The sequence below is a fragment of the Gavia stellata genome, unplaced genomic scaffold (genome assembly GCF_030936135.1).
Source record: "Gavia stellata isolate bGavSte3 unplaced genomic scaffold, bGavSte3.hap2 HAP2_SCAFFOLD_100, whole genome shotgun sequence".
NCBI classification, from domain to species: domain Eukaryota; kingdom Metazoa; phylum Chordata; class Aves; order Gaviiformes; family Gaviidae; genus Gavia; species Gavia stellata.
This window is the reverse complement of record NW_026776604.1, coordinates 164126-236214: the sequence shown is the minus strand read 5'-3', so window position 1 is coordinate 236214 and position 72089 is coordinate 164126. Positions and strand designations below refer to the sequence as shown.

The 72089-nt window shown below is 43.1% G+C and overlaps 1 protein-coding gene across 1 annotated transcript; it reads right to left on the bottom strand.

Moving 5' to 3' along the window:
• Positions 1 to 20709: 20709 nt before the first annotated feature.
• LOC132321156 (transcription factor E2F3-like) lies at positions 20710 to 47703 on the bottom strand. The gene is made up of 5 exons (XM_059834735.1): positions 47605 to 47703; positions 46696 to 46854; positions 23990 to 24101; positions 21497 to 21716; positions 20710 to 20920 (listed from the first exon to the last, which is right to left on the bottom strand). The coding sequence occupies exons 1-5, from the start codon at positions 47701 to 47703 to the stop codon at positions 20710 to 20712; spliced, it is 801 nt and encodes a 266-aa protein (XP_059690718.1).
• Positions 47704 to 72089: the final 24386 nt, after the last annotated feature.

The following is a 72089-nucleotide window of genomic DNA, read 5'->3' as shown; positions in this document are numbered from 1 at the left end:
AGGAGTCAAATGATTGAATATTGTAATCACTGGTGGCCTTTATATGTTTTAGAAGACCAGGAAAAGTGGCCAAAGAATGGAACTTTGAATTATAGTACTATCTTGCAGTTAATGTTGTTTTGTAGAAGGGAGGGAAAATGAAAAGAAGTACCTTATGTAGATTTGTTCTTTTATTTAAGGCAGTGAACTGATTGGCAGAAGGAGTGTAAGTTAATAAGTCGATATAATTTAGTGATGGCTTTAGCTGCTGAAAAGATATGTGAAAGTTCCGTTTTCTGTTGTTGATTTAATGGCATGAAAACAGGCAGCAGGAGTGTACAGAGAGGATCTGGAAAGAGTAGCTAGAGTTGTGGAAATGATTATTAGGACTCAGGATCCCGACTGGAATGATTTGCAAGAGGTATTGGATAACTTCTTAGGTAGCACTGAGAAACAGGTGGTGTTAAAGACGGCAAAGACACAGGCAGAGGCAGCAAGTGCAAGTGGTGTACTTACTGGAACCATAGAACAGAATTTCCCTTTGGGGAATCCCCAATGGGACCTGAATGTTGTGGATCACAGACAGAAATTGACTCATTACCAAGGATGGGTACTGTATGGAGTTAAGCATGCACTGCCAAAAGCTATGAATTGGTCAAAATTATATGAAGTAAAACAAGACAAAAACAAATCCCCCTCATTATTGCTGGAAAGATTAAAAACTGCTGCCAGGAAATACACTAATCTGAACCCTGAAAAACCAGAAGAGGCTGTTCAACTGGCTTCTACCTTTAGGGGGCAATCAGCCCTGGATATAAGAAAGAAACTCTAGAAATTGGAGGGGGAAGATTCAAGGGATCTGAATAAACTGCTCGAAGTGGCATGGAGAGTCTATAATAATCGGGTGAAAGAAGAAGAAGAGAAAAAGGACAAAGAAAGAAAAGTTAGGGAAAATAGGCTGCTGGCTGTTTTAACAGGAAGTTTGATAAGAGGCAGAGGAAAAGGACAAGCCAAGGGAAGAGGAGGTTTTATGAATTTTGGGGAAAAAGGATTTAATAAGTCATTGGGGATAAATCAGCATGCATACTGTTGGGAAAAGGGACATTGGAAAAAGGTTGCCCCAGATCAAAAGCAAATCAGCAGGAGGCTGCCAGAATGATGACTTTGGATGAATGAAGGGGACCGGAGGGGAACCCAGCTGAGCCTCTGGTTACAATTAAGCTGAGAGACTCTGCAGTTGAATTTTTAGTAGATACTGGGGCAACGTATTCTGTTTTGAACACCTATTAAGGGAAATTGGGAACTAAAACTGCAAATGTAATTGGAGCGACTGGGAAACAAGAAGCAAGGCCATTCCTAAAATCCCTTAATCTGAAATTTGGAAATAAGGTAATGACACATGAATTTCTCTATATGCCAGAATGTCCGATGCCCTTGTTGGGACGAGATTTACTTTCCAAATTAAACACACAAATAACTTTTGAAAAAGAGGACATTTATTTAAAAATACCTGAATTAAAGACAGGGGATATATTAATGACACAGGAAAAAGCAAAAATGCAAGAAATACCACAAGAAGTAGATGAGGCTGTGATACCTACAGTCTGGAACACTGAAATACCTGGAAGATTGAAGGTAGCCCAGCCTGTAAAGGTTGAATTAAAGGGACACGCGAAACCAATAAGAATAAAACAATACCCAATAAAATCAGAAGCTAGACAAGGAATTAAGAAATTAATTGATAAATTTTTGGAATGTGGAATTTTGGAAGAATGTGAATATGAACATAATACTCCAATCTTACTGGTTAGGAAGCCTTCAGGTGTATACAGATTAGTTCAGGATTTAAGGGCAACAAATCAGATAGGAAAAGACATTCAACCTGTAGTTGCGAATCCATATACCCTTTTGACAACTTTAAGGGAAAGTCATCAGTGGTTTACAGTGCTTGATTTAAAAGATGCTTTCTTTTGCATACCTTGGAAAAGGAAAGTAGAAAATTGTTTGCCTTTGAGTGGGAGAATCCACAAACAGGATGAAGAACACAACTGACATGGACAAGACTACCACAAGGATTTAAGAATAGCCCAACCATCTTCGGCAATCAACTGGCAAAGGAGCTCGAGATGTGGAAACAAAGTAATCCAGATCTACCTGGTCATCTACTTTTGCAATACCTGGATGATATATTGAACGCCACCAAGGAAAGAGCAACCTGCATAAAGGCAACGATAGACCTTTTAAACTTTCTGGGACTTAATGGGTACAAAGTATCCAGAAACAAGGCACAAGTAGCAAGTCAAGTCGTAAGGTATCTGGGCTTTGAAATGTCGAAAGAACGACGACAGTTGGGAACAAACAGAAAAGAAGCCATTTGCAGTATACCAGAACCGAAAAATGTTCATGAACTGAGGACCTTTTTGGGAATGACTGGATGGTGCAGGCTATGGATCATGAACTATGGTCCAACAGCTAAGCCACTGTATGAGGCCCAGAAAGGGACACCTCCCTTTGAATGGGGCCCAGAACAACAAAGGGCCTTTAAAGATCTGAAACAGGCCCTGATGACTGCTCCTGTTTTGGGACTTCCGGATTTAACTAAAGATTTCCAGTTGTTTGTTCATGAAAGGCAGCATCTGGCCCTGGGAGTACTGACCCAACAGATGGGAAGCTGGAAGAGACCAGTGGGGTACTTTTCCAGGCAACTGGACACAGTAAGTAAAGGATGGCCTACCTGTCTTCAGGCAGTCGCTGCTACAGTAATGCTCATACAAGAAGCCCGAAAGTTAACTCCTGGATGGACAGTAGTGGTATATGTACCACACATGGTGGTGACTGTTTTGGAACAAAAGGGGGGTCACTGGCTTTCTCCCAGCAGGATGATGAAGTATCAAGTAATATTGACGGAGTAAGATGATGTGGTACTAAAAACAACTAACCTAGTTAACCCTGCAGTTTTCCTGATCTCTGAACAGGAAGAAGGACAACTGGAACATGACTGTTTAGCTACTGTCAATCAGGTATATATTCCAGCCGACAAGACCTGAAAGACACACCATTGGAGGATCCTGACTGGGAACTCTACACAGATGGTAGCAGCTTTGTGGAAAATGGAGTCTGCTACGCTGGGTATGCGGTAACAACGGAGAGATCGGTCATAGAGGCTAATGCTTTGCCCAGCAATACCTCAGCGCAAAAGGCAGAGCTGATAGCCTTCACAAAGGCGTTAGAACTGAGTGAAGTGAAGAGAGTAAATATTTGGACTGACTCAAAGGATGCTTTTGGTGTAGTACATGTCTGTGGGGTATTATGGAAAGAAAGAGGACTATTATCCTCTCAAAGGGGCAAACATCAAATACAAAGAGGAAATACTGAAATTGTATAAGCAGTCCAGAGACCGGTCAAAGTGGCAAACATGCACTGTAAAGCACATCAATCAGGAAATATGAAAGAAGCTATAGGGAACAGATTAGCTGATAGAACAGCTAAAGGAATAGCAAAAAGGAATGCCTTACAAATGGCATTAATTCCTACAAAGAACATTACATTACCAAAAGAGAAACCTCAATATTTGGAGGAAGATGAGAAACTAGGGAAGTTATTAGATGCAAAAAGGAATTTAGCAGAATGATGGGTCACAGTTCAGGGACAGGTAGTAATTCTCCCACTTCTGATGACAGAAATATTACAAACAAAACATAAAGAGTGCCATTGGGGTCCAGAACATTAGTCACCTTTTTAAAGAGATATGTGGTGTCTATAAGAATGTTAGAGAGAGCTAAAATGATTTCTACTAAGTGTGAGATTTGTTTGTGAAAGAATCCAGTGACAAAGAGAAAAGTTCCAATGGGAACCTTAAAATCGGAAGTACAACCTGGAGATTATTGCTAAATTGATTTTTCAGAATTACCCAGACAAAAAGGGTATCGATACATTCTGGTGGGGATTGACACTTTTACAGGATGGCCTAAAACTTTTCCTTGTTGGACTAATCAAGCAAAGAAAATCATTAAATGGTTGTTACAAAAAATAATTCCAAGATTTGGAGTACCTATTAGGATATCTTCTGATAAAGGCCCACATTTTATTACAGAAGTAGTACAAAATATTAGTAAAATTCTGGGAATTACCTGAAATTTACATACCCCTTGGAGGCCTCAATCGAGTGGAAAAATAAAAAGAATGAATCAGATATTAAAAAGGCAAATTAGCAAAATATGTCAGGAGACAAATCGGCTACTACAACTAGTGAACTGGCTAAATTGCAACAGCCTTTGCAATGTTCCCTCTTGACTTTAGAAACTAATCAGTGGCTTTTGTCAAACATATTACCAAAATGGGAAAAGGTGAATGTAGACGACCATGAAATGATTGTAGATGGACTCGGTGTGGTCCAAGTTAACCTATCTTTGGCTCCCAGTTCTATCTAGGCTCAACTGTGGGCGCAATCAGTGACCGCTTCAATCATAAGAAAGGGTAAAAAAGACACTCTTCCCACCAAGATTCGAAAAATAATTTGTGATAGTGCCACTAATTTAGAGAAAAAACTCCAGTCCTGGTGGAATTTGGTAAACTTTACCTACGATCCCGTCACAAGTACAGCCACAATTTTTGTATTAACTATGCATAATGCTTCAATATATTCGATTTACCCTGTTATTGCATTAGGATTGAATCACAATGGAACCATACTCTATCCATTTGAGCACAGACTATGAGCCCAAAAAGTGGGACAGAAATGGTGAACTATGGATTTGGAATCTTGTATTGTACGAGAACAACAAGGCTTCATCTGTAAAGGTAATGCAATCAGAGGTCAGGATATCTGTTTAGATACTGAACAAAATGTTTGTCATTTTGAGACATGCCCTGACGAAAACCCTGAAACAGTGCTTATATATATTGGTAAGGGCTGTGTATGTTTGAGAACTGCTTGTGATTTTATATCCATAGACGATGTAGTTATAGATACTAGGAATCACTCAGATTTTTGTGTTTGTAATTTCACTGAAATCACAAGATGTGATTTTTCTTATTTGGCTCCAGTCACATCTCACCAGCTCTGTTGGAGTGGGAGAACCACCCGGAGTAATGATGAAATCTCAATATGAGTATAGTCGTTCTCCCCTTTATTCAAGCTTACAGAGTATATATAGACAGATGCCAAGTACACGCGTCCGCAACAGTTGTATAATTGGCTTACAGCCTCTGTTCATGCGCCAAGGCGGCGAGTGAGATTGGTACAGTGCTCTTGTGCACGCACAGGAGCACTTCTCCTCTTCATGGATGTAGCTCCTTCTTCTTGTTTACCATTCCACTGTCTCTTATCACAACAGGCTTTCAAGGACAGTTAACGGTTTCCTCCGAGCCTTCCCTCTCATCAGAGACTGGGTTGCTCATGGGAATCAGATCGTGTCCCTTGTTACTAAGCCATTCCTCCACACAGCTCCTGCAATCTAATTATACATTAATTCAGGAACTGTTGCCTGCACCCATTGGAATGAATCTCACTTTAGTGAAACAATTGCTACAACACCAGGATTTAATCAAAATTTTGAAAAAGGTCAAGGAAAATGGACAAAGAACTTTAATAACTGTTCATCACAATGTAGAAGAAATACACCGTGTTTTAGGGAGGGTGGAAAAGGATGCGGAATATAAATGGTGGGACACTCTTTTCAGGTGGTCACCTACTGCTACAGGCATCCTAAATAAGTTATGCCACCCTATCATTGTTCTCCTGATATTGATTCTGATCAGTCTTGTTTTATCAATAATATTATATATTATAAATTGGAGGATGATGACTCGATTAACTCGTTTGACATCTATACTTGATGCACATAATCTGCTTAACTGATTAAAACAAAACAATTTTCAAAACTTTCAAAGGGGGGAATTCTTGTAAATACTCTGATTTTCTAAAATAATCAAAATATGATCATATAGAAAGGTTAAATCTGATTAATAAATAAAATAATAAAATACAAATGCATAAGTTGTTAGAATTGTTATGTTAGAAAAAATAACCATAGGAACCTCACCAGGGAGTCACTGTTCCATATTGAGGAACTAATCGTAACGAGATGGAACGACGAGGAATCAAATAGAGAAGTTTTGTTTGAGTCCCATAACAATGTGACCTGATATGCACCAGTGATGCTGCTTGAAAAATCCCTTACCTTTCCCATCTCGATTAGAATATCAAGAATGCCAATCAATAGATATTAATAGAAATAACCATTGATTAATTTAAGTATGGATATTGATAGAATAGTATAATCCAGAGAGCGATTAGTTAAAATTAAATTATATGTATTCTGTTTGAAGGTAACCAGGTATGATTTATCTGTGATTTAATCATAAACTAACTGTTGAACAATGTAGCATTGTGAATAGGTAGAATTTGCATGTCAAGAGAATGATAAGTTACAGGCCTGGTCCCTAAACCGAGGAAAACTTAAGAAGATTCCAAGAATGGAATTTTGCAACCAACCTGAGCATGCGCAAAGATGGGGTTCAACTAGGGGACACCATGAGGAAGACTATGGACGACCACCAGAGGACCTTAGACGACCACCTGTGTACCTGAAGGCGCATGCGTCACGAGCATTTACATATATTAATGAGTTCTTGGAAATTGTATGAGTATGTTAATTGTTTCTTGGAAATATGATGAATATGTATACTTTGATTGTATATAACTTTGGTAGCGGAGAAGCTAAGCACGCACACAAGGTGGAGTGATCCCCTGTGCATCCAGTGCTGCAATAAAGAAGTGCTTGCTCACCTACATACATTGTGTAGATGAGTTTTTATATTACAGATTTGTAACAATACCCCAACAGTATGTACAAATAGGTAAAGTTGTCTACTCAATACAAGGAAGGAAAAAAAGGCTTTGATTTGTTGTTTTTTCTCTCTTCCAGAAAAATACCTGATATAATGGAGCAGCTGGCAAAACAAATAAGCTTAGTTTATTTCAGTGGCCCACAAAAGAAGGAATACAGCCAAAATAAAAGTCATACCTTTTTAAGCAAGGTCTAAATCCTCTTAGATAATAATCCTGGGGAAAAAAAAGAAAAAAAAGACATGGCAGGAACAAGCAGAACTAGTGGACAGAGAACCACGAGTTTATGTTATTGTCCAACAACCATTCATGCCCCCTTTGCAGAAATGCATTTCTTGCTCACTTTGACCTCGTTAAGACTGGGTACACATGCTGACTAGCTGACAGCACCCGACCCCCGGGCAGCAACCTGGCTGCCAGAACCTGTGGAGGCTCCCGCCAAAGGGGCCACACACCACCACCACCACCCACCCCCCCCCCCCCCCCCCCCCCCCCCCCGGCTTTAACGCGCAGTCCAGAGGAGGCCCTGCAGAGGACGGGAGCATCTCGCAGGCAGGAGGAGGGAGAGGCGGGAGGGAGAGGAGGGAGAGGAGGGGAAGGAGGGGGGGGTAGGGAGAAGGGGGAAGGAGGGGGAGGGAGAGGGGGGGAGGGGGGAGGGAGGGAGGGAGAAGGGGGGGAGGGGGGAGGGGGGAGGGGGGAGGGAGGGAGAAGGCGAGCCCCGGCTCTCACCTCCGCCAAGCCCCGCACGGCCTCAGCAGGGCTCCGCCATCGCGGCCGCTGCGCCCCCGCCTCAAGCCCCCGTGCGCGTGCAGCAGCGCCGCGACGGCGTTCGGCAGTGGCCAAAACGGTCCACCACTCTCTGCGGCACAGCCTCGCGAGAGAGAGCGTGGCTGCGCTGCCCGGCAGGGTGGGCAGCGGCAGCGGCGCAGCAGCGTGGGCCTGCCCGTCCTGCTGCGCGAACGCCGAGGGGTTTGTCAGCCGGGCCAGCGCTCCCGCTCCTTTCGCTGGTGGAGTGCCATACGTGGGGGAAGAGCAGAGCTGAGGCCTGGCCGGAGCTGGGGGGGGCGCGGCGGGCACTAGGGCCATAGGAGCCCTAACGGCTGCTCCCGTGGCCGTGGCGCCAGGCTGCCGTGCTGGGAACGTCAGATACGGCGAGGCTGAAGGTGAAGTTATGGAGTTGGAAATGGGATTTCCTCCAGAGCTGGAAATGGGATTTCCTCCAGCGCTGCGCGGTGGTTGGGTTTGCAGCGCAAATAACCAGTGCCAGGGCATCTGCCAAGTGCCAAGGCCACGCGTCCTCCGCTCTTCGTTTCTCCGAATCCTTGGAGACTCACCTTCGTTTTGATTGAAAACTAGGTCCAGCAGTAAGTATCCAGTTAAAACACTTGGATTCTGAATTTTCTGGTCCACGTAATGATGAGCTATTTATGCCTGCCATGCCCACAGCCCTTTTATTTCTAATCGTTCATTTCCTCAAAATACAATGCTAGTAGCAGCTTTTCTATTCAGTCAGTTTGGAAGATGTTGGTCCAAATATTTAATATTAGATGGCTAAAGTTTCTGGCATTGTTTCCTGCCAATATAGGGCTAGTAGCAACTTTTCTGATTAATATTTTGGAAGACATTAGTCTGGGTGTGGATGGTTAAACCTAGGGCTCTGAGCAGACAGATTGTTAAATGTACTGCTTCCTTCTTGATCAGCGTGTTCTAGAGGGCAAGCATAATACTATTGCTTTTTTTTTTAATATACACAGTTAACCTAAAAAGATTATCGATCCTGCATCTTTAACTTATTTATTTTATTTTGGGGTAGCCTGCTTTGGGGTGTAAAAATCACCATTTCTTGTAATTGTGTTTCAAACATGAAGTTTCTCTCTTTAGAAGGAGCCTTTGGAATCATTATTTTATTCTCCAGATAGCAGATTATAGTCTCCCTCGAACTGGAGGAAAAGTGAATGAACGCCCTGAGCGTATTCCATACTAGGCTATTGGTGTGCCAGCAGATAAAACTTGGCAACTTCTACCTGTGATATCACTTCCCCTCCCTCTCCTTTTTCTTAAAAACTGGGTCTTACTTTATGTCACACTTACCTGACAATGTTCACAGGCAAAAAGGGACAACAATGAGAACAAAGTAACAGAGATTTGAAGAGGAAAAACTGGGACAGAAAGTAACAAGCACTTAATTTAAATCAATCTTTAAGAACAAATCATTCTAGGCAGGACTGAGCACTATTAATATCACCCTGGCCTCATGATAGAGTCGTCGTTACAGCTTAAGATACATTTGCCTTTGTGATTGGTCTTTGTTTAAGCACACAAGTACTTTCCAGAGGTACTCTCAGTGAGACTGAGTGATGTGTAATTCATTATTTTTGCAGCATTTTTAGCCCAGAAGAAAATGGAGGAAAACATCTTAAAATCAGTAGTCACACTGATCTACTCTAGACAGCCTCCTTCATAGTACGGTGTAAGTAGTCCTTGGTATGTCAGTAACGACAATCAGTATTATAAATGCTTCCTGATAAGGTTAGCGAGTCCCTTCCTTCTTCTTTTCAGTTTCCTGTATTCAGTTTTCTAGGTATTTCATATGCAGTCCTTGACTTAAACTTCTCTGTTCTGGGAGCACTGCACTGCACTACCCCACAGTTATCTCGCCTAGCCAAGTGTTACCGCTGTGGTTAAACAAAACTGGGCTGACATCAGTGCTGTTTTATGGTGGACTCAAAAAAGCAAAGCACAGATAGCCTGCTAGACAAATCCAAAAATCTCCAGATGGCCGAGACTGACAAAACACCACTCATGAAGGGGAGGCAGTGAGCTCCAAGAGCAGCTCCCAGGCAGGAATAACCCGTGAGTCCCATACCTAGTGACATAAATAGGCCGTGCTGATCAGTTTCAGCATGATCCGGCGGAGTCCTTACTTTGTCCCGCTGCCAAGAATTCATAATATCAAGCAGCCCTTGTGCCAGCAAAGTCCTACTCAGTCCTAGGATGTAGCCACAACATGGAAGACACCCTTTAAGTGCTTTTGAAGCTCACAAATCTGAATTGCTTTGTAGCATATTCGTAATACATCAAGCTGCACACAGACTGCTGATAGTGCAGCAGGTAGCAAGGGAAGCAGATGATTCCCTACCATCTCTCGACCGCAGGAAGAAAGCTTCTCTGTACCCACCTGGGAAAACTGCTCTTGAAGAGGCAGCGGCTGGCAATACAAGTTCCAGTACTGGCCTTCTATAGACGGGCAATATGCATGCTCCAGTTCCTTGAATGTCTAAAGAAGAGCTTTAGATACATCCTTTCCAAGTTGCCGGCATACCGTACTTCCTGCTGAAGAGGGGTGGTAGGCTCGGAGACACTGTTTTAAGTCATTCCAGGTTTTTGCAGGAGTTGGAAAATACAAAAAGTACTAGGAAAATAAAATACAAACCTCATTTTTAGCTCATGGTTAGTAGAAGAGAACATCCTTAGTTGTTTTAGAGCATCTCAACTACTATCCTTAGGGAAGGGAAGCAGCCAGGGAAGTGAGGGCCCAATTTTTACATGACAACCTTATTCTCGGATAACTAGCATGCAGTTCTGGGTGGAAAAGTAAGTGGGAAGGCATGCAGGAAAAAAATGGGGAATCCTAAGATTCCTCTTAGGAGAGTCCTAATTTCAAGATAGAAGAAACCGGATTCCTTCTTCTATTCCTGCAATTTAGGAGAATTTGGCTGGTCGTTTGTCAGCAACATTCAGCACCCTTCAGAATTGATAGCAACCTGTTTTTTTCTGTTAGATGTGCCACTTTCTCCCTGTCAAGTTTTAGAAAGAAAAAAGTGGGTAAAGAAGCTCCTGAACGTAACAATGGCAAAGCATTCTGTTGATCTTTGCTCAGCTGTAGAGTAATATCCAGGCATCTTTTGCCTCAGCAAGAAAAGGAAAATGGGGAGATGAATTCTATTTGTTTATGCTTTGGTTACTACCACTCCATGACTTTGCTATAGCTGCTCTTGGTTCACTTAACCTTCAGAACTGTTGGCTCCAGGAACACCAATGGCATGGTGCATTAACTGTGTTACACACAGAAAAAAATCAGCGTATACTGCTAAATTTGGTGCTTCTAAACATGTAGCAATGTCTCATGCCAGAAAAAGTACCTTACATATCATTCGTACTTTCTTTCTACAACAAAAATGTCCATGTCTGCATCAAGACAGTGGTGTAACTGACTCTTTCAGGTATAAGTCAAAAAAGAATAGAAAGTGATGGTGTCTGTCATTTGTAGGTGGACAAGTTCTCACTGTAGGTTCAAGGGCAGGAACACCCCCGCCCCCTTTTTTTTTTCCTTGTTTTTAAACTCTTCTCCTGTGTGTAAAGGAGCGTGTAGCTGCCTATCATTCAGGCCAGTTTTGCCAGATTTCTCAGAATTCCTTTCCATCTGCTGGCAGCCAAGGAATGCAGCGCATACGGGCCCCAATAAAGCCTCCCTGAAAGTAATATATGTATGCTGAATAATGTTGAGGTACACTGCGCTAGCTCAGGGGAGCAGAACTGAGTAGTTTAACGGGCTGGTTTTTTCCTCCTGCAACTCAGCACATCCCAAGTTTACAAAGCAGATACAGAAAGCAGAGAGAAAATGACAGGAGAAGTGGCAATCAGTAGCAGATTCTAAGGGCGAATAAAAAAGTGCTTATGGCAGCTGTGGAACAGAGAAACTGCAAACAGGCCGGGGAGCTATGACAGCCAGGACAGAAAGAGGACATTTATTGCTGTCTCTGCTTCAAAGGGAGAGCACAGTCCTCTAGCCCTCCGTTACCATTTATTGGAAATGTAGAAGAACAGAGGATCTTCTCTAACCTTCCTTTCGGTACTGCTGGGTGCAGAAGTCAGAGTAGGGACAAGTGCATAAAGGGCTGAAATAGTAGCCTTCTCCTTGTGTGCATAGAAGATGCAAGACAGATACAACTTGCTCAGAAGCGTAACATTTAAGCAAACAACCATATTACTGTGATTTTATTATCCTGATAGGTGTTTTTTTTTTTCTTTTACTAGTTGATGGCCATGCATCTAGAATGGTGGCAGCACCAAGACCAGAAAGGGAGTACAAGTTTGTAAATGCATGTCTGGTGCAAGAGACTGCTGGAGATGACTCAGGTAACCAGAACTCATTCTTTTCAAGGCTACTATTAGGAGTCTTCTGGAGAATTATCAGTAGGAAGGTTAAAGAGTTCCTCAACAATTGCTTTCATGTCATTTAATCCTAGAATAACCCAATTTCTATGAAGTTTGCAAGAAGTCTGTTCATAATTCATGTGGAGGGATAAATAAAAATAAACCCATGTTATCCCAACCTCTGGATCTCCTACTATGTCTCTTTACATGTGTCTTTTATTCTTGTTTCACTCTGGCTTAAAAAAAATGCTGAACTTCTTGTTAGCATAATTAAAAAAAAGGGATTGAAACATACCTGGTGTCAAAGGAGTGTGAGCACTAATAATGAAAATAGTAACAGCTGGGTTCCAAGAAGCAGCATGATACGCATCAAGAGTAAGAATAAATAGCTGTATACAAATCTAAACTCTTTAAAAAAGCCTTTTTATTGATTCATTACCATACAAAATTTATTCAAATTACATCCATTTGAAGTGGTGAGATCAGAGCTAGAGAACAGGTCATCCTTTAATAAATCTATTTACAAAACTCACCATAAAAGCTTTTTTTGGTTGGGGTTTTTTTTACAGTATTTTACAGAGGGTTTTTTTTAAACTAGCATACAATGCAAAGCTAAATTAGATTAGTATTTTGCCCACGCACATTGGGGCAACTGTTTAATTTGTACAAAAAAAAGATGGTCTGCGTTAAGTCTTCGTTTTCTCTTCCCCCGCAGAAGTGCCCCTTTGTCTCGCAAATCTTCATGCTCACAGAGCTTTTAACTTTCCTCTTCCACAAGACGAAAACTTTAAATACTACAATTTTATTTACACATCCACATCTAGAAAAACTCTTAAAAAATTACAAACCAGCTAGAAAATATTCTGGCAGTGTTTACAAATTAATTGTATTGTACAAAACTGCTAGATAACTAAAGTGTGAGTTGAGAACATATATCAACTTAAATACCACTGCTGAATGATCTATGCCCACATTTGTACATATAAACACACACTTAACACTGTTTTACAGTTCTTTATGTGTTGCCTTTTATACATTTGTTACATTCCAAAACTCACATAGTCATACAGTTTTCTTATTAGTACTGGGACTGCTTGCCTTTTCATGTGTGAGCTTTCATAGCAGCAACTCAATGGTACCAGAAAACCTGCATACAAAATATTCTACTACAGTACAAATAGTACTAATTTTCTGAGTGTGTCAGAGAAGCAGAACAGTAATGGAAACAAAAGGATTATATGGGCATCATCTAATCAACATTACATTAATTTAGCCCAGAACACGGCAACATATTTTACACGCAAAAAAAAAAAAAAAAATTATTTAAGACTTCTTAGAATTCCTTTCACATTCAAAAAATAAATATTGGTATTATACTATACTACCAAAGATCTTCAAAAAATAAATGCAATTCAGTTGATGTGGTACTTACAGTTAGATACTTTGGAAAAAAATTAGTTCCATTTTGCTGGCGAAGAGAATTAGAAAAAGCTGTAAGCAGAGGAAGCTAACCCACTGAGATAAATATGATCTATTGAACAAACAAAGCTTGGCATAAGTGTTTTCCATAGAGGAAAAAACCCACAGTGCATCTCTAGTAGGCACTTAACACAAAGCCCTACTTAGTACCACAAAATTTGATGTACCAGTTCTAATGCACACTGGGGGCAGTAAAATTGAACTGCGCATCTTCGTTCCAGTTTAAAAAAACAACCAACAAAATCTACTTTCACGCACACACACAAGCATTTTTAAAAATCTGTGATTACTACGAGCAGTGGCAGAACTTTATACTTTTCAATATCTGCAATATACACTACATTTACAGTGTATTTTTTTGTTAAAAGCTTTTAAGGACATAAGTATTTGACCTCATAATGAGACATATACACAGCTCAAAATGAGCATTATGACAGCAGTTTAAACATTCCCACAAGTAGCTGAAGAATCCCATTTCACGCTTTTGCATTACTTCATATTTACGTTCACTGCAGGTACATTCCATGTCGTGACACTCAAAAGACATGCATTCTCTGCAGAAGGCACGACCTGAAATACTATTATAAAATTGTTATTTACGACTAAACCAGTTCATTGAGCCCTCCTCCGTAAGCCCCCTTGTCACGGTAAGCAGAGACTGGGGAAGTGTGAAGACAAAACATTGACGGTCGCCTGCTTGCGCTTGCTGACTCACAAGGCACTGGAGCTCAGGGGCAAGGAGAAGGCCTTGCTGTAAAAGCCTTCACTTGTTCTTTATAGTATTTTAGGGAGTATTTAATTAAAAGATGAGCACTGTTCGAGAGCCTAGTTTATTTAATAATGCTATTTTATAGTAAGTAGGGGACAACTCGGAATGATGGCAGGTTTGTTCATTCCGTTAAAACCACAATTTAGATACGGACAGCATTTAAGACAATCAGCTGTTATAAATTCATCCACCAATGAAGGAAGCTTCTCTAAATCGTAAGCATCAAAGAGGTCACTGATGACTTCTTCATCCCCAAGGCTCAGCAAATAATCTTCCTGAACCAGAGGAGGCAGCAAATTCACAAATGGTCCTTCAAAGTTTGGGGGAATTTGGTCCTCGGTCTGCTGGAGAAGGTTGGCTGGAGAAGGCAACGGAGAGGTTGTTGCCATATTTACTGAGCAGTCACCTTGTCCTGAGTTAGCAGAAGCTGCTTCTGGAAGAGGAGGGAGAGAAAAAAATAAAGATGACCTGTTTAATCTCATGAGAAATACTAGACACTGATCAAACAAAGTAACCACTGCGTAAAGGGCCTTTCATAAAAGGATCATTTCAACAAAAAATGGCCTCCATATAATTTCTAGCTTGTTTTTGATATGTTACAAAGGGCTGCTCAAAAATACGCATGTTGCTATCACCTGTGACTTTTCTACTAAAAAATTATTTTACAAGGTTTAAACAACTACTGGGGGAAAAAACCCAAATCAAGTGTAGTGAGACATGCCCATTTTTTGGTGCACCTCATAGTCAAAGTGAAAACTGTCTGGGCAACAGATGTCATCAGTGACACTGCATAGCTGCATGTACCCTTACACAGAGATTTCTGCCTCTGCCGTTGAGGCGAATCGTTGCTGCTCCCGTCTTGAAAACGCAAAAGAAACAAAACTGTTTGTTTCTTCAATATTGCACAAACTTAGTTCCCATAGTTCCATCTGATATGCAACTATGAAACTTATTTTTCTTCTGCATCAGTTGTTTAAACATATTTCCCCCTCTATCAACCAGACAGGCACAGTGGAAAATGGATACCTTAGCTTTTCGCTTCCTAGAAAAATAAAGCCAAAAAATCAGAGCTGGATATCTGAAGTTTAAAATGAAATCTTGAATGAGAGCACGGAGGAAGGCCGTTAGTATCACAAAGAAATATTTTTACCTTTGGAAATGGTTTTGGAAATATTTCCGTTGTGGTCCTGACTATAGGCTTTCATTGGACTGAGGGCATCGTTTTCCTCTGGGCACTGGTAAACTTCAATAGGTCCTTGAGTACTAGAGAAATGTATCAATGCACGCTGCTAAGAAAAGAAACATCAGTAAGGTGTTACACCAATGAACACGACAGAACATTGACGACACCGAGTAGATTCTTGTTGGGGTGCGAGTGGTGGAATACATTGTTTACAAATCAAAAGAACCTGAAATCCCCCATGGATTTTTTTGAAGATGTGAAAGGCTTGGCTGATGTCTCTTGTAGACTGGAAAGAAGATAAAAGCTTTTCCCCCTGTCTGTAGGACAGACACCACAGAAGCCCACTGTTTCATGTGTTGTATCATAACCAGAGAGGTATAAAGGACTGAACTCCTAACATTTTCTTGCAACCATAATAACCTGGAGCACTCTGATGTAATGGGACTATGGGATGCAAGTCACAGGTTTATGTTACTATTCATAACAACATTATTGGATGTATTTGTGTAAATGTTTCTGCTTTTAAACAATGCCAAAACATCCTTCTCGCTCATCCAAAAACCTTCAGCACTAATTCCTACTGATCTCAAATAGGTGTATGTAAGTTCCCCTGTTTATCAGGGAAGTTTTTCCAAATAACAAAAGAAAAAAAAAAGATGCCATTTTCTTCACCCAAACTTGTTTATGTAAGTCCTTCTGCCCCCTCAAGGCAGCAGCTCTAATTTTGATGGTGTTTCTGAATAACAGGAACTCCTAATTAATCTCAAGAAATATTTTTTTCTTAACTTCCACACACTGATGCAGAACAAGAAGATGACATATATAGACAGAAAATCTGCAAAGTTGCTCGTGGTGTTATGAAAGAAAATCATAAACGACTCCAGTTAAAAATAAACCTGCTCCAGTTGTATTACATTAATAGTTCTAAAAAGCAGGAGTACGGGCATGATATACCTCTTTGCACACTTCTTTCAAATACATTTTATTGTGCCCTTCGACAAAAAGTTCCTTGTGTTATTTACATTCTGACAGTTACTCAGCGTAGGAGACAGCATTTACAAATACAGAGAGCAACAACCGAACAGGGATACCCCAGGGCACAGAAAACAGTTAAAAGTACTTAGGGCAACGCTATAGATAATTAGAAAAAAGGAGATGGGAAGAGCAGGAGTTGGGGAAGGTACTGTTGAGTGACTGAGGTATGCAAAAAAAGACACTGAGATGTAACTGCAAATGAGAGAAAGAAATAGGACTTGTACTGCCTGAAGCTGAAAATTAAATGAGTAAGTTGGGTATAGGGGATAAGGGTGGTCGAGGTGCTAGTTTTAATGATTGTGTGCATCGCCCTCTACCTGCCTGTTTTCACTGAATTAAAAAATCAAAGCGTAATGCCTAGAGGAAAGAAACAGGAAAGCAAGCAAAGATAACAGTATAGATTTATGGATACTGAGAAAAGACATCCCTTCCTCACTGCAGCAAAATGATTTATTCTTCCGAAACCTGCACCTAGGTTCAAAGGGGAAATGAAGGACAAAGGCAGGGGGAAAAAAGGATGGAAACCATAATGGGCCTAAGCAAGTAGAGAATAATCTTAGGGAAAGAAGCGACAGGGAATCCGGAGTCTGGTCCTGCCCGCCCGGCAGCACCCAGCCCTGGCTGTGGTGGAACCAGCCCAGCGGTAGGGATGCAGGAGTAACACAGAGGTATGAACGCAGCACGGGGCTTTCTGGGGTTTAGCCCTATGTCTAATTGCTCCCTGAGAGAAGAAATCAGGTACATTTTTGAATCTCTAAAGCAGTGGCTCGTGCAAATTATTTGCCTTTGCACAACATACTCGGGTCTGTCATAATAACTGGGAATTGTAAAGCAGCGCACTTTTGCCACCAAGAGATAAAATCCCAGGAGCAGCTGAACCATGTGGTTCATAAACCATGAGAGGAATGAAGAAAAGTAAAGCTACTCCCTGAGGATATCTTCAAAGAAAAGCCACCTGAAGCATTTTTTTCTGCGACTGTGACATCAGCTAAGGGAAGGGAGAAGCAGCTAAGCTACCCTACACATCTACCTGTGGTAAGGAAAAGAAACAGAGTGAGGATGAAAGAATGAGAGCCAGACATCTCATATACAAAAGCTGGCACTCAGAGAGAGAGAGACTGTGGCTTGAGTAGCAAGGGGCAACAGAAAAGGGACACAGATCACAGAATCACTAAGGTTGGAAAAGACCTGTAAGATCATCAAGTCCAACCATCACCCCAACACCACCATGCCTACTAAACCATGTCCCGCAATGCCACGTCCACACGTTCCTTGAACACCTCCAGTGATGGTGACTCCACCACCTCCCTGAGCAGCCTGTTCCAGTGCTTCACCACTCTCTCAGTAAAGAACCTTTTCCTAATATCCAATCTAAACCTCCCCTGGTGCAACTTGTGGCCACTTCCTCTTATCCTGTCGCTAGTCACTTGGGCGAAAAGACCAACACCCACCTCACTGCAACCCCCTTTCAGGTAGTGTTTAAAGAGCGATAAGGTCTCCCCTGAGTCTCCTCTTCTCCAGGCTGAACAACTCCAGCTCCCACAGCCGCTCCTCACAAGACTTGTGTTCCAGACCCCTCACCAGCTTCGTCGCCCTTCTCTGGACACGCTCCAACACCTCAATGTCTTTCTTGTAGTGAGGGGCCCAAAACTGAACACAGCATTCGAGGTGTGGCCTCATCAGTGCCGAGTACAGGGGCACGATCACCTCCCTACTCCTGCTGGCCACACTGTTTCTGATACAGGCAAGGATGGTGTTGGCCTTCGTGGCCACCTGGGCACACTGCTGGCTCATATTCAGCCGGCTGTCAATCAACACCCCCAGGTCCTTTTCTGCAGGGCAGCTTTCCAGCCACTCGTCCCCAAGCCTGGAGCATTGCATGGGGTTGTTGTGACCCAAGTGCAGAACCTGTCACTTGGCCTTGTTGAACCTCATCCAATTGGCCTCGGCCCATCGATCCAGCCTGTCTAGATCCCTCTGCGAAGCCTTCCTACCCTCAAGCAGATCAACACTCCCGCCCAACTTGGTGTCGTCTGCAAACTTGCTGAGGGTGTACTCGATCCTCTCATCCAGATCATTGATAAAGAGATTAAACAAGACTGGCCCCAAAACTGAGCCCTGAGGAACACGACTTGTGACCCGCCATCAACTGGATTTCACTCCATTCACCACAACTCTCTGGGGTCCGCCGTCCAGCCAGTTTTTAACCCAGTGAAGAGTGCACCTGTCTGAGCCATGATTTGCCTGCTTCTCCAGGAGAATACTGTGGGAGACAGTGTCGAAGGCTTTACTAAAGTCCAGGTAGACAACATTGACAGCCTTCCCCTCATCCACTAGGCGGGTCACCTGGTCATAGAAGGAGATCAGGTTGGCCAAGCAGGACCTGCCTTTCATGAACCCGTGCTGGCTGGGCCTAATCCCTTGCTTGTCCTGCACGTGCCCTGTGAGTGCCCTCAGGATGAACCTCTCCATAATCTTCCCTGGCACCGAGGTCAGGCTGACAGGCCTGTAGTTCCCCGGATCCTCCTTCCGGCCCTTCTTGTAGATGGGTGTCACATTTGCAAGCCTCTCACACCTGACTTGGACCAAACGCAAAGCAACAGGTCAGGGGGCTAAACGACAGGTCAGCTCTCAGGCAAATGGCTTTTATCGAGGCTTCTACCACTCCTTTAGTAAGGTTTAGTAAGGTTTGCAAAGGCAGAGTACAAATTACAGCAACAGTGGCTGCCACTGTATGAACAACGGAAAGGGTTGCATGGTTTTCAAATAGAACAATCTTCATTGCTGTAGCTCAAAGCTGGCCATATCCTAAAACATTCAAGGTAGCGATCAGTTACTGTCTGATTCTATTTAGGAGGAGGAGGAGGGGGAAGCACACAGCCAGGGCAGAAACGCTTTTTTGGCACTACCTAATCATAAGGGAAAAAAAAAGTAGAAACTCCGCCTTCAGAGATGGAGCAAAGGAAGAGGCTTCCCAGCTCCCTGAGCCTTCAGCAGGTCACCTCACGTCAGACCTCAGTGAGGCGAGCGAACGACAATACTGGAATGCGCTGAGATTTGTCCCCAGGTCTCACACATCCACATTCCTTCCTCAATAACCACTAGTATTATCAGTAAACTTAGAGCCACAGAAGGATTTGGGGAATACGCTCTCCTACATCCAAAAGCACGAGGCCAAGACGCTGCTAATGCTGATCCCTCCTCGCCCATCCCCAAGGGAGCCATCAACTGCAGGGCAGGGATCTCTACCACCGCAAACAGCGCTAGAAAAACAGAGAAGTATAATGCTCGGTTTTGCTTTGCTCTAAATCTCTTTGTGGATGAAGGCAGTGCTGACCCTATTCCCTATGCCACTCAGTGGTCTTGCTTTCATACGCATTTTGAGATGCAAGCACAACCAAAAGACAGTATTTACATCGTTCACATTACTTTTTACTGATGCTCCTGTAGTTATTTCCTGTCCTTCAAAACAGAGAATAAGTCCACCTTATTAGATGCTCTTTAAAAACTACCGACTATTAAAAGTAATAAAAGTTTTCAGCATTTTCAGCATTTAATAAAATACTCTCTTCTGTTGCCAGCAGGTGGGAAATCTAGTGAAAATGAGAACTGGTTACTTACAAGGGGTATTAGCAGCCAAAATACCAGAAACCTTATGAACCTTATGCAATTGAGCATTGCTATTCCACTAAATAATTAAGTCTGAAATAGACATTTTGAGAGCTCATAAAACCTTTATCTATGATATTCCACTATAGATTCTCTAACCAGAGGAATCTAAAAATTTGTTGCAAGTTTCAGACTAAACTGACTCCCAACTTTATTTTCCTCTCTGTGTCTGGAATTTGTATACGCAGCAGTTTAATGTAAAAATAAAAAAATATTAAGTAAGGAGTACACACACACACAAGTCTTCGTTACCTTAGCAAAGACTTTGTCTGCATGCCTTTATAATTTCTGCACACATAAAAATGGGGTTTGCTCTGGGCTCAAAAGAATCGAAAGAGCACAGGTTTGGATGTTGTCACTCATTAATCAGCTAAATTCTTGGTTCTGCTCTATGTGACCATGGATGTTAATGGGCTCCTTCATACACCACCTTTTTCTCCATTTTTTTTTTTTTTTTGACGTTCCAGAAACATTACAGGTGCAAGTGGCTTAAGTAACTTTTATGTAGAACTACATTAAAACCCATTATCCAATTTCTGGAAATTTCTGATGCTTCATATCATATTACTTAGTGGAATTCTCTTTGTGTTACAGAGCACAGCAAGACTGACCACCTCTGATGTTTTGCAAAAAAGGATATCTCTGATACTCTGAGTCCTCTGTTAGCAGCTTGAGGTCCAGGGTGCAGCTTTGGATCAACTCATCCAGTTTCTTCTCTTCCTGAGTCAGTTCGGTCACTTCCTTCGTGAGGCCTTGATGCTGTGCCAGCATGCCACCATCCTCAGACAGACTGCAGCCCCTACGGATACAGAGGGGGAAGACGCCCTTTCAGCATTTGTAAAACTTGATCCTGTGCTAGGGCAAAGGGAAGAGGCAGCCTTTTACAGTGCAGATCAAGTCCTCATCTCCTTCTCCCTAAACCTGCCCATAGTGAGTCAACATCAACTACGCTTCCCAGAAAAAGCATCTTTTTATCACACGAACACATTTTGGAACTACCACCAAGATGGAAAAGCCGAATATTTCTAAGCTCTTCCAAAATCTTGCTTCTAACTCACCTCTCCTCTAACCACACCCTGAAAAAGACTGAGGATGGCAGTAGGTAGAGATGTGTACCTAGAACTTACGCCACTTGCAAAAGCAAATGACTTAATGCAGTATTCAGACAAAATGCTGGTTTCTAGTTTCCCTGACAAATGCTGTTTATAGACTGAAAACCTGTCTAACAGAAAAAGAAAGCTTTATCCTGATAGAAGGCATTTTGGATGATTGCTTGGAGCAAAGTGTTAGAATGGAAGGTGGGAGAAGAAAAATACTGCTGCTCTGTGACAGTGAAATCAGCCAGCAGGAAAGGAAAAGGATAATGAATACTCACATCCATTGAATGTTGGTTTTGGATTTTTTCTTAATGAGATGGATGCCTTCCAGTACATTGGTGATACCGTAAATCGTCCTTTTTTGCACCTTGAGGACCTCTGCTGCTCTGTTCAAATCTAAGACCCCATCAGGAGATTGGCTCAACAACTGAATGAACTTCTTAGTTAGAAGGCCAAGTGATGTATCATACCGAGTCTTTTCTGAAGGAGATTTTGGAGCTTGGCAAGAAAAGAGAAAAAAAACCAAAACAGATAAATCAGTTTTCTCATTTTGGTTCCGAAAGCAGCATCCAGAAATGAAAGGATACATATTACAGATATTTCTTTCATTTTTACTACAGAAATCTCTCAAACATCTGCATTAAGACACAACTTACCACTGGGTATTTATTTGTATTTCAAGCTGCACTTTTCCGAAAGTCACAGGTACATGAGCAAATACATACATTTTTTTAAATGCAAATATTTCCATTAGTCTGATGGATACTTATAGCAATGTTCTACTTAGGTTTTCACTATGTGAATTCTTAAGAGTATTTTTAGTATCTATTTATCCTGGCAGCAATACCAAAAATTCCCTTATGACTCTCCTCCATCAGGCTGATAGCCAGCTTTCATCAGGGTTTGATTTTCCCCTCTTGTAAGACAAGTGTTTCACATGCAATTAAGTAGGACTTGGGTGTACTTCAGTGGGTGAACACAACGACAGATTCCATCAGTGCCAGACTCCACGGCATGGTATACAGAAAACTCAAGTGAATTAGAGGAGATTGACACAAGACACAATTTATAATCATCATTTCCCCATAACCAAACAATGCTCAAACTGGGCAAGAGTATCCACTTCTTTTAAATTAGAAGTCAGCAAACGGCTTGGATCTTACTAGACAACGCGCTGTTTTCACGCACAAATGTAGCAATAGATGAGCTTTTAAGAGTTTAAATATGGAGATCAGAATAATTTCTAATTCTAAATGTTTGAGGACTTTGTGTCAAGGGAAATGAGCCAGCCATTATTAGAAGTCTGCTGGGCTGGTACATCTCAAACCTTTCAGTTGCTTCAAGTATTATGCAGGATGGATCTTAGGCTGATCTGGTGGTCATTTTCATGTTTTCAAGGTTCAGGTCCCCCACTTGATTGCAGAAGTCAGTCAAAACTGAAATCCTACCCGAAAGTGAACCTTTAGGCTACCCTGAAACATTTTGAAGGATATGATGGCTTTTCAGTGAAAACCAATTCATTGCCTCTTTGCAAAGAGAACCTGCTGTATCTCACTCTTTGGTAGCTTCAGGGCTTGTCTGCATGGGGAAATGGAGGAAAATTCCTATCAATTAGGCGACATTCTGAATTTAGACCAACATGATTTCTGTTTGTTTGTTTTAATTTGGGGTTTGGAAAAGAATGAGAGGATCAGAGTGAGAAGGGCAAGAGGCTACTTGACCCCCAGCTAAACGGGGATGTGCTCCTGTGCAGCAAGGGGGTTCCCTGTACGGCCTTAGCAACACTGCAGCAGCATCCCATGCGCTGAGTAGTACTGAACTTCTGCGAGAACGCACTTCGATTTAAAACGGACTTCATTTAGCTTAACGAAGTTTAGTTTAATGAAAACAACTGTGCTTGTTTAACTTGTCCGCATTAAGTTCGTATCTTCAGCTAATTTCACTTTTCCCATCTGCCTCAGCAGAAACAAGACTTAGACTGGTGAGGAGGGACAAGTACCCCTCCACACCTCTTGCTCTCCCATCACTACCACTGCTGCCCCAGTCCTCCTCTTTCCCCATTCCCCTCCCTCTGCAAACCTAATTCTCCTGCTGAAATCCCCCAAACAAGATGGCAAGGCTACACCCCCAGCGCCTGTTGCAAGAAACCTACTGCCCGAGGCAACGCAGACGTGCAAAAATGAATACTTGCAGCAACTAAGCAGCGGCAGTAATAATCTAGTCGTACCACAGGGAGAGAATGCAGCTCACAAAAAGCATGCAGCATGCAACGCTGCTGGGGCACAGCTACAGCTCTTTGCAAATCCCTGCCTGGGGAAATAAGCCCTGCCCATCAGCTGCTGTAACTCCAGCAAGGAAGGAGGTGGCTGGCCCGATTAGCCCTGCCTAATAACTGTGCGTTTGAGCCCGTCGCAGTATCTTGATTCCTCAGCATCTACCTCTCCTAAGCATCCCCCACCTCGTGTCCTTGGCTGAAGAGGAGGCCCTGGATGGCGAGGCTGCAGGCTGCCCGGCGGGCGGAGGGACAGACCTGGCAGCCAGGAGCCTCTGCGGCCTCTCAGCAGCTCTGCACCAACCGATCGATGCATGCCGCAAACCCGTTGCGCGCTACTGGCTGTGGGGGCGAGGATGTTGCAGGCACATCCGGGCAAGGACAGTAATAAACACGTGTCTTTAGTTAGGTAACACAGCCTGTCGTGCTGGTTCACTCTGATCTCAAGCTAGTAAAATCAAAAACTCTGTGCCATACAGCATGTTACCAGTTCCCTTACTTTTTGGACTATCTGGACTTCTTGTCATAGCTCTTCCTTTCCCCTTTGGGGTCTTTAGTCCTTCAGCCAGATACTGGTGGCCACTTTCTCCTAGCTCCAGCCTTCGTTTTGCCTGTTAAAAAAAAAAGAAAACAGTAATTAGGCAGGCTTCAATATTTCACTCTCAGAAGCTAGGTTGATGGTTTTGTTTGGAAAATTTAGCAATTTCTTTAATTTGAAAAGCTGAGTGACAGTTGTATGACCCGCTTCAGTCCAGTCTGGACCTTTTCAAATACATATGAAAAACGTCTACCTCCACTTGAGTTGAGAACGTTTCGATTAAGAAAACCAAAGACAAACGCTCAAGCACACAGGTATGCGCCCACAAATCTACATTTCTTCTGAAAAACTCCTTAGGTCCATTGAAGTTTGTGCACAGGTAGTATAAGTGCAAGGGGAAGGAAAAATGTAACTTGAAAGGATGGCTTTGAGAGGACGAGTAACTTCCACTACTGTAAGCTTTCCATCAATGACATACGAGACATTACATCAAGAGCAGCATTGGACAACTGTTCTCCTCTGCTCGTCAAGAATTTTTGTCCTCATTGAAAGCACAACCACTACATTTATTTCATATTAACTAGCACATTTGTATTAAAGCTGCCTACATAAAAGCAAGGCGGAGGAAAAGTAGTATCAGAAAGATGATGCCTGAAAATCAGCTAAATGTTGCATTCAGCTCAATGGAAAGCTGTGTACACCTTGAATAATAAAAATCATGAATGACACTGTTAAACTGTGCAACACACAAACTGCAACCAAAACCACCACCAATATGAATTTTGTTCCTAGACAGAAACACAATCCACTATCTTTGGAAACAATTCTATACCCTGCCGTGCTACTCAGGTTACTGAAACTAAACCTGGGGATACTTGTTATCCTAACAATAGGAAGGACATTACCTGGGAAGACACAGGAAAAAGAAGAAAAAAAAGTTTTATGTCTAATGAAGTTTAGCCAAATAACTGTTTCCCAAGAATGTTGTTTATTCAATTAGGTAGAATAATTCAGAGTATTTTATTTGCTTGCTCTTTCGACTTGCCCCAAAGGGTTGGATCATATTCTGCTCCTCAGTGAGCCAAGATAAAATAATACATTCCGCCATGGAGTTGTAGACAGATATTTCCATATTGTGGATTTAGCTTGTGTGTTTTACTTAGGGTCTGTGACCAAGAGAAGGCTTTAAATAAATTAATTTGTATGCGTCATTTATGGATAGCTCGCTAACATCTTTGTACTGGACTCCATTTGCAAACCTCAAACTTATTAAAAGGCGAGTTAAAGCACATGAAACGCATACAAGCCCTCGGTGTAACAGCATGTACAGAGTGCTCAAGCCACTCTTCTCTATATTTTGTGCGAAGGGGCAAGGCACTAATTCCTCGGTGACAGAGCAAAACTGAACTAACTGCATCCTTCTAACCAGCGCAGGCACCAGGCTCCGGGCAGCCCATGGGTGGCAGCTTCTCACGGCGCACAACACCTCTGCTCCGCTCCCCGAGGCATCGGCTCCGCCACCCAAGGACACAGATTTTAAAAAAGTCGGCTGTTAACAAAAACGTCCAGCTAATAAGTTTAACCAACATAATTGGATTAACTTACGATTACAGCTATTCCTGACAGAGAAATACATTTCACACTTTTTTTAAAGTAAATGTTTTTCCACCCTGAGCACTGCAAGAGCAAAGGCAAGAGGGGTGAAAAAGGAACAATCCAGGGCGTGGGAAGACTAGGCCAAAGGGATACAATTAAAGATAAAAGAGAATCTCAAAACCAGGTGTGAGAAGGAGGGGAAATGCTGAAGACTTAAAATCCAGAGATTTGCAGTGGCTCTCTCCATCAGAAGAGAAACTCCGGTTTGGTCTACACATCATTTATGGATGAAAGTCCTTCCAGGGGGCTGCCTAGGGTGAGACAGTCTGCCCCGCGCATCACAACCACCTCTACCAAGACAAAAAGGAGGGTAATTGTTGTAGGCGATTCCCTCCTGAGGGGAACAGAGGGCCCAATATGCCAGCCTGACCCAACCCACAGGGAAGTCTGCTGCCTCCGTGGGGCCCAGGTGAGAGAGGTCACAAGGAAACTCCCCAGTCTGGTACAGTCCACCGATTACTACCCATTATTGGTTTTGCAGGTTGGCAGTGATGAGATTGAGCAAAGAAGCCTGAAAGGGATCAAGAAGGACTTTAAGGCACTGGGGAGACTGGTTGAGGGATCGGGAGCACAGGTGGCGTTTTTCCGCAGTCCCTTCAGTGGCGGGGAGGAATGCTGATAGGAATAGGAAAGCGAACATGGTCGACGCGTGGCTCAGAGACTGGTGCCATCGGAAGAATTTTGGATTCTTTGACCATGGGGCAGTCTACATGGCACCGGGCCTGCTGAGTGCAGACGGTGTTCAGCTATCCTCAAGGGGGAAAAGGATCCTTGCCCGTAAGTTGGCAAACCTCATCAAGAGGGCTTTAAACTAGACTTGAAGGGGGAAGGGGATGAAGCCAGGCTACCCAGAGATGAGCCTAGGGGTGACGTGCCACTGTCGGGGGCAGTGCCCAGCTCAAGTGCATCTATTCCAATGCATGCAGCATAGGCAGCAAACAGGAGGAGCTGGAAGCCATCGTGCAGCAGGACAGCTATGACGTGGTCGCCATCACAGAAACATGGTGGGACGACTCGCATGGCTGGAGTGCTGCGATGGAGGGCTATAAACTCTTCAGGAGGGATAGGCAAGGAAGGAAAGGCGGTGGGGTGGCTCTGTACGTGAAGGAGTGCTTTGATTGTATGGAGCTCGATGATTGTCATGAAGGGGTTGAATGCTTATGGGTAAGGATGAGGGGGAAGGCCAACAAGGCGGATATCCTGCTGGGGGTCTGTTATAGACCACCCAACCAGGGCGTAGAAGCTGATGAAGCGTTCTACAAGCGACTGGCAGAAGTCTCACAGTCGCAAGCCCTTGTTTTTGTGGGGGACTTCAACTTACCGGATGTCTGCTGGAAGTTTAACACAGCCGAGAGAAAACAGTCCTGGAGGTTCCTCGAGTGTGTGGAAGATAACTTCCTGACCCAGCTGGTAAGCGAGCCTACCAGGGAAGGTGCCCTGCTTGACCTACTGTTTACAAACAGAGAGGGTCTGGTGGGAGAAGTGAAGGTCGGAGGCCGTCTTGGGCTTAGCGACCATGAAATGATAGAGTTTTCAATTTTTAGCCAAGTAAGGAGGGAGGTCAGCAAAACTGCTACCATGGACTTCCAGAGGGCAGACTTTGGCCTGTTCAGGACACTGGTTGAGAGGGTCCCTTGGGAGACGGTCCTGAAGGGCAAAGGGGCCGAGGAAGGCTGGGCCTTCTTCAAGAAGGAAATCTTGAAGGCGCAGGAGCAGGCAGTCCCCATGTGCCGTAAGAAGAGCCGGCGGGGAAGATGACCGGCCTGGCTGAACAAGGAGTTTTTGCTGAGACTTGGGGAAAAAAAGAGAATTTACCACCTCTGGAAAAAAGGGCAGGCAAGTGAAGAAGAATACAAGGACCTCGTTAGGTCATGCAGAGAGGGAATTAGGAAGGCGAAAGCCCAGCTAGAGCTCAACCTGGCCACAGTCGTGAGGGACAACAAAAAATGCTTCTATAAATACATTAACAACAAAAAAAGAGTCAAGGAGAATCTCCATCCTTTACTGGATGCGGCGGAGAACATTGTCACGAAGGATGAGGAAAAGGCTGAGGTACTTAATGTCTTCTTTGCCTCAGTCTTTAATAGTCAGACCAGGTATCCTCAGGGTATCCATCTCCCTGAGCTGGAAGACAGGGATGGAGAGCAAAATAGGCTCCCCATGATCCAGGAGGAAGCAGTTAACGACCTGCTATGCCACCTGGACACTCATAAGTCTATGGGGCCTGATGGCATCCACCCAAGGGTGCTGAGGGAGCTGGCAGAGGAGCTTGCCAAGCCGCTCTCCATCATTTATCAACAGTCCTGGTTAACGGGGGAGGTCCCGGATGACTGGAGGATTGCCAATGTGACGCCCATCTACAAGAAGGGCCGGAAGGAGGATCCGGGGAACTACAGGCCTGTCAGCCTGACCTCAGTGCCGGGGAAGGTTATGGAGAGGCTCATCTTGAGGGTGCTCACGAGACACGTGCAGGATAACCAAGGGATCAGGTGCAGCCAGCACAGGTTCATGAAAGGCAGGTCCTGCTTGGCCAACCTGATCTCCTTCTATGACCAGGTGACCCGCCTAGTGGATGAGGGGAAGGCTGTTGATGTTGTCTACCTGGACTTCAGCAAAGCCTTTGACACTGTTCCCCACAGTATTCTCCTGGAGAAGCTGGCGACTCGTGGTTTAGACAGGTACACTCTTCACTGGGTAAAAAACTGGCTGGATGGCCGAGCCCAGAGAGTTGTGGTGAATGGGGTGAAATCCAGCTGGCGGCCGGTCACAAGCGGAGTCCCCCAGGGCTCAGTTTTGGGGCTGGTCTTGTTTAATATCTTTATTGATGATCTTGATGAGGGGATAGAGTGCACCCTCAGCAAGTTTGCAGATGACACCAAGTTGGGCGGGAGTGTTGATCTGTTTGAGGGTAGGAAGGCTCTGCAGAGGGATCTGGGCAGGCTGGATCGATGGGCCGAGGCCAATTGGATGAAGTTCAATAAGGCCAAGTGCCAGGTTCTACACTTTGGCCACAACAACCCCAGGCAACGCTACAGGCTTGGGGAAGAGTGGCTGGAAAGCTGCCCTGCAGAAAAGGACCTGGGGGTGTTGATTGACAGCTGGCTGTATATGAGCCAGCAGTGTGCCCAGGTGGCCAAGAAGGCCAACGGCATCCTGGCCTGTATCAGAAATGGTGTGGCCAGCAGGAGCAGGGAGGTGATCATGCCTCTGTACTCGGCTCTGGTGAGGCCGCACCTCGAATACTGTGTTCAGTTTTGGGCCCCTCACTACAAGAAAGACATTGAGGTGCTGGAACGTGTCCAGAGAAGGGCGACAAAGCTGGTGAGGGGTCTGGAACACAAGTCTTATGAGGAGCGGCTGAGGGAACTGGGGTTGTTCAGTCTGGAGAAGAGGAGGGTGAGGGGAGACCTTATCGCTCTCACAACTACCTGAAAGGAGGTTGCAGAGAGGTGGGTGTTGGTCTCTTCTCCCAAGTGACCAGTGACAGGACTAGAGGAAATGGCCTCAAGTTGCGCCAGGGGAGGTTCAGGCTGGATATTAGGAAAAAGTTCTTTACTGAGAGAGTGGTGAAACATTGGAATAGGCTGCCCAGGGAGGTGGTAGAGTCACCCTCTCTGGAGGTATTCAAGGAGCGTGTGGATGTGGCATGTGGCTTGATGGGCATGGTGCTGTGCGGTGTGGGTGGGTTGTTTTTGGTGTGGGTTGTGGTGTGTTTTGTGGTTTGTGGGTGGTTTTGGTTTTTTGTGGGTGTGTGGCGGTTTTTTTTGTTTTTGTTTTTTTTTTTTTCATGGTTGGACTTGATGATCTTACAGGTCTTTTCCAACCTTAGTGATTCTGTGATTCAACACTTTTTGTCTCAACTTGTTTGCAAGACACAACCCAACGGTATTTCACCCCTGCTTTTGTCGTTAAACACTTACAACTTTCTCCTGTGAACTTCAAATAATCAGGTTTGGTAGTGAGAGAAGACAAACAGCGCCCTTCAGCTGCACGCAGCTGCCCAAGCCTGTCCGAGTGTGTCGGGCTGTTACAAACAACCCACTCTCGCCGGTCTCAGCGGCGCGCTGTACCTACGGGCAGCGCCTGACTAGCGAGTGGCTTCTGCGAAAATACCAAACGGCAGAGACAGCACTACAGGATAGTTATTTTGTAGGGCACAAAGCATACGGAAAACCTGAGAGAGAGATACAGGGCAAAATATTTTAGAAGAGTTTAAAAGAGCTTGGTGAAGTTACCGAGAGGCTATTTTAGAAAACCTCGGGGGATGTTTAATTTCTGGCCAGATGTTACACGTCACTCAGCAAGTGCCTTCTTCCCCTTCCTGTTTTACAACCTTCATAACAAGATGCAGGATTGAAGTGGCATATTCTCTCAATTTCTTCTTCCCTGACTTACAGACCAAAGATTTTCTAGTGCCTTTTTCTTTGCACTAGAGATCCTGGCTGACTCACAGTTTCTCCCTCCCAACTCCAACATTGTTCATAGTGCTTTCTGATATCAGGCTTCCATTGAGAAGTCTCAAGATCTGCGTTCAGCAATCAGCAGAATCGGTAACCCTTTTAAAAAAAAAAATCTTGATTTGCCTAACTTATTTCTGCTGCAGGACTATATTAATTATTTGCAGTATTTGTACGAATTTTGTATTGTCTTGACTTACATTGTTTGATCAAGCATAGCATGCAGAATCTCTGACACGGTACGTGGGACCTGCTAAGAACTAGCAAGCCAAAGGACACCAGCACTAAGCGTCCCAATGATAGGGAAAGATAGGAAGCGTAGGGACTAAGAACTCAGCAACATGAAACTTGAGTGCAATAACTGGAAGTCAGGTTCTTCAGGGGGATCGTGAAAGCATCATAAAGCACATGGGGCAATGAGACAGTGAAGCCACAAATCCCTACCTCCAGCAAGAGCCATAAAAGTAACAGGAAAGCATCCTATTGATCCGGACCAGACACCTACCTAACCCCTTGGTTGAGACCTAAAATGTTTGGCATCAACTCTTTTGACTTCATTTTCTCTTTCAATACTACAAGCAACTGCTGATCTAGATACAACTATGGATCCACCGTGCAGTGCAGACCACTAAAAGCAGGGGGTCCCTCGACTCCTATGTAGTTATGCTCTTTTAGCTTCAAGCCCCTTCTAAAAAAATAAAAAAACTGAAACCCTGGTAGCTACCACAATTAACATCAGAGGCAAATCCACAAGAATGTCTTCATAAGAACACTTGTGTCTATAGGAAAGTAGAACCTACTAGGATAAGGATAATATGTCTAAATACCAAGTGTATTCATTATGAAGTATCTTCTTTCCATTCTTTCCATTCTTTTTCACTTGTTTTTGACCTTGTGTTTCAAGATGTTCTCTAACATTTCCCCCCTTTGACACTTCTGGATATACTTTATAATTCCCATAAGTCTCAATCTCCCTTTACTTAGGTTCCACCACTTAGACAGAAGGTGGTGGCATTTGTCACTTTTCTAATTAGGCCTTTTCACACATTCTTTAATCTATCCCATCTTCTTACATCCTGGAGAAGAAACAGAAATAGATAATATTTCAATTCTAACCCGATTACGCAATAACACAGCCTTTAAAAGTCCTGTTGAAATGGTTCTCTTCTTGTTGTTGTCAAACTCTGACAGAGCAGTTGGTTAACTCATGCATAGTAGATCCAGGACCTTTACAGTAGTTTAGACATGAGTCTGTGTTCTGGTGTTATTATTATATCAATTCAGCAATGTAGTTAGGGCATAGATGATCACAGTTTAAGGTTTGGTAACTTCTGTTTCTGATAAGGTTTATACAAAAGGGTTTGTCTTATAGCTAAATTGTTTAAATCTTTGGTATCAATCCCCCCTTTTGAAGCAGATTTTCTTACCACTTCCATATATTATTCCTGTAAAACATCACTACCTCTTGAGGTAACTTAGAAATTAAATTTATATTAAAGGTACAGCACTGAAGAAATCTTCACGGTGAGTGTGGCGAATGTGCAAGGAACCCATCCCACAGAAGCTCCCTAGGCAGCCTTAGATGTTGGCAACACCAGGGGAGTTTGGTGTGCTGACTCTAAGAGAAACTGCACGGAGGGTGGAGTGGAGTGGAGACACCGCCGCCAGGCTCTGGGATGAGACAGGAACTGGAAGGTACTATGGAACTGACAAGCCGCATATTTCCTACCCTAAGCCGCCTATTTACCACCCCGAGCCAACAGTCTGTCATTTTTTGTCAAAATACTATCCTTTGGGTGAACTTTGCTCATTATAATCTCATTATAATACCAAAACACCACACCTCCATCCCAAGGCTACCCACCTCCCAGATGCGACCACCCCTCGCTGAGCTTGCGCTCTGGATTTTTCTTAGTCTATACCTTTAAAAGCAGAACGAGAAACTTTTACACCAATTGCAATTGCTAGCGCCTATCAAGCCAGCATGATTAACCCCTCTTCTTCACGGTCTCCCTGATTGTCTCAAAATGTTTGTAGCAAATTCTGAAGATGGCTTACAAGCTGCTCGCGCAGATGCTGATCACGGTCATAGTCAAGGTTGGCACACCCCCATACCCATCTGGAGCCAATGTGTACAAGAAATAGATAGGTACAGACGCTGAATGGACTGGCTCAATTTGTCCAGCGGAAAGCCCCCAGATGATGCTTGGCGAGTTGGCCAAGTACACATCCAAACCCCTAAATCCAATGGGAGGTTCAAACCTGATAAGGAATCAGGCACAATAAAATCAAGCCTGTCAGAAATATCTATACCCTTACCCCCCTCTAAAATCACCAATGTTCGGCAATATTCATTGCCAGCAACAGCCCTTACAGGGATTGACAGGGTGGTGACGGAATTGGAGAAAAGAGACATAATTGAAAGGACTCATTCCTCTTACAATTCACCAGTGTGGCCAGTAAAGAAACCAAGCAGGCAGTGGCGTTTTACAGCAGATTATCAGCAGTTAAATGCTGATACTGCACCTTTAACTGTTCCAGACATTCCCCCGCTACTGCTCACAACGTTTTGGCTGAGGTACTAGCACAGATTCCTGTTCCACCTGACAGCACGGCATATAACAAATCAGGAAAGGTACACCGGATTAACATCCGGTGGATCTCGCCCTCTTTTAACCCTGCCGGTCGAATACGACCGAGCACGCTTTTGTTTTCGTGTGTTCACAGGGATCCTGAATGAACTGTGCGTGAACAGATGAATTAAAGGACCACTGAAGATAATCTTAAAACACAATTAATGACTTAAATTAAAACTAAAACTAAATTAATTAATTAATGAATTAAAATTAAAACAATTTATGCTGTCTCTTCCAGACCGGAAAACTCTTAATACTGAGTGTTACAAAATAACCGAACCAAATTCAGGTTGCTGGTATAATTTCACCTTCACCAAACCTATAATTGTATACTGTATTTGGGGCTACAGAGGCACAGAATTATTATTTGAATTTATGATTGATGCAGCAACATCTGTGCCACTTGCAAAGGATAAGAAACTGCTGTCCCCACAAACCTTTGAAAATGTACCAACTTGGCCTCCTATTAGTTTGACTCCTTATATCTTCAACACCGGTCCTTACATAATTAAAAATACCGGTCAACAACAAGTGTTGCTTAATCTGTCATATTCCCTCAAACGTGTGGAATTAGCAATGCAGACTAATATCTCTGCAATTAAACCTACCTGTTCACCATTCCCAAGTACATCTCATGCAGGATGGTCAGCATGGTTATGTGGACGGACTCTCATCTCTCCAAAACGACCAAAGAGAGATGTGACTGGTGTCTTGGGAACAGGTCTGGGAGTCCTAAACAGCATAGATGCTGAGGTACTTGCCAGTAAACCAGCCACAGTAACCAGTGATCTAAGTAAATGGAAACACCCTTTACGATCTTCTCTTTCAGCTCTGGGAACTAACCAATGGCTCTTATCGGATATATTGCCTCAGTGGGGAGAGGTAAACGAGAAGGACCACCAGTGAATTACAGATGCACTTGATGTGGCCCAAAATAATGTTTCTCTGGCCCCTAGTTGTATCCAAGCACAGCTGTGGATGCCATCAATGGCAGCTGCAATTATACGGGAAGGTGAGGAAGGCACCTTACCTACTGAAATTCAGAAGATAATTTGGGATAATGCAATTGAATTTGAAAAGAAATTCCAAACCTGGTGGTACTTGGTTAATTTCACTTATGACCCCACTGACAGTAAAGCCACAGCTTTTGTTTTATCCATGTACAATGCTTCGGTATATACCATAGACCCAATCGTTGCACTGGGAGTGCATCAACATGGACCTATACTCTATCCTATAGAGCACAGAGTATGGGCCCAGAAGAATGGAAGTAAATGGCAAACTGTTGATGATGATGCATGTACTGTGCGAGCACAACAAGGGTTCGTTTCTGAAAGTAATACCATCAAAGCCCAAGACATTTGTCTCGACACAGAACCAAACATTTGTCATTTTGAGATACATCCTGATGAAACCCTGGAAACTATCCTTATCTATGTTGGAAATGGATGTGTTTGTATGAGAACCCTTTGCAATTCTATACTTGCAGATGACACGACTATAGATACAAGCGATCGCTCTAACCTTTGTGTTTGTGACTTTCCTAACATCGGAGGATGTGACTTCAATTATTCAGCTCCTGTCACAACTCATCAATTGCTCCAATCCAGCTATGCCTTATTTCAAGATCTATTGTCTGCTCCTATCAGAATGAATCTTACATTAGTGAGGAAACCCCAACAACGTGAGGATCTGAAGCGGCTGTTGAAGCAGGTTCAAGAAAATGGACAAAAGACCCTAATTACTGTCCATCACGATGCAGAGGAGATACACCGAGTGTTGGAAAGAGTTAAAAGAGACCGAGAACATGAATGGTGGGACAGTCTCTTTGGATGGTCGCCAACTGCCACAGGAATCCTCAACAAAATAGTTCACCCTGTTGTTGTTTTATTAATACTCACTATATTGTGCTTTATTGTGATGCTCATTCTCTATGTTAAACTCTGGATTCTGATGAAACGCTTAGCTCACCTAGTATCCCCACAAGATGCATACATACTTGATAATCCTCACCGCAAGAACACATGTGACATTCCCACTTCCTTCTAAATATTGTGAAGCTTGAGTGACTATAGTCACGGGGTGGATTATGTGGAATAATTGCTGGAGGTAACTTAGAAATTAAATTTATATTAAGGGTACAGCACTGAAGAAATCTTCAGGGTGAGTGTGGCGAATGTGCAAGGAACCCATCCCACAGAAGCTCCCTAGGCAGCCTTAGATGTTGGCAACACCAGGGGAGTTTGGTGTGCTGACTCTAAGAGAAACTGCACGGAGGGTGGAGTGGAGTGGAGACACCGCCGCCAGGCTCTGGGATAAGACAGGAACTGGAAGGTACTATGGAACTGACAAGCCGCATATTTCCTACCCTGAGCCGCCTATTTACCACCCCGAGCCAACAGTCTGTCATTTTTTGTCAAAATACTCTCTTTGGGTGAACTTTGCTCATTATAATCTCATTATAATACCAAAACACCACACCTCCATCCCAAAGCTACCCACCTCCCAGATGCGACCACCCCTCGCTGAGCTTGCGCTCTGGATTTTTCTTAGTCTATACCTTTAAAAGCAGAACGAGAAACTTTTACACCAATTGCAAGAGAGGTATGTATGACTAGAGTCACGCAAGCTCCGCCTGTAAGGACAGATAATATAAAAATGGCTTAAGAGAGGAGGGATGCCAGGGAAGATACCATCGCACACCACCTCTGACACCTGGGATCAGAGCCTCTCTTCCCCCACACAGGGACGCCTTTGGGTAAGGTTCAAACACTTGGTTATACCAAGTGCTTCCCCAGGCAACTTAGAAGCCTCTATAGAGTTGCTTTATAACTTAATGTGTTTGTCGCCAGGCTATAGTACTCATATTCTCGGTATTTGCACATGCTCTGCAGGCAGTAATTTTATCACCGGCAGCCCAAAAGAACTTGTGTATCTGTTGCTTCAATAAACTGCACTATTCGTTAATCTAGTCGTGACAGTTCTCACTGAATGCCACCAAATCCCTTAAGTGTGGCCGTGCTAGCTCATGGAACGCGACTAGACTGAAAGTGTATGGTGTTACGAGCGTATCCATAATCGTGAGAGTTCAACACATTGAACGCGACCAGACTTGTAACACAGAGAGTAGGGCATCACTCAGAATCTAAGCCTAGCTTCCCCCAGCCCCTCTGATACCTGAGGACAAGCTGGAACGCACGGGGGTTTTTTTTCTGCCAAATCGCCTTGCCCTTTAATGTGACACCAGGTTGTAAGAAGGTGGGATAAATTTTAGAATGTGTGACAAGGCCCAATTAGAAAAGTGACAAATGCCACCACCTGCTGTCTAACTGGTGGAACCTAAGTAAGGGAAGATTGAGACTTATGGGAATTAGAAAATACATAAATCTCACCTGAGTTCTGGTAATGAGTGACAAACTGCCTCAGTAAGAGGCAAGTATGTACGAGTTCTACATCTCAGTGCACCACCACCAATAACTCATCATGCTGCAGTGGTCCAGTCCCTTGGCTTACAAATATAAAATCCAAGCATGCTTTAGTGAGACAGAAGGAAAAGGGTCAGAAGAACTGCTTTAATGAAAAGGGATCCACATTGTTATTGCTGGACAAAGAGACAGGCATCTCTTACTGATACCAAAGACTGAAACAATTTAGTTAGCATACAAAGAACAGACCCCTTTGCAAAAACTTTGTACAGATGAGTTAAGAAGGTACTGTGTCACACAAACTGAAATATGGATTAGTTCTCCTGGAAATAGGCTGGCTGTGGTGACTGGCTGTATTGGGTTTTGTTGACGTTGTTTACCTGGAGATAAACAATGTACTGAGATATAGCACCCTGGCAGAGCGTCTGGGTCTCCTGATAATGGCTGATATGCAAACTTGCGACTTGGAATTGTTTACATACCAAACAGCAAAGTCAGTGAAATGCCCCAAATGGGTGTCCTAAGGCTGACCTACCTCATTCGTGGGTTTACCTCATGGTTAAAAGCCACACCTCCTAGCTAGAAAAGCCCCCAACCCACATAAGCCACCTACTCTCTGGGCATGCGTAGTGCATTCAAAGTGAACTGTAGCTTTAAGATGAAGTAAGAAAAGTATTAACCAATAGTTAATTAAGGGGTAGCACCAGTAGGCCTAACTAACTTTGTTAACTGTTTTAAATACCTGTTATGATTTTAAGCCAGTGTGCATGTTAGGAGGAGAAATCCCCTATGCACCCAGCACTGCCATAAACCAATGACGGCTTTCTAAACCATCATTTGGTTTGGAGAGTTTTCTTCGTTACAATTTTCGGTAACAGAATTTGGCACCCCACATGGCACCTGCTCTCTGGAATCTCCACGGACCAGAGGAATCGTGAGGACTCCAGTGCGCACCGGAGTATTTTCAGGGAGGCCCTCTGATTCCCTGGTCGGGTGAGTTTCTGCAACAGGTCTCTGGGGGATTAATGACATTGGTATTCGCATTAGTATTGGTATTGATACTGGATTGGTATTGATATTGGTTGCTTGCAAATAACTCATATCTGAATTAAGTACGTGTTGTTGAGCTATTGATATTGGTAGTTAACTGTTGTGTAATCCGTACGCTACTACGGGGATGCCCCGAGTCCGGATTTTGGTTTAGGTACACGTACGTGGTAACTTTGTATAATCCTGGGAAATGTACCTTGCAGAAGGTTATGTTTGGATATTTTTTTTACACACTCTGGTCTGGTTTCTGGTCTGTTGAGCATAGGCAATATTAAAAATTAGTGTGGAAACGCTGGTTTGATTTTTGGTAGGGCAAGAGTAACTTTGAAACATTGCATAATGGGAGCTGGACAATGAAGGGGCTAGAGGAATTAGAGAGAAAGATAGTAATTGGGAGAGGTAACGGGCAAAACATGGACTGGACAATGTTAGAGAGCGGAATGAATGTGGATTTCTGTTGTTGTCATTGTGGTTTTGATTTTGGTGTGGGGAATTCTTTTTGTTGCTGTGAGTGAAGTTTGTAAAGATTGTGTGGTGAATGCGGGAGATTTCCCTGTAAAGCACAAAGGGCTGGAATATCCTTGGAGAAAGATCAGTGTGCTTTCTGTAAGCAGAAAGAACCTGGGAAAAGGGAGTGTCCCTAGTTAAGTCGGCAGGGCCTGGAGAAAATGCCGAGGCAGGCTGTTAACATGATGACGTTAGATTCAGATTGAGGGGGACTGGGGGAAGATTCAGAAACCCTCCCCAACAGAGTTGCTGGTTATAGTAAAGTTGGGGAATGAGAAAGTAAAATTTTTAGTAGATACAGGGGCTACTTATTTGGTATTGAATACATGCAAGCATAAGCTGAGTAATCAAAGCACGTCAATTATTGGTGCCACAGAGCGAAGAGAAAATCGGCCATTTTCCAGTCTTTGAAGTTCAAAATTGGGAAAAGGGTGTTAACCCCATCGATTTCTCTACAGTCCAGATTGCCCTATGCCGCTGTCAGGACGAGATTTATTAAGTAAATTGAATGCACAAAATGAAAAAGGAAAATCCAAATCCATATTCCTGAAAATAAAGCTTTGGATGCTCAAGTTTTTATGTTACAGAAGGAAGCCGACTTAGAGGAAATACCAGAAGAAGTTGAAAATGCTGTAACTCCTCTAGTATGGGCTTCAGGAAGACCGGGATGATCGCGAGCAGCAGAAGCGGTAATCGTTCAGTTGAAACCAGACGCCAGACTGGTAAGACGAAAACAGTATCCAACTAAATTAGAAGCAAGAAAAGGATTAGAACAATTCATAGAACAATTTATAAATTCTGGATTAACAAAAGAATGTCAATCAGAATACAACACTCTGATTTTACCAATTAGAAGGCCGCATTCAGAAGAGTATAGATTGGTACAGGATTTAAGGGCTATAAATCAAACTGTACAGGATGTTCACCCGGTAGTGGCAAACCCGTATACTCTCTTGACCACCTTGAAGGAAACAGACAAATGATTTACTGTATCGGACTTGAAAGATGCGTTCTTTTGCCTTCCATTAGCAGCTCAGAGTCAGGAACTGTTTGCTTTTGAATGGGAAAGCCCTAAGACCGGTAGAAAAACTCAATTGTGCTGGACAGTATTAGCAAAAGGATTTAAGAATAGCCCTACGATCTTTGGAAATCAAGTGGCCAAAGAATTAGAAGGCTGGCAAAAGATGCATAAAAATATCACCTTGCTGCAGTACGTAGATGACATACTGCTAGCAGCAAGTAACAAAGAGGATTCCATACAAATGACAATAGACCTCCTAAACATTTTGGGGATGGCAGGGTACAAAGTATTGTGGAAAAAGGCACAGATCGCCCAGCAGGAAGTAATATATTTAGGGTACACAATTTCCCAGGGCCAGTGTAGTCTTGGAATTGAAAGAAAAGAGGCCATTTGCCAGATCCCGGAACCTAGATCGAAACAAGAGCTCAGAGCATTTCCCGGAATGGCTGGATGGCGTCGCCTGTGGATAATAAATTTCGGACTCACTGCCAAACCCCTATATGAAGCTGTACAAGGGGAAGGAAATCTCCTTGTCTGGACTCAGGAGGGCAGAGATGCATTCTCAAAATTGAAACAGGCCTTAATGAATGCTCCAGCCCTAGGCCTCCTGAATTTGGAAAACCCATTTGAATTCTTTGTACATGAAAGGCGGCATATTGCCTTAGGGGTAGTGGCCCAGAAGCTGGGATCATGGAAAAAAGACCCGTGGGGTATTTTTCAAAACAATTAAGACAATGTTAGCAAAGGATGGCCAGCATGTATCCGAGCAGTACTACTGATCCAAGAGGCCCAAAAATCGGCACTCGGGCAAAAACTAACTGTATTTGTGCCCCGTGCAGCTACAGCAGTGCTGGAACAAAAAGGAGGACGCTGGTTGCCAGCAAGACGGATGCTGAAATATCAAGCTGTTCTTCTGGAATAAGACAATGTGGAGCTGAAAGTAACTACGATCCTGATTCCAGTGACCTTCCTAACTACTGATCCTGGTGGAGAAGCATTAGCACGCAACTGTTTGCAAACTGTAGAACAGACGTACTCCAGCAGACCAGACCTGAAAGACGTGCCAATAGAAAATGCGGATTGGGACCTGTTCGTAGACAGTAGCAGCTTTATGCAGAACGGAACACGAAAATCAGCTTATGCAGTAGTGACTGGTAAGGAAGTAATTGAGGCCAAAACTCTGCCATCCAACACTTTGGCCCAGAAAGCAGAGCTCATAGCCTTGCTGAGAGCATTACAACTTTCAAAAGGTAAAACTGTTGTTAATATATGGACAGATTCAAAAATTGCCTTTGGATTGGTCCATGCTCATGGAGCTGTTTGAAAAGAAAAGGGACTCCTAACATCTGAAGGATCCCCATTTAAATATGGGCCAACGATCCAACAATTATTACAAACAATTAATCTACCTTGATTAGTGACAATTATGCATTGCAAGGCACATTGATTCGGAAATAGCCCAGTGCATATAGGAAACCGTATGGCAGATAAAGCTGCGAGAGAAGCAGCTGAAGGTCAAATACTGCTAGCTGTGCCGGAAAAGCTTCAGAGGTTGAGACCTGAGAGTCCGCAGTATACACGAGAAGACAATCAGTTGGCTAATCTACTGAAAGCAATGAAGAACCAAGAGGAGTAGTGGGTAATTCCTTCACACTAGCAGGTGCCCTGTCCGCAGCACCAGGTGCTACTCCCATCGCATTCCCTTGCAGCACGCCCAGTGCCTGGGTACTGCAGAGCCCAGCTGAGAGACTGATCAGGAGAAGGCTGGGCTTGTGCCGCTGCTTCCTAGCAGCCTCCAGCTCGACATTCCTTCTGCCTAAGGTGTGCCAGGGCACTCAGACCCTACCTACCGCTGCTTGCCTCTCTGCCTTGTGGAGCAGAAGGCAGGGAACTGCCGGGCTGCTGCAGCACATGGCTCTGCTCCTTCTGACCCTTTCGCGTTAAAAGGAATGCAGTTTTCAAATTTGTCTGTCAGAGTCCCAGGACTTTCACTGATCCATTTATCAGAGCCCCAGCAAGAGGACTTGCACTGAGCAGATGCACAAATGTCGAAATTAGTTATTTTATTGAAAGCGACAGAAACAGATTCGAGATTGCCGTTGATAAATTCACTAACTACAACAGTGCTACTAATGAAGGTTAATACTGCTAGCAAATGTGATAGTAATACAAGAACCCGGGGATAACTTTCACCCAGAGGGTGAGAGGCGCAGCGCTTACCCAGAGAGGCGTCCCTGCCCGGGGTGGAGGAAGAGAACGCCGCCCGTCGACTGGTACGTCAGGTATCGAGGTTCTTCTCTCCCACCTTAACAATCATTTTCTCTGTCTTTTATCCCCAAAATTACGAGGTCGTCCCCCCCCCATATGTGATGTATAGCGTGATTTGGGTGGAGAGACAAGTGCTATAGTCATATATGTTTAGCATGACCTCTATAATCTTCATTAGCATATGCAGGGGTGTGAGTTGTAATATGCATTTCATCGGTAATGAGGCAAAGGCCAGTTATCGGACACGAAGCCTTTTCAAAGAACAAAGGACCTCTCACATTCCTGTTATTTTACTGTCTTTGCTGACCACAAGCAGGGCTGTCCTGCCTCCACAGGGTCTCCTCCTTATCTGCATCCTGTGTTAACCAGGCAGGTCTCCTCTCCCCCGGCTCGCACAAGAGATAGCAAGGGCAGTCTTAACAGCTCTTTGTGCAGAGGAATGCCACCTCATTATCCAAATTCCACATTATCCACCACGTGACTATAGTCACTCGGATCGAAATCCAAATCACACTCGCATAAAATCGCTTTTGGGGGTATCCGTCACATTAGACTTCTTTTCCTCCACTCCAGGACTCACCTTTGATTCTGTACAGCCAGAGGTCATACGCACCTGATGAGTTAACACCCGGGTAAACATAGATTTGGCACAAGCCAGTGTCATACAAAAAACAATTATTACAATAACTACAATAATCACAGATTGCAATAAAGAAGCAAGCCATCCTGATAGTGAAAATCCCAATCCATGTAACAGCTTATTCAACCAGGTTGTTTCTATCCCTTCTCTCAATTCACGGCTGGCCTTTGCCACACGTTTTATGTGATCTAGTTGTTCGTCAAGATCTTTAGTTACATTTGGTATATGAACACAACAAGTATCATTTGCTAAGTCCAAATATCCGCATACTCCATTTTCATGCAGCAATAGCAGATCCAAAGCTAGTCCATTTTGCAATGTCATTCTCGATGTTGCCTGCAGCTGTTCATTTAATTTCTCCAGTCCAACCCGAGACGCATTAGCCAATGCTTCAATTTGTCCCGTAAGGTTATACAGCATCATACCATTCTGGAAAGCCATTATCTGGGGTGTAAAGATAGACTCCAAAGTCCATCTAACTACCGTTCCTGTGGTCGGATGCTGCCAAGGGTCTTCTGGTTCCTGTTTGATCTGCCCTCATAGGGGTGGCACAAGAGGTTGTTTATGCCAGAGAGGATAAAGTGTCCACAATCCCAATGTGTGCTGACATCATGGACCTTCCACTGGCAAATCGGTAGTCCATGTTCCATCACTACTAACCCAAACAGTTCGTCCCATAGAAGGCAATGTCAGCTTCTTACAATTTATATGGGTATCGTTAACTGTGAAACGTGACCAGGTGTCATTGATAGAGGTGGCATAGTTACGGCAAATACAACCCAGGCGAAGGGCTCGAGCTATCGGGCCCAATTTCTGAATTTCACTCCTTTTGCTATTGCAATTATAAACTTTAGTACAGTTCCAATTACAGTGTTTTGGTTTAACCGAACGGGAAATCTTAAAATTGGTATATACATCAATGAGGGTATTTGATGGTCCAATAGTCCCATCCCAATCAATGCACCAGTCAGTGGTCTACATGTAATGCCAGTCACCCGTTTGGGGTGCATCCCATATTTTGGGTAAGTGCATTCCCCAGGGAAATTTGTCACGTGTGTTTTTGATTGTTGCAGAAGAATATTTACCCTCCCTGCAGGTCTCCTTTTGACCAACGTACGACCAGCCAAGAGAATATATTGTAATGTTTCCAAACTGCATCTTGCCCACACTAGTTTTTGTCATGGCTGTGAAGGCTCGATTTAGGTCAAGGGTTAAAATTCCCCAGTCCAAAGCTGAAGCAGCCGACTTGGGTAGAGGCAAACATGCAGTTATTTGACTGACATTATGTATGTGCCCAAAAGCACGGATCAATTGCAGTATCACATTTGAGGAAAAACCCCATCCACAGCTAGTCAACAACAGAATACTCAAACTATATTTTACCAGTATCATGGTTAAAACTTTCAGTTGCCAAACTATCATCAATACTATGAAAGCAAGTCAGATTGTTAGAGCTATTAGCAAGCCTTGAGAACGTTCCAGCTCCATGTAGGATAGACCGTGGTTCCAGGTGTAATTTGTTGTTGTCAATGTTTCTGCAAGGAAAAACAAAAGAGAATGCTCGGTTGTATTCTGACCGGCAGAGTTAAGTTAAAAGGTAGGTACCACCCATCTGGTACTAATTCGGTGTATTTTCCCAGAACTGTTCTTTGCTTCCCAAGCATAGAAATTCTTTGGGGTTGTTAATACTGTTACAAATCTGTAATATAAAAACTCATCTACACAATGTATGTAGGTGAGCAGGCACTTCTTTATTGCAGCGCTGGACGCACAGGGGATCGCTCCACCTAGTGTGCGTGCCTAGCTTCTCCGCTACCAAAGTTATATACAATCAAAGTATACATATTCATCATATTTTCCAAGAAACAATTAACATATTCATACAATTTCCGAGAACTCATTAATATATGTAAATGCTCGTGACGCATGCGCCTTCAGGTACACAGGTGGTCGTCTAAGGTCCTCTGGTGGTCGTCCATAGTCTTCCTCATGGTGTCCTTTAGTTGAACCCAGTCTTTGCGCATGCTCAGGTTGGTTGCAAAATCCCATTCTTGGAATCTTCTTAAGTTTTCCCCGGTTTACTGACCAGGCCTACAACTTATCATTCCCTTTGACAAGCAAATTCTACCTCTTCACAATGCTACATTGTTCATAGCTAGTTTATGATTAAATCAGGGATAGCTCATACCTAGTTACCCTTATACAGAAAATATATATATATATATATATAAAAAATCTTAATCTTTTAATAATCACTTTTCTAGCTTAGATGTTTCTGTCAATTTCCATGCCTATGAATAATCAATGTTTATTTCTATTAGTATCTATCGATTGGCATTCTTGATATTCATATCAAGATGGGAGGGTAAAGGGGGGGATTTTTCAAGCAGCATCACTGGTGCATATCAGGTCACACTGTCACAGGACTCAAAACTTTTCTGTTCAATTCTTCATTGTTCCATCTCATTACTGTTAGTTCTTAAGTATGGAACGGCGACTCCCTGGTGAGGTTCCTATGGTTATTGATTCTAACTTAACAATCCTATCTTATTTATCTGTTAATTATATTTAACCTTTTCTATATAATCATATTTTGATTTAAAAAATCAGAATATTTACAACAGTTCCCCCCTTTGAAAGTTTTGAAAATCATTTCAATACTTTCATTTTAATCAGTTAAGCATATTATATGTTTCAAGTACAGATGTCAAATGAGTTAAACGGTTCATCATCTTCCAATTTATAATATATAATATTACTGATAGAATAAGACTGATTAGAATCAATATCAGGAGAACCACAATAGGGTGGCATAACTTATTTAGGATGCCTGTAGCAGTAGGTGACCATCCAAAAAGTGTGTCCCACCATTTATGTTCCGCATCCTTCTCCACCCTCTCCAAAACCCGATGTATCTCTTTCACATTGTGGTGTACAGTTATTAAAGTTCTTTGTCCGTTTTCCTTGACCTTTTTCAAAATTTTGATTAAATCTTGGTGTTGTAGCAATTGTTTCACTAAAGTGAGATTCATTCCAATGGGTGTAGGCAACAATTCCTGAATTAAGGTATAATTAGATTGCAAAAGCTGGTGAGATGTGACTGGAGCCAAATAAGAGAAATCACATCCCGTTATTCTAGTGAAATTACAAACACAAAAATTTGAGTGATTCCTAGTATCTGTAACTTCATCATCTACGGATATAAAATCACAGGTTGTTCTCAAGCATACACATCTCTTACCAATATATATAATCACTGTTTCGGGGTTTTCATCCGGGCGAGTCTCAAAATGGCAAAAATTTTGCTCAGTATCTAAACAGATGTCCTGACCTTTGATTGTATTACCTCCACAGATGAACCCTTGGTGTTCTCGTACAACACAAGATTCCAAATCCAGTTTGCCACTTCTGTCCCACCTTTTGGGCCCACACTCTATGTTCAAATGGATAGAGTATGGTTCCATTGTGATTTAATCCTAATGCAATAACAGGGTAAATTGGATGTATTGATGCATTATGTATAGTTAATACACAGGTTGTGGCTGTATTTGTGATGGGATCGTAGGTAAAGTTTATCAAATTCCACCAGGACTGCAGTTTTTCTCTAAATTAATGGCACTATCTCAAATTATTTTTCGAATCTTGGTGGGAAGAGTGTCTTTTTTCACTTTCTCTTATGATTGGAGCAGCCACTGATTGTGCCCACAGTTGTTCCTGGATGCAACTGAGAGCTAAAGATAGGCTATCTTGGACCACACCGAGTGCATCTATAATCAATTCGTGGTGTTCCACATTCACCTTTTCTCATTTTGGTAATATATTTGACAACAGCCACTGGTTAGTTTCTAAAGCCAATAGGGAAAATTGCAAAGGCCGTTGTAATTTAGCCAATTACTAATTGTAGTAGCCAGTTTGTCTCCTGACATATTTTGTTAATTTGCCTTTTTAATGTCTGATTCATTCTTTTTATTTTTCCACTTGATTGAGGCCTCCAGGGGGTATGTAAATTCCAAGTGATTCCCAGAACTTTATTAATATTTTGTACTACTTTTGCAACAAAATGTGGGCCTCTATCAGAAGGTATTCCAATAGATACCTCAAATCTTGGAATTATTTCTTGTAACAATCATTTAATGACTTCCTTTGCTTGATTGGTCCGACAAGGAAAAGCTTCAGGCCATCCTGTAAAAGTATCAACCCCTACCAGAATGTATCGATACCCCTTTTGTCTGGGTAATTCTGAAAAATCAATTTGCCAGTAGTCTCCAGGTTGCACTCCCGTTTTCAAGGTTCCTATTTGAACTTTTCTCTTTATCACCAGATTGTTTCGCAAACAAATTTCACATTTGGCAGAAATCATTTTAGCCATTTCTAACATTCTTATAGACACCACATATTTCTTTAAAAAGGTGATTAATGTTTCTGGGCCCCAATGACACTCTTTTTGTTTTGTCTGTAATATCTCTTTCATCAGAAGTGGGGGAATTACTACCTGTCCCTGAACTGTGACCCACCATCCTGCTAAATTCCTTTTTGCTTCTAATAATTTTCTTAATTTCTCATCTTCCTCTGAATATTTTGGTTTCTCTTTTGGTAGTGTAATGTTTTTTGTGGGAATTAATGCTATTTGCGAGGCATTTCTTTTTGCTATTCCTCTAGCTACTTTATCAGCTAATCTGTTCCCTATAGCTTCTTTCATATTCCCTGATTGATGTGCTTTACAGTGCATGATTGCCACCTTTGTTGGTCTCTGGACTGCTTATACAATTTCAATATTTCCTCTTTCTATTTGATGTTTGCCCCTTGAGAGGATAATAGTCCCCTTTCTTTCCACAGTATTCCATGGACATGCACTACACCAAAAGCATACTTTGAATCAGTCCAAATATTTACTTTCTTTCCTTTGCTCAGTTCTAACGCCTTCGTCAAGGCTATCAACTCTGCCTTTTGCGCTGAGGTGTTGCTGGTCAAAGCATTAGCCTCTATGACTGATTTCTCCGTTGTTACCGCATATCCAGCGTAGCGAATTCCATTCTCCACAAAGCTGCTACCATCTGTGTAGAGTTCCCAGTCAGGATTCTCCAATGGTGTGTCCTTCAGGTCCTGTCGGCTGGAATACACCTGTTCAACAGTAGTTAAACAGTCATGTTCCAGTTGTCCTTCTTCCTGTTCAGAGATCAGGAAAACTGCAGGGTTAACTAGGTTAGTTGTTTTTAGTACCACATCATCTTGCTCCGTCAATATTACTTGATACTTCATCATCCTGCTGGGAGAAAGCCAGTGACCCCCCTTTTGTTCCAAAACAGTCACCACCATGTGTGGTACATATACCACTACTGTCCATCCAGGAGTTAACTTTCGGGCTTCTTGTATGAGCATTACTGTAGCAGCGACTGCCTGAAGACAGGTAGGCCATCCTTTACTTACTGTGTCCAGTTGCCTGGAAAAGTACCCCACTGGTCTCTTCCAGCTTCCCATCCGTTGGGTCAGCACTCCCAGGGCCAGATGCTGCCTTTCATGAACAAACAACTGGAAATCTTTAGTCAAATCCGGAAGTCCCAAAGCAGGAGCAGTCATCAGGGCCTGTTTCAGATCTTTAAAGGCCCTTTGTTGTTCTGGGCCCCACTCAAAGGGACGTGTCCCTTTCTGGGCCTCATACAATGGCTTAGCTATTAGACCATAGTTCATGATCCATAGCCTGCACCATCCGGTCATTCCCAGAAAGGCCCTCAATTCGTGAACGCTTTTCGGTTCTGGTATACTACAGATGGCTTCTTTTCGGTTTGTTCCCAACTGTCGTTGTCCTTTTGAAATTTCAAAGCCCAGATATATTACAACTTGACTTGCTATTTGTGCTTTGTTTCTGGATACTTTGTACCCATTAAGTCCCAGAAAGTTTAAAAGGTCTATTGTTACCTTTATGCAGGTTGCTCTGTCCTCGGTGGCGATCAGTATATCATCCACGTACTGTAAAAGTAGATGACGGGGTAACTCTGGATTGCTTTGTTTCCACATCTCGAGCTCTTTTGCCAGTTGATTGCCGAAGATGGTCGGGCTATTCTTAAATCCTTGTGGTAGTCTGGTCCATGTTAATTGTGTTCTTCGTCCTGTTTGTGGATTCTCCCACTCAAAGGCAAACAATTTTCTACTTTCCTTTTCCAGAGGTATACAAAAGAAAGCATCTTTTAAATCAAGCACTGTAAACCACTGATGATTTTCCCTTAAAGTTGTTAAAAGGGTATATGGATTCGCAACCACAGGATGAATGTCCTTTACTATCTGATTTATTGCCCTTAAAACCTGAACTAATCTGTATTCTCCTGAAGGCTTCCTAACCGGTAAGATTGGAGTATTATATTCGGATTCACATTCTTCCAAAATTCCACATTCCAAAAATTTATCAATTAACTTCTTAATTCCTTGTCTAGCTTCTGATTTTATTGGGTATTGCTTTATTCTTATTGGTTTGGCATGTTCCTTTAATTCAACCTTTACAGGCTGGGCTACCTTCAATCTTCCAGGTATTTCAGTGTTCCAGACCGTAGGTATTACAGCCTCATCTACTTCTTGTGGTATTTCTTGCATTTTTGATTTTTCTTGTATAATTAATATATATTCCTGTCTTTGATTCAGGTATTTTTAAATAAATGTCCCCTTTTTCAAAAATTATTTCTGCATTTAATTTAGAAAGCAGATCTCGTCCCAACAAGGGCATCGGACATTCTGGCATATATAGAAATTCATGTGTAATTACCTTACTTCCAAATTTCAAATTAAGGGGTTTTAGGAATGGCCTTTCTTCTTGTTTCCCGGTCGCTTCAATTACATTTGCAGTTTTATTTCCCAATTTCCCCTTACAGGTGTTCAAAACAGAATATGTTGCCCCAGTATCTACTAAAAATTCTACTGCAGAGTTTCCCAGCTTAATTGTAACCAGAGGCTCAGCTGGGCTCCCCTCCGGTCCCCTTCATTCATCCAAAGTCATCATTCTCACAGCTTCCTGCTGACTTGCTTTCAATTTGGGGCAATCTCTCCTCCAATGCCCCTCTTCCCAACAGTATGCACACTGATTTATCCCTAATGACTTATCAAATCTTCTTTCCCCAGAATTCCTAAAACCTCCTCTTCCCTTCACTTGTCCCCTTCCTCTGCCTCTTGTCAAACTTCCCGTTAAAACAGCCAACAACCTATTTTCCCTAACTTTCCTTTCTTTCTCCTTTTTCTGTTCCTCTTCTTTCTCCCGATTATTATAGACTCTCCACACCACTTCAAGCAGCTTATTCAGATCCCTTGAATCTTCCCCCTTCAATTTCTGGACTTTCTTTCTTATATCTGGGGCTGATTGCCCCATAAAGATAGAAGCTAATTAAACAGCCTCTTCTGGTTTTTCAGGGTCCAAATTAATATATTTCCTGGCAGTAGTTTTTTAACCGTTCCAGGAATAATGAAGGGGATTCGTTTTTATCTTGTTTTACTTCATATAGTTTTGACCAATTCATAGCTTTTGGCAGTGCATGCTTAACTCCATACAGTACCCATTCTTGGTAACGAGCCAATTTTTGTCTGTGATCCACAACATTCGGATCCCATTGGGGATCCGATTGCCCAAAGGGAAATTTTGTTCTAGGGTTCCAGTAAGTACACCACTTGCACTTGCTGCCTCTGCCTGTGTCTTTGCCGTCTTTAACACCATCTGTTTTTCAGTATTGTCTAATAAATTATCAAATATCACTTGCAAATCATTCCAGTTGGGATCCTGAGTCCTAATAATCATTTCCACAACTCTAGCTACCCTTTCCGGATTTTCTCTATATACTCCTGCTGCCTGTTTTCATGCCATTAAATCAACAACAGAAAACAGAACTTTCACATATCTTTTCAACAGCTAAAGCCATCACTAAACTATATCTCGACTTATCAGCTTACATTCCTTCTGCCATTCAGTTCACTGCCTTAAATAAAAGAACAAATCTACATACGGTACTTCTTTCCACTTTCCTTCCCTTCTACAAAACAACATCAATTGCAAGATAGTATTATAATTCAAAGTCCCATTCTTTGGCCACTTCTCCTGGTCTTCTTAAGGCCACCAATGATTACAATATTCAATCATTTGACTCTTGCTTAAATCACCATGCAGCTTATTCCAATGTGCTAACAAACATTCCTAAGGTGACATCTCATCAATAGTTAAATTCCCCACATTCTTACTCTTGAACAATTTTGTTAGCACCATTCTATATATATATATATACTTATATATATATAAAAATAACAAATATATTATTTAATAAATATATAATTATATATTAATATAAATAATACCTTTACCAATACCAATATTTGAATTCTAGTACCAATACGAAATTAGCACAGAATATCAAATATCAAAACCAATACCAATATAATAATACCTTTACCAATACCAATATTTGAATTCTAGTATCAATACAAAATTAGCATAGAATATCAAATACCAAAACCAATACCAATATAATACCTTTACTAATACCAATATTTGAATCCTAATACCAATACGAAATTAGCATAGAATATCAAATACATAACCAATATAAATTAAATACCAGAGACAATTGTCCAGTTTCCAAATGTCCAACCCAGCAATAGCTTTCGCTTATGACTTACGGGCAGACGCCTAGGCTCCCATTCCACATAGGGGTACCCTCCAAGCCCCAACCCTGCGAAGCTTTCGCCGCGCCTAACGGGCAAGCTACCGAATGTTGCAAAATGCAACACAACAATTCCAAAATTCCGGAATCCAAAACCAGATGTGGCAAAATGCAACACATTAATTCCAAAAAAAAGAAAAGAAGTGCCTTACCTTTTTATTTCTCCAGGGAACGTTGCGAGGAGCTTTTGGGTCGAGGAAGATGGTCCTCCTCCGAGAATCCCTCGGTGCCGGCTGGAGTCTGATCCACACTCGATCCCTTCCAGTCTCACTCGCAAGGTCCCATCTGGGGTGCCAAAACTGTTACAAATCTGTAATATAAAAACTCATCTACACAATGTAGGTAGGTGAGCAGGCACTTCTTTATTGCAGCGCTGGACGCACAGGGGATCGCTCCACCTTGTGTGCGTGCCTAGCTTCTCCGCTACCAAAGTTATATACAATCAAAGTATACATATTCATCATATTTTCCAAGAAACAATTAACATATTCATACAATTTCCGAGAACTCATTAATATATGTAAATGCTCGTGACGCATGCGCCTTCAGGTACACAGGTGGTCGTCTAAGGTCCTCTGGTGGTCGTCCATAGTCTTCCTCATGGTGTCCTTTAGTTGAACCCAGTCTTTGCGCATGCTCAGGTTGGTTGCAAAATCCCATTCTTGGAATCTTCTTAAGTTTTCCCCGGTTTACTGACCAGGCCTACAACTTATCATTCCCTTTGACAAGCAAATTCTACCTCTTCACAATGCTACATTGTTCATAGCTAGTTTATGATTAAATCAGGGATAGCTCATACCTAGTTACCCTTATACAGAATATATATATATATATATAAAATCTTAATCTTTTAATAATCACTTTTCTAGCTTATAAGTTTCTGTCAATTTCCATGCCTATGAATAATCAATGTTTATTTCTATTAGTATCTATCGATTGGCATTCTTGATATTCATATCAAGATGGGAGGGTAAAGGGGGGATTTTTCAAGCAGCATCACTGGTGCATATCAGGTCACACTGTTACAAGACTCAAACAAAACTTTTCTATTCAATTCTTCATCGTTCCATCTCGTTACTGTTAGTTCCTCAGTATGGAACGGCGACTCCCTGGTGAGGTTCCTATGGTTATTGTTTCTAACTTAACAATCCTATCTTATTTATCTATTAATTATATTTAACCTTTTCTATATAATCATATTTTGATTTAAAAAATCAGAATATTTACAACAATACCATTGCCACTGTCAAAAACATATCCTTTATATCTAGGGTTGCCATCCATGTGTGAGATGCTCCCTGGATTTGGGTCACTACCTCTGCAATAGTTGGTACAGCGGCAGTTAAAGGTGCTGTATTGGCATTCAATTGGCTATAGTCACTTGTAAGCCGCCACTGTCCATTTGGCTTTTTTACCGGCCAGACAGGAGAATTATACGGGGAGTGAGTGCAAGTCATAATAATCCAAGTCTGTTACCACCCCGTCAATGCCTGACTGCACGGTCGCTGGCAGTGGGTATTGTCTCACATTAGTAATTTTTGATCGGGGCAAGGGTATGGACTGGACAACTCTAATAAATTTATGCTTTTTGTCTCATCCCCTTTTGTGTTAACTTGCCCAGCAAAGCTCCAAACTGAGCCATCAGGGAGTTCCCATGTTCTACCAAATAATAAATTAAATCCCAGTATGTTAGTATTGGCTGCACCTACCAATACCTCAGTTCGAGTCAGTTTATCTTCTCCCGGGAGCCATAAAGTGGTCTTTGCTGTGGGGCATTCTTTTACGATCCCATCAATCCCTGTGAACTTTAGTTTGCGGTGACCAGGTTTGACATTTAGGCATTCTGCCGTCTCCTTAGTAATCACTGATATTTGGGCGCCAGTATCAATAAGAAAATCTACAAAAACTCTCCGGGGTCCCACTGGTATAGCAATAATTGGTTCATGATGTTTACTAGAGAGCCAGTGCATGGCTAACACCCTCTGTGCAGGATGGCTCACTGTCCTCCCCAGGGACATGCGTTTTTTGGCAGGTTATCTTTCATGCCAATCAAATCCCCCTGTGGCGCTGAGGGTGTGGGTTTATCAGGGGCCAAAGGTCTCCCTGGTGACAGACCTCCCTTTAGCGAGTCACTTCTCCTGCTCAGCACTTTTACCAGAGCTTGGAGATCAGCAGTGCACGAGCCATGTAACAACGCTCGAGGCACTCCTATCGCCGCAGCCTGTCGCCAGAGTTCATTATGCTCCTTATCAAATTTAGTTTTGACCTCAGGTTTTGGCTTAGGAGTATAGACTTGAAGGACTCGGCGAGGGGGGTGGTTGTGGGGCTTCTCGACACTCAAATCGACCCAGCCCATCCTGTGTCCATAATCTACCAATTCCTGAACAAACTCCCCCCAAGTAGTTACACGAACCTGTTCTGCCTGTTTTCTCTGTTGCGCACCAGCCTGTTGCCCAGCATTGCGCGTGGCCCGTATGCGATCTTGCACATTTGCCACATACGTCTTTAGACTGTGTGGGAGTCCACGGATCAACAGGGGCTAACATCGGGGAGCTCCTTAACAAGCTTCGCTCATACACGGCCTGTATACAGGCTGCCTTTTGCACAGATGCACTCAACTCAGAGAACCCCAAAGTCTTTATCACACGGGGATCTCCCCTATCTTGCGGTTCAATACCACCAGCCCAATAAGCAGCCCCTGTTGTCAATGAACAATTATGATCACCCGGCGTGGTGGTTAAAAACACTCCAGGACCCCAGTAACCTCTTGCTTCCTCTTCAATTAACAAAATGTTATCCCCTCCTGTGAGGGAGACACACCACACATACTCAGTCTCGGACTCCCCTGGGCACCGCGAGTATTTTTTCCGCAGCTTGGCTAAGTCAGTAGGAGACCATGGAACAGTTCGCATAGTGGTACGAACATCATCTCTCCCCTCATTTGTGACTTCAGTTTTAATAAGTGGCCGTACGGATACCGGCCCTGGGGTATAATCATAATAGGAACCCTCCTCTGGTTCATCAGAATCATCATCATCACACCAGATATCTCCACCCCATGTTTCAGGGTCAGTATGCCGAACAATTTTGCGGATCTGTGCTGTGGGATCGCTAGCTGTCTGCACTGATTCCAGCACAGAGCGCAACTTTTCCCGGAATGGACTTTCTATAGTTTTTTCACCAACAGCCAACAATAGCGTCTTAAGCAGCTCATTTTCCTTCTGTAAATTTGCATTTTCTATTAGGAGGGTATCTACTCACCTTCCTAACTGTTCACGTTCAAAATTTAGCGATTGCTGTAACACATCATTGTGTGACTTTACGGTAACATATTCCACATCTGCAATTCGTTCAGGAGGTGGGGATTCCTTAGCCTCCTTCTGTGCACAGGATAAACAAGCTCCTAAAATAGCACAAACAATTCCTTTAGCCTTACCATCTTTAACCTTCTGTTCACTCCTGCACTGTTCAATTCGCTCTATTACTTTATTTTCATTTTTCCAGAATTTCTGGGCCCACTCTAGTCCCGCTTGGGACGGCGCACATTTATATTTTTGTAGCAGTTTATCCATGGCAATCCTGTCCGTGACGCCAATTTTTACTGTCGCGTTAAAAGGAATGCAGTTTTCAAATTTGTCTGTCAGAGTCCCAGGACTTTCACTGATCCATTTATCAGAGCCCCAGCAAGAGGACTTGCACTGAGCAGATGCACAAATGTCGAAATTAGTTATTTTATTGAAAGCGACAGAAACAGATTCGAGATTGCCGTTGATAAATTCACTAACTACAACAGTGCTGCTAATGAAGGTTAATACTGCTAGCAAATGTGATAGTAATACAAGAACCCGGGGATAACTTTCACCCAGAGGGTGAGAGGCGCAGCGCTTACCCAGAGAGGCGTCCCTGCCTGGGCTGGAGGAAGAGAACGCAGCCCCTCGACTGGTGCGTCAGGTATCGAGGTTCTTCTCTCCCACCTTAACAATCATTTTCTCTGTCTTTTATCCCCAACACTACAAGGTTCCCTCCCCGCCCCCATATGTGATGTATAGCATGATTTGGGTGGAGAGACGAGTGCTATAGTCATATATGTTTAGCATGACCTCTATAATCTTCATTAGCATATGCAGGGGTGTGAGTTGTAATATGCATTTCATCGGTAATGAGGCAAAGGCCAGTTATCGGACACGAAGCCTTTTCAAAGAACAAAGGACCTCTCACATTCCTGTTATTTTACTGTCTTTGCTGACCACAAGCAGGGCTGTCCTGCCTCCACAGGACCCCCTCCTTATCTGCATCCTGTGTTAACCAGGCAAGTTTCCAGTCCCCCAGGTCACACAAGAGGTAGCAAGGGCAGTCTTAACAGCTCTTTGTGCAGAGGAATGCCACCTCATTATCCAAATTCCACATATGGGAATTATAAAATATATCCAGAAGTCTCAAGGGGGGAAATGTTAGAGAACATCTTGAAACACAAGGTCAAAAACAAGTGAAAAAGAATGGAAAGAGTGGAAAGACGATACTTCCTAACGAATGTACCTGGTATTTAGACATATTAAAGATAAAAACTGTCTCCACTAACTTTCCACTAACTAGCAGTAACGATTAACACAAGGACCAATTTTAGAAAAATAGAACAGAGTGCCAAAATAGTGCCCTGAAGTTAACTTGCCTCATTATAATCTCACGCTAATGTGAAAACCACACCTCCTAGCTAGAAAAAGCCCCCAACCCAAATAAGGCCGCTACTCTCTGAGCATGCGTAGAGAATTCAAAGAGAACTGTAGCTTTAAGATGAAGTAAGAAAAGTATTAACCAATACTTAATTAAGGGGTAGAACTAGGAGGCGTAACTAACTTTGTTAACTGTTTTAAATACCTGTCATGATCTCAACCGGCTGTGCATGTTAGGAGGAGAAATCCCCCATGCACCCAGCGCTGCAATAAACCAATGTCGGCTTTCTAAACTATCATTTGGTTTGGAGAGTTTTCTTCGTTACAGTTTTGGGTAACAGTTGGCTTATGTGTGACTAGCTCCTTGATCCCCTTGATCCAGTGTTTCCCCGGGAGATTGAGAAACCTTTGTGATCTAATGCATTTGTATCCAGGCTATATTACTTATATCCTTGCTATTTGTACCACCTTTGTGGGCAGTAGTTCTATCACCAGCAATCCAAAAGGACTTCTGCATCTGTTCCTTTAATAAACTACACTATTCATTAATCTAGCCATAAGAGTTGTCATTACACACAACCAAATTCCTTAAGGGTAGCCGTGATAGTTCATGCAACGTGGTTAGACTGAAAGTGTATGGAGTTACAAGTGCATCTGTAATTGTTGGGATTATATATATATGTGTGTGTTTGTGTATATATGTGTATATATATATATATATATAAAACTTGAACACGATCGGACTTGTAAAAGAGGAAATTGGGCATCACTCAGAATCTAAGCCTAGCTGCCCCCAGCCCCTCTGATATCTGAGGACAAGCTGGAAGCTTTAACGTGACAAACATACACACACATCACTGCCCAGATTCGCAAGCACAGCATGTTCATGGATCCCTTAAATATTAGCATGGGAAGTAAGTTCAATTAAAATCCGTGGCTGGCTGTCACACTACTTACCCCATAATTGGCATAGACCTTGGGTCTTTCCAGAACTGTATCTCCTCTTGCTCGTGAACTAGTGCAGCTTCAAGTTCCCAAGTGAATTGCACACGCACACAGCGCTCCCACCAGTAGCTGGCCCTAGACACTCAGTGTCTCCAGCTGCTGGGTCCCTAGGACCTGTGTTCCCTTCTGCCATTGCTAGCGGGCAGGCCTCGGGACCCACCTCCCCTCCCGGTACAGAGTGGGGCCACACAGAAAAGGATTTGGGATGGCTCTCAGAAGGAAGGTAGGACAGACGGCAGGGATTAGGTGCAGGGCTCAGGCAAACAAGCAAATCAACCAGCGGTTGGCTTATGTGTGACTAGCTCCTTCATCCCCGTCTTCTCTCCATTTTCCATGCTTATACATCCCCCTCATCTTCCTCGACTCCTCTCTTTCTCTGCCCTTGGCTGCTCCCAAGCAAGGGACCTACCCCCCGTTATTTTTCCCCCCTTGCTCCCAGGTTTGCTACATCTGTGAACAGATTTGGTGTTCCAGGTGCTCTTAGCTAGGTCACCCTGGACTTCCATGGCATTACTGATGCAGTTTCCTGGGTACTGCTGGCCCTGCCAGATTCCTCTCCCCAGGATGATGCCAACTCTTCTTTCAACTACCTGTGAAGTGTAGCATCTCTCACATCAAGCCCCCTCAACTACCCGTGAAATGTGGCTCTTCCTCATGGCCCTGTAACTGCTGTCAGCTTCTCAGTCTGTTTGTTCTCCTCAGCAATTTCTCTTGCCATGCTCAGGCGTTTCCCACAGTCTGTTCAGGGAGCTAAGGCTTACGCCAGGCCCTAGTCATCAGCTTGTGTGCCTTAATGCCTACCCCCAAAGTTGTCTGCACGTCCCATCATTTTTTCCTCTCCCCTTTCTAACTTCAACGTGCCAGTCTTCTCCACCCCATGGTGGCTCTGAGCACCCTCCTCTCTGACCAGGCACGGTTTCAGCCCTTTTGAGTGGCTCTTTCCCTTTGTGACCTACTTGACCGCCTGCAGCCTTGTTTTGCAGGCACTGGGCATGGAAGTCCTTGCCTCGCACGGGAGACTGAAAGGGACTGAAGCATGGTTTGCTGTGAAAATTGGCAACTTTATTTCAAGCGCTAAGTCACCTTCAGCGTTTGTGTGCCCTCGGACCAGCATGGACAGGACAGAGCAGGCCTTTGACACTGAGGCTGCCTTTGGATGAGCAGCCATTGCCGGAGAAGGAAACAGTGTTGCTACGCTGCAGACTGCACTGGATCCTGCTCAGCCTGCTGCTCAAGCCTTTTTTCCTCTCAGGAGCTGCAGGAGCTCCTGCACCCAAGTGAAGAACTCCACCAGCCTCTGGAGTGGAAATGGGCAGGAGTTAAACCTGCCCGATTGTGTTGGTACTGGCCTTGGCCTCTGAAAGGGAGTTGAGGCAGTGAGAAAATGACTCCATGCCCGTGATGTTGGAGTGCCCCTTACTGCTGGGTGCAGTCCCATCTGTAGCAGGATCCAGTCATAAAAGTGCTGAGCGGAGGTGTAGACTCTGGGCTGTTTTGCTCTCACACAGCCTTTCCTCCAGGTGGTCACTCCAACAAGCCAGAAGTAGTCAGCGTTGTTATCTTTGCAGGCGAGAGGACCACCGTTGTCACCCTGCAATGGAGGAGAGAGGATTAATGTCTTCTTGGGTGGCCTCTTTCAGCACTAGATTTCTCTGAGTTACCAAAATATAGACAATATAAATATCTACTAGTGTTAGTAGATAATTTTCAGAATGGCCCAATGCTTTCCCTTGCCACACCAATCGGGCTAGAGAGGTTGTTAAAGCATTATATTAAAGGAAAGAATCCCTAGATTTGGGACTCCTGAAGCGCTATCTTCTGACAATGGGCCTCATTTCATTTCAGAGGTGGTCTAGGGAGCGTCAAAATTTCTCCAGTTTTAATGGGATTTACATACCCCATGGAGGCCACAGCCTAGTGGGAAAGTAAAGAATAAAATGAACCAGAGTCTTAAGAGGCACATCTTAAAATTATGCCGAGAAACTCAACTTCCATGGGTGGATGTTTTACCAATTGCTTTAATGAGGAAGAGTACGGAAAGTGAGATGGTTAAATAAAATACTTCACGGGATGGGGTTCTCCTTAATAGGCTGGTTACAGAGCTTAGTTCAAACTCTGATTGTGTTTATAATACTGATTGTAGTAGTTTGTACCGTTTTTGGATGTATTGAGAGTATAATCGTTTGGGCTGTAATGTCACGATCCTCACCCCTAATGATAACCACAACTCAGGAAAGAAAAAAGCCCCTTCCTCACCGGATATGCGCAGGAAAAAGAGAGGATCCTGTGACTTCAAGTGAAGACGAGGCACCTAAGAGGCAATTGGAATGAGGGCAACTAAGCTCAACTATAAAAAGTACTGATAACTGTTGCTCGGAATGTAGAAATGCTTAACCGTGTGTTTACTGAGGTGCGCTAGCTTTGTGGAGTTACCACCTAGCACCCATCTCGGTGCAGACATGAAATAAACAAGGATCTCGACTCTGTGTGTGTATCGGCCTCTTGCACACCAGGTAAAGAACCCAACTTCTGGGACAACACTGGGAGCCAGCAGCTCCCCCCCACAGGCCAGCATCTCTGCTGTGGGGCCATCATCTCTACTGACCCCACAGCCACCCTCGGGCCTGAAGCACTGGGGGCTGCCTAGTCTGAAGAAAATAAAGGGAAAGTCCGGTGAGAGTCTGCACGCGAGGAAGAGGGTGGCAGGAACATGATCTCTGCCTCTCTAGTACCACACACCTCTCTCCAGCTTCTGCCTGACATTGCTCAGACACGGTTTCTCTCACTTGTTCGGGTTTCTGCCTGTCAGTTGCAATATTTGTCTCTTCTTCTGATTTGCTCTTGAGAAGCGATGGGTTTTCTTGAGAGACATTGTCTTTTTTCCCCTCACACCCATGAAGCTTTCTCCAAACAGAGATAACATCCAGCCAACACTTTGGCTCCTCAAGGACAAGGCTTTTCATCTCATGCAGCATTTTCCCTGGAAGAAAAAGCAGGTTCAGGTTAAGTAGTTCAGTCTCAGCATTTGATTTCCCTACAGATTGAGAACAGCTGTTAACAGAGACTGTGTTCAGATTTCATCCATGTGTGAATCCAGGAACCACAGCAGCAGCAGCAATCACAGGCACAGCTGAGCTCTCAACACCCACATACCCCACCAGCAGAGCCCCAGGCATTACTCTGATTACAAGGAATACAGAGGCCAATTCACTTAAAAACCTTGCAGCTGGTCAAGGGGGGGGAAATAAAAAAAAGCATTTCTATTTCTCATTTAGAATCATGGTTAAATTGGACCCTGAAGCTGAAGGCCATTTGCGATCTCCCAAATAAGAATCCACCAGCACACAGATATCAATCCATCTTACTTAAAATTCTTATTCCAGCACTGACAGAGAATGTGACTTGAGTAGCTGAGCTTTACAAGAAATCTGTGCACTGAACAGTTTAGTGACGCAAGATACACATCTGGATCCACTTCACCTACAAGAAAATGACTCATCCTATAACTCTGCACAGAATGGGTCCAGAACTGGACTTCAGTTTCAGGTGGGGGTGTTGTAAAATCACTGCATTTAGTTGTAAGTAGAAATAGAATGTTAGAATATTGGTGTGTTTTGACTCGTAACCATAGGAACCTCACCAGGGAGTCACGGTTTTGTATTAAGAAACTAATCACAACGAGATGGAACAATGAAGAATGAAATAGAGAAGTTTCGTTTGAGTCCCGTAACTATGGGGACCTGGTACGCACCCAGTGATGCTGCTTGGAAATCCCTTTACCCTTCCCATCTTGACTGGAATATCAAGAACGCCAATCAATAGATATTAAGAGAAATAACCATTGATTATTTTGGGTATGGATATTGATCGAATTGTATAATCAAGAGACTAATCAATGAAAATTAAAAACCATGATATATTTTGTGAGAAATAATTTGTGTAACGGTAACTAGGTATGCTTTATCTATGATTTGATTATGAACTAGTTATTAAACAATGTAGCTTTGTCGATAAGGAGGATATTCCTGTCAAGAGAAGGGTAAGTTGTAGGCCTGGTTAGTAAACCGAGAAATTCTTCTAGAGGGTCCAAGATTAAAGGGGAATGGAATTTTGCAACTAAGCTGAGCATGCGCAAAGATTGGGTTCAACTAGCCGACACAATGAGAGAGACTATGGATGACCACCAGAGGACTTTGCACGACCACCAGTGTACCTGAAGGCACATGCGTTATGGACATTTACATATATTAATGAGTTCTCGGAAATCGTATGGATATGCTAATTGTTTCTTGGAAATACGATGAATATGTATACTTTGATTGTATATACCTTCTGTAGCGGAGTAACTCGGCACGCACACTAAGCGGAGTGATTCCCTGTGCGTCCAGCGCTGCAATAAAGAAGTACCTGCTTTCTAAACTTCAAATTAAGTCTTAGAAAGTTCTTGGTTTTGCCGACTTAGGGTAACAGTTTTGGCGACCCAGATGGGACCTTGCAAGTGAGACTGGAAGGGATCGAGTGCTGATCAGACTCCAGCTGGCACCATCGCTCTCGAACCATACGAGCTCCTCGCAACGTTCCCTGGAAAAGGGTAAGGCACTTCTTCTTTGGAATTTGTTTGGATAGCCTGCCCGTAAGGTGCAGCGAAAGCTTCACAGGGTTGGGGCTTTGAGGGTACCTGTTTGCATTGGAAGCCTAGGCATCTGCCCGCAAGTCATAAGCGAAAGCTATTGCTCAGTTGGACATTTGTGTATTTGAGACAATTGTCGTTTGCATTTGGTAATTTGGTATTTGATAATATAATTATATAAGAATAATAAACATAATGGCATTAACAAAATTGTTTAAGAGTAAGAGTGCGGGGAATTTAGCCATTGATGAGAAGATACCAAAAACGTCACCCTTGGGACGTTTATTGACACATTGGAATGATTTGCATGATGATTTGCGTAAAAGTCAAAGGACTGAGTATTGTAATAATTGGTGGCCTTTATATGTTTTAGATGATCAAGAGAAATGGCCAACTAATGGGACTTTAAATTATAATACTATTTTGCAATTGATGTTGTCCTGTAGGAGGGAAGGCCAATGGAACGAGGTACCTTATGTGGATTTGTTCTTTTACTTGAGACAGCGAACTGACTGGCAGGAGGAGTGTAAATTGGTAAGTCGAGGTCATTTAGTGATGGCTTTAACCTCTGAAAAACAGGAAGTCTAAAAGGTGTTGCTGGGCTTGTGTTATTGGAAAGAGATGTATAAAATGCACAACTCCAAGAGACGATGAAATGGAGCTAGAATTAGACACAGCCCCACTGTCATGTGAGTGAAATTCTTCCCTGCATCAGGCACAAGAAGGAGATATTAGACCAGGAGAAAGGGTGGAACCAGACAGTAGCAGTGGAATGGAAGAGGATATGGGGGGGACCATCTGAAGTAGTGGTTCATACACTGGTGCAGCGGAGAACCAGACACCAGACACAATTGTTAGCTCCTTTGCGACAAGGGGTTGGTCAGTATGGACTGCTATATGCAAAAGTTCCGTTTTCTGTTACTGACTTAATGGCGTGGAAACAGGCAGCAGGAACATATAGAGAAGATCCGGAGAGAGTGTTACAGAACATCTTGAAAAACAAGGTCAAAAACAAGCATCAAAAACAACTGAGAAGAATGACAAGAATGTAAAGAAGATACTTCGTAACAAATGTACCTGGTATTTAGACATATTAAAGATAAAGACTGTCATCACTAACTCTCTACTAACTAGCAATAACGATTAACATAAGGACGAATCGTAGAAAAATAGAAGGGAATAGAATGGAATGCCAAAATAGTGCCCTAGAGTTAACCTGTCTCATTATAATCTCATTATAATGTTAAAGAACACAACTCCTAGCTAGAAAAGCCCCCAACCCAAATAAGGCCCCTACTCTCTTAGCATGTGTAGTGAATTCAAAGAGAACTGTAACTTTAAGATGAAGTAAGGAAAGTATTAACCAATAGTTAATTAAGGGGTAGAACTAGGAGGCGTAACTAACTTTGTTAACTGTTTTAAATACCTGTCATGATCTCAACTGGCTGTGCATGTTAGGAGGAGAAATCCCCCATGCACCCAGCCCTGCCATAAACCAATGTCGGCTTTCTAAACTATCATTTGGTTTGGAGAGTTTTCTTCGCTACGATTTTCGGTAACAGAATTTGGCTATGCAGATGGGACCTGCTCTCCGGAATCTTGACGGACCAGAGGAATCGTGAGGACTCCAGCACGCACCAGAGTATTTTCGGGAAGGCCCTCTGATTCCCTGGTTGGGTGAGTTTCTGCGACAGCTCTCTGGGAGACTAACGACGTTGGTATTTGATATTAATAGTGGTATTGGTTGCTTGCAAGTAAGTCATACCTGAATTTAGCACACGTTGTTGCGCTGCTGGTATTGATATCGGGAGTGAAATACTGTGTGATCTTGTTTAATCCGTACGCTACTACGGGGACGCCTGGAGTCCGGATTTTGATTTGGACATACCTACGTGGTAATTTTACATAATGGGTGCTGGACAATCTACTCAAGGGGGAATTCTTAAGTGTTCTCCTTTCGGGTGTATACTAAACCACTGGAACAAGTTTGGGGGTGATCCCCTTACTCGAAAAAAACTGACAGAATATTGCAATCATTGGTGGCCTCTGTACACTCTGGATGATCAGGAGAAATGGCCTAAGAATGGAAGTATAAATTACAACACTGTGTTACAATTAATGCTGTTCTGTAGGCGTGAAGGAAAATGGGATGAGGTACCATACGTGAATTTGTTCTTTGCATTGTGGGATAATTATAACATACATAATGAGTGTGGCTTGATTGCAAGTGAAAGTGGTGTATTAGCCCTAGAGGCAGAGAAAAAGAAAGCGCCTAAGCGTTGCTGCTCAGCATGTAGCATCGGCAGGCGATGCAACAAATATAAAGAAAGTTGTGAAGAAGAGCAACAAGAGGAGGTAGAGATGTTGGTTGTACCAAGGAGGGGTAGGAACAGAAGGAGAGGAGAGCAAGACAACGATTCTGATAGTTCCAGCGAAGAAGATTTTGGTCAGGTGGCAGGGAGAACTAGGAGGGGGAAATGCTCGGAATGTACAGGCCAATGTGCAAGCCCCCCTCAGGCAAGCTGTAGGACGGGATGGATAACCAGTTTGGGTAGAAGTGCTGTTTTCGATATCGGATTTGAAGGTGTGGAAAGAGATGGCAGGTGTATACAGGGAAGACCCCGAGCAGGTGGCAAAGGTTATGGAGACTATAATCGAAAATCAGGATCCGCACTGGAAAGATTTGCAAGTTGTCTTGAATAATTTAGTGTCTTATGATGAGAAAAGACAATGAAGCAGACGCTGTTCCGTTGCTCCACATCTTTATGGGACAATTTAATGCAGACATAAAACGGAAGTTACAGAAACTAGAGGGGGCAGATGCCCGCTCGTTGGACAAAATGTTAGAATGTGCCTGGCAAGTGTATAACAACAGGGAAAAGGTGCAAGAAGAAAAGCAGAGAAAGGAAAGGCTTAAAGATAGTAAGATGCTGGCAGTAGCCATAGCCCAAGAAACTAGTTAGTTCAGAGTTCCCATAAAGGGAAAAAGATTTCCTGGTGGAGTACGAAGGGTCGGAATGCCGCTGGAGATAAATCAGTGCGCTTACTGCAAACAGAAAGGACACTGGAAAAGGGAGTGCCCGCAGTTAAGAGGACAGGGTCATGAGAAGATGCCGAGGCAGGCTGCTAACATGATGACAATAGATTCAGACTGAGGGAGACCAGGGGAAGAAGCGGAACCCTCCCCAACAGAACCCCTGGTTATAGTAAAGTTGGGGAATGAAAAAGTAAAATGTTTAGTAGATACAGGGGCCACTTATATGGTATTAAATACATGCAAAGATAATTTGAGTAGTCAGAATACATCTGTTATTGGTGCCACAGAGCGAAGAGAAAATCGGCCATTTTTCCAGCCTTTGAAGTTCAAAATTGGGAAAAGGGTATTAACCCATCAATTTCTTTATATCCCAGATTGCCCTGTGCCGCTGTTAGGACAAGATTATTAAGTAAATTGAATGCACAAATTACTTTTGAAAAAGGAAAAATCCAAGTCCATATTCCTGAAAATAAAGCTTTGGATGCTCAAGTTTTTATGTTACAGAAGGAAGTTGAAAATGTGGACATACCAGAAGAAGTCGAACATGCTGTAACACCTCTAATATGGGCTTCAGGAAGACCGGGACGATCGCGAGCAGCAGAAGCGGTAATCGTTCAGTTGAAACCAGACGCCAGACTGATAAGACGAAAACAGTATCCAACTAAATTAGAAGCAAGAAAAGGATTAGAACAATTCATAGAACAATTTATAAATTCTGGATTAACAAAAGAATGTCAATCAGAATACAACACTCTGATTTTACCAATTAGAAGGCCGCATTCAGAAGAGTATAGATTGGTACAGGATTTAAGGGCTATAAATCAAACTGTACAGGATGTTCACCTGGTAGTGGCAAACCCGTATACTCTCTTGACCACCTTGAAGGAAACAGACAAATGGTTTACTGTATCGGACTTGAAAGATGCGTTCTTTTGCCTTCCATTAGCAGCTCAGAGTCAGGAACTGTTTGCTTTTGAATGGGAAAGCCCTAAGACCGGTAGAAAAACTCAATTGTGCTGGACAGTATTAGCAAAAGGATTTAAGAATAGCCCTACGATCTTTGGAAATCAAGTGGCCAAAGAATTAGAAGGCTGGCAAAAGATGCATAAAAATATCACCTTGCTGCAGTACGTAGATGACATACTGCTAGCAGCAAGTAACAAAGAGGATTCCATACAAATGACAATAGACCTCCTAAACATTTTGGGGATGGCAGGGTACAAAGTATTGTGGAAAAAGGCACAGATCGCCCAGCAGGAAGTAATATATTTAGGGTACACAATTTCCCAGGGCCAGTGTAGTCTTGGAATTGAAAGAAAAGAGGCCATTTGCCAGATCCCGGAACCTAGATCGAAACAAGAGCTCAGAGCATTTCCCGGAATGGCTGGATGGCGTCGCCTGTGGATAATAAATTTCGGACTCACTGCCAAACCCCTATATGAAGCTGTACAAGGGGAAGGAAATCTCCTTGTCTGGACTCAGGAGGGCAGAGATGCATTCTCAAAATTGAAACAGGCCTTAATGAATGCTCCAGCTCTAGGCCTCCCGAATTTGGAAAACCCATTTGAATTCTTTGTACATGAAAGGCGGCATATTGCCTTAGGGGTAGTGGCCCAGAAGCTGGGATCATGGAAAAGACCCGTGGGGTATTTTTCAAAACAATTAAGACAATGTTAGCAAAGGATGGCCAGCATGTATCCGAGCAGTACTACTGATCCAAGAGGCCCAAAAATCGGCACTCGGGCAAAAACTAACTGTATTTGTGCCCCGTGCAGCTACAGCAGTGCTGGAACAAAAAGGAGGACGCTGGTTGTCAGCAAGACGGATGCTGAAATATCAAGCTGTTCTTCTGGAATAAGACAATGTGGAGCTGAAAGTAACTACGATCCTGATTCCAGTGACCTTCCTAACTACTGATCCTGGTGGAGAAGCATTAGCACGCAACTGTTTGCAAACTGTAGAACAGACGTACTCCAGCAGACCAGACCTGAAAGACGTGCCAATAGAAAATGCGGACTGGGACCTGTTCGTAGACAGTAGCAGCTTTATGCAGAACGGAACACGAAAATCAGCTTATGCAGTAGTGACTGGTAAGGAAGTAATTGAGGCCAAAACTCTGCCATCCAACACTTTGGCCCAGAAAGCAGAGCTCATAGCCCTGCTGAGAGCACTACAACTTTCAAAAAGCAAAACTGTTGTTAATATATGGACAGATTCAAAAATTGCCTTTGGAGTGGTCCATGCTCATGGAGTTGTTTGGAAAGAAATGGGACTCTTAACATCTCAAGGATCCCCAATCAAATATGGGCCAATGATCCAACAATTATTACAAGCAATTAACCTACCTTGATTAGTGGCAATTATGCATTGCAAGGCACATTGATTCGGAAATAGCCCAGTGCATATACGAAACTGCATGGCAGATAAAGCTGCGAGAGAAGCAGCTGAGGGTCAAATATTGCTAGTTTTCCATAAAAGGTCCAGAGTATACCGTCCTAAAAGTCCGCATTATAAACCAAAAGACAACCAATTGGCTAATCTACCGAAGGCAAATAAAAACCAAGAGGGGTGGTGGGTGACTCCTTCACATCAAGTAATAGTTACACAGGAAATTATGCGTGAATTGGCTAATAAGAAACACCAAGAAACTCATTGGGGAATTGAAAGAATGGCTGATGCATTAAAAACACAAGTGCTAAGTGTGCAAATGACTGGAAGAGTCAAAAAGCATAGTGAAGAAATGTGAATTAGGCCTGAAGAACAATCCTCACGTACCCCAAAGACCTTTACCAGGGGTGACAAAGAGAGGAAACAGTCCAGGAGACTACTGGCAAATAGACTTTTCCAAATTACCGTGGCCAAATGGATGCCAGTATCTTTTAATAATGTTAGAAACTTCTTCAGGCTGGCCAGAAGCTTTCCCTTGTCGCACCAGCAAGGAAAAAGAAGTAGCAAAAGTGTTATTTAAGGAAATAATATTGAGATTTGGGGTACCCCTAGGACTATCTGCGGATAGGGGCCCACACTTGATAGCAAAAGCTGTTCAAAGTTTAGCTAAAGCATTAGGGGTAAAATGGGATCTCCAGACCCCATGTGTGGAATGATTGCTGGAGGTAATTTAGGAATTAAATTTATATTAAAGGTACAGCGTTGAAGGTACAGCATTGAAGAAATCTTCAGGGTGGAATGTGGCGAATATGCAAGGAATCCATCCCACAGAAGTTCCCTAGGCAACCTTAGATGTTGGCAACACCAGGGGAGCTTGGTGCGCTGACTCTAAGAGAAACTACACGGAGGGTGGAGCGGAGTGAAGACACCACGGCCAGGCTCTGTGATAAGACGGGAACTGGAAGTTACTATGGAACTGACAAGCTGCATATTTACCACCCTGAGCCAACAGTCTGTCATTTTTTGACAAAATACTATCCTTTGGGTGAACTTTGCTCATTATAATCTCATTATAATACCAGAAAACACACCTCCATCCCAAAGCTACCCACCTCCAAGGTGCGACCACCCCTCACTGAGCTTGCGCTCTGAATATTTCTTAGTCTATACCTTTAAAAGTAGACGAGAAACTTTTACACCAATTACAATAGAGGTATGTATGACTAGAGTCACTCAAGCTCCACCTGTAAGGACAAATAATATAAAATGGCTTCAGAGAGGAAGGATGCCAGGGAAGATACCATCGCAGACCACCTTTGACACGTGGGATCAGTCGACGGGCTGAGCCTCTCTTCCCCCCCACAGGGACGCCTTTGGGTAAGATCCGAACACTTGGTTATACCAAGTGCTTCCCCAGGAAACTTAGAAATCTCTATAGAGTTGCTTTATAACTTAACGCGTTTGTAGCCAGGCTATATTACTCACATTCTTGGTATCTGCACATGCTTTGCAAGCAGTAATTTTATCACCGGCAATCCAAAAGAACTTGTGTATCTGTTGCTTCAATAAACTGCACTATTCACTAATCTAGCTGTGAGAGTTCTCATTGAACGCCACCAAATCCCTTAAGTGTGGCCGTGCTAGTTCATGGAACGCGACTAGACTGAAAGTGTGCAGTGTTACGAGTGTATCCGTAATCGTGAGAGTTCAATACATTGAACGTGACCGGGCTTGTAACATCCTGGCGGTGTTACGAGTGTATCCGTAATCGTGAGAGTTCAATACATTGAACGCGACCGGACTTGTAACACAGAAAAATTGGGCATCACTCAGAATCTAAGCCTAGCCGCCCCCAGCCCCTCTGATATCTGAGGACAAGCTGGAACGCAAGGGGGTTTATTTTCTGCCAAATTGCCTTGCCCTTTAACGCGACAGAAAAAATTGGCGTCACGGACAGGATTGCCATGGATGAATTACTGCAAAAATATAAATGTGCCCCTTCCCAGGCTGGGAAGGAGTGGGCTCAAAAGTTTTGGAAGGATGAAGAGAAAGTGGTAGAACGCATTGAGCAGTGTCAGGCTGTGCGCAGGATTGGAATGAGAAAAGGTAAAAGTGTTATCTGTGCAGTTTTAGGAGCCTGTTTATCTTGTGCTCAGCAAGAAGCTAAGGAAACCCCTGCTCCCACACTAATTTCTGAAGTAGAATATACAGCTTTGAAGTCAGAAAATGAGGTATTAAAGTCATCATTGGCCTTTGAGAGGGAGACAGGGAAAAATCTCACGAGTGAAAACAAGAACCTTGTGAGTGAAAACAAAAATCTTTTGGATGAGAATAAAAATCTCACAAGTGAAAACAAAAATCTCATGAGTGAAAACAAAAATCTTGTGAGTGAGAACAATCTTCTTAGACAACTATTGGAGAGGATGACTCGGTTGTTGGATAAAGTGCAACCCTCTCCCCCAGTTAAGCAAGTACGTAAATTAACGCATAGCGCAAGCCCCGAAACTTGGGATGGTGACATTTGGTTTGACAGTGATGATGAAGAGGTTAAAGAGACCCCTGATTCCGAACCTCAATCGATTCCCTTACGGCACTTGGTTAAAACTGAGACTGCTGTTAATGATGATGATGAGATCCACACTACTGTGAGTACAATTCCGTGGTCACCAGCAGAACTGATAAAATTACAAGAGAAATACTCAAGGCGGTCAGGAGAATCAGAAGTTGAGTATGTGTGGCGAGTTTCTCTTGAGGGGGGAGACCGAATTATGTTAAGTGAAGAAGAAGCTGGAGGCTTTTGGGGACCAGGAGTATTTTTAACTACCACACCAGGGGATCATAATTATTCTTTAACTGCACGAGCTGCATACTGGGCAGGTGGTATAGACCCTCAGGAGAGGGGGGAACCACTGGAGATTAAAGCTACAGGCTACTCCGACCTGGCTGCAGCAGTACAGAAAGCAGCCTGTCTACAAGCAATGTATGAGAGAAATGAGTTAAGGAAATCCCCGATACTAGCTCCCACCAACCCAGCACGGTTAACCCCTCTCATTCGTGGCCTCCCTGACTGTCTCAAGGTGTTTGTAGGAAATACTCAAGATCGCTTACAAGCTGCTCGCGCAGATGCTGATCGTGGTCATAGCCGAGGTCAGCACACCCCCATACACACTTGGAGCAAATGTGTACAAGAAATAGATAGATACGGATGCCGAGTGGGCTGGGTCAGTTCGTCCAGTGGGAAGCCCCCAGATCATGCCCGGCAAGTTTGCCAAGTTCACACCCAAACCCCTAAATCCAATGGGAGGTTCAAACCTGATAAGGAATCAGGCACAATAAAATTGAGTCTGTCAGAAACATCTATACCCTTACCCCCCTCTAAAATTGCCAATGTTCGGCAATATTCATTGCCAGCAGCAGCCCTTACGGGGATTGACGGGGTGGTGATGGAATTGGAGGAAAGAGACATCATTAAAAGGACTCATTCACCTTACAATTCACCGGTGTGGCCAGTAAAGAAACCAACCGGGCAGTGGCATTTTACAGCAGATTATCAACAGTTAAATGCTGATACTGCACCTTTAACTGCTGCAGTTCCAAACATTCCCCCACTACCGCTCACAACGCTTTGGCTAAGGTCCTAGCAGAGATTCCTGTTCCACCTGACAGCACGGTATATAACAAATCAGGAAAAGTACACTGGATTAACACCCGGTGGATCTCACCCTCTTTTAACCCTGCCGGTCGAATACGACCGAGCACGCTTTTGTTTTCTTGTGTTCACAGGAATCCTGAATGAACTGCGCGTGAACAGATGAATTAAAGAACCATTGAAGATAATCTTAAAATGCAACTAATGACTTGAATTAAAAATAGAATTAATTAATTAATTAAAATTAAAACAATTTATGCTGACTCTTCCAGACTGGAAAACTATAATACTGAGTGCTACAAAATGACCGAACCAAATTCAGATTGCTGGTATAATTTTACCTTCACCAAACCTATACTTGTATACTGTATTTGGGGCTACAGAGGCACAGAATTATTATTTGAATTTATGATTGATACAGCAACATCTGTGCCACTTGTAAAGGATAAGAAACCTCTGTCCCCACAAATCTTTAAAAATATACCAGCTCGGCCTCCTATTAGTCTAACTCCTCACACCTTCAACACCGGTCCTTACATAATTAAAATTACTGGTCAACAAGTACTGTTTAATCCATCATATTCCCTCAAACATGTGGAATTAGCAATGCGACCAATATCTCTGCAATTAGACCTACCTGTTCACCATTCCTGAGCACATCCTACACAGGATGGTCAACATGGTTACATGGACGGACTCTCATCTCTCCAAAACGATCAAAGAGAGATGTGACTGGTGTCTTGGGGACAGGACTGGGAATCCTAAACAGCATAGATGCTGAGGTACTTGCTAATAAACTAGTCACTATAACCAGTGATCTAAATAAATTGAAACACCCTTTACAATCTTCTCTTTCAGCTCTGGGAACAAACCAATGGCTCTTATTGGACATATTGCCTCGGTGGGGAGAGGTAAATGAGAAGGACCACCAGCTGATTACAGATGCACTTGATGTGGCCCAAAATAATGTTTCTCTGGCCCTCAGTTGTGTCCAAGCTCAGCTGTGGATGCAATCAATGGCAGCTGCAATTATACAGGAAGGTGAGGAAGGCACCTTACCTACTGAAATTCGGAAGATAATTTGGGACAATGCAATTGAATTCGAAAAGAAATTCCAGTCCTGGTGGTACTTGGTTAATTTTACTTTTGACCCCACTGACAGCAAAGCCACGGCTTTTGTTTTATCCATGTACAATGCTTCGGTATATACCATAGACCCAATCGTTGCACTGGGAGTGCATCAACATGGACCTATACTCTATCCTATAGAGCATAGAGTATGGGCCCAACGAAATGGAAACAAATGGCAAACTGTTGATGTTGATGCATGCATTGTGCGAGAACAACAAGGGTTTATTTGTGAAAGTAATACATCCCGATGAAAATCCCAAAACTATACTTGTATATACTGGAAATGGATGTGTTTGTATGAGAACCCTTTGTGATTCTATACTTGCAGGTGAAACTACTGCAAATACTAATAACCCCTCAAATATCTGTATCTGTAATTTCACTGAAATTAGAGGATGTGACTTCAATTATTCAGCTCCTGTCACAACTCATCAACTGCTACAATCTAACTATATTTTATTTCAAAACCTACTGTCTGCTCCTATTGGAATGAATCTCACACTGGTGAAAAGACTTTTACAACATGAGGATCTGAAGCAATTGTTGAAACAGGTTCAAGAGAATGGACAAAGGACTCTAATTACTGTCCATCACGATACAGAGGAGATCCACCGAGTGTTGGAAAGAGTTAAAAGAGACGGAGAACATGAGTGGTGGGACACCCTTTTTGGATGGTCCCCAACTGCCACAGGAATCCTCAACAAAATAGTTCACCCTGTCGTTGTTTTATTAATACTCACTATATTGTGCTTTATTGTGATGCTCATTCTATATGTTAAACTGTGGGTTATGATGAAACGCTTAGCTCATCTAGTGTCCCCACAAGATGCATACATACTTGATAATCCTCACAATGAGGACACATGTGATATTCCCACTTCCTTCTAAATATTGTGAAGCTTGAGTGACTATAGTCACGGGGTGGATTATGTGGAATGATTGCTGGAGGTAATTTAGGAATTAAATTTATATTAAAGGTACAGCGTTGAAGGTACAGCATTGAAGAAATCTTCAGGGTGGAATGTGGCGAATGTGCAAGGAATCCATCCCACAGAAGTTCCCTAGGCAACCTTAGATGTTGGCAACACCAGGGGAGCTTGGTGCGCTGACTCTAAGAGAAACTACACGGAGGGTGGAGCGGAGTGAAGACACCGCGGCCAGGCTCTGTGATAAGACGGGAACTGGAAGTTACTATGGAACT

What these genes read in the sequence shown, in the direction of transcription:
- LOC132321156 (XM_059834735.1), bottom strand. Translation starts at nt 47,703, where the DNA reads ATGTGGAAACAAAGCAATCCAGAGTTACCCCGTCATCTACTTTTACAG. An exon ending in TTCGCTACGCTGGATATGCG is followed by an intron (nt 24,102 to 46,695) that starts GTAACAACGGAG and finishes TTTTTTTAACAG; the next exon opens with GCAAAACGAAGGCTGGAGCT. An exon ending in AAAACCAACATTCAATGGAT is followed by an intron (nt 20,921 to 21,496) that starts GTGAGTATTCAT and finishes CTGTATCCGTAG; the next exon opens with GGGCTGCAGTCTGTCTGAGG.